We start from the raw sequence: 72,089 nt of genomic DNA on the forward strand, positions 1-72,089 counted from the left end.
CTGAAATGTCCGCTGGTTACTTGACAGCAGTCATCTGATAGGGAGAGGAAGGAATGTTTAATCTGAATCTTCCCCTGCCGCTTTCTTGGCACCCAATCTCCCACATATCACTAGCGCTACATAAATCTTTTTTGAAGTTCTAGCCCCAGTGATGTGGAGGAGATTGGGTGTGGGGAAGCGGCAGGGGAAGAGGATCAGATGAAACATCCCTTCCCCTCCCTATCAGATACCAACTGTCAAGTAACCAGTTGGCGCTGCAGTAGCACCTGCTGATTACATACGGGTTGATTTACTAAATTGGATAGTGCAAAATCTGGTGCAGCTCTGCATAGAAACCATTGTTTTTAACAAAGCTTAACTGAACTATTTGAAATTAAAAGCTGATTGGCTGCCATGGACAGCTGCACCAGATTTTGCATTATCCAGTTTTAGTAAAGCGACCCCGCAGTATAGATGCCTAGCTCCCGCTGGGCTCCTTCACCAGAAGCCTGCTCAGCATTTTTCTGAGACAGCATAAATTTATAGATGTGGTACCATTGGTACTTTCTGTAATAGCTAGTGCCACCTCCTAAAATCAAGCAAAATATTTTGAATGTCAGAGATATGGACTAGAGGCTCATACACACCTACACAGGTTGAACTGGATGGACTGTTGTCTTTATTCAACCTTACCATCTATGTAATTATGTAAGGCACATACACATCAATCAAAACTTTTAAATGAATTAACTTTTAGTGTTAACAACATCTTAAAACCTTATACAACATTTCCAGGTGATGCTAAATGGCTGCTAGCCACTACATATCCCAAGCATGGTGTGATCCCCTCGGTAAATGTATACCGCACACATGGAGGCTTATGCCCATATCTGGATGTAGACTGTCTAATTCAGTTTTCTCTAATGTATGTAGACCCTCTTTTTCACATTTCTTCTAAATTCACCTTAGGGTGAATTTATTGATAGAGGCTGCAGCTCCTCATTTTTCATTTTCACCATAAGCGCGGGGGTCTAATAATTTTTTCACTATTTCCTTTGACACCTCTAGGGGTATCAAATACATCCTGCAGCTATGGACATTTTTAAGTATATTAACACCAGAACTGTAAATCTGATAGAAGTCTTCAATCCTACTAGTGTGGTAAACAAACAGGACATGGATAGTTTGTTTAAACAATTAAAACATAATATGGAGAAGCAACTAAGGGTGTGGTGGGACATAGCCATGCTAGAGATATATGTTGCAGAGAAAATTGCACCCAGAAGGCTCAGGTGGGATGTCTCACCAAATGATGGTGTTAATGATAAAGGTCTAATGGATGAATGGTATAGGTTTTTTACCAATGTGAAACAGACCTTCTGCAGAAAATAATCATTAGGAGACAATACAAATTAAAAACATAGAAACAGAAGTACAACTCCTAAGAGAACAACTCCTCCCATTTGCTGATTCCAATGAATTTAAGGAGAAGGAAACCAACCTTCAAGAATTAATTAAAAAATATAAGGAAATACAACAAAAGAAACAAAAGAAATTCCGCAGAGATGTACTAGATTATAGGAATCAACAGGTTTACAAATGGCAGGCAGATGACAATTACCTGGAGGAAGATAATAACATCTCTATGACAGAAGACTCTAGGGACCCTTCATTAGAAAGAGAAACAATAGGATGGAATGAAATCAGACCACAGACAGCAGAAACCCCCAGACCTGCAACAAGGAATGAAAGAAGTCCCACACGTGGAGTAGGTGAAAGAACTCCCACATACAGAGATCAGAGAAATCAAGAGCGATTACCAAATGAATACCATCGTGGGAATGCTCAGAGAACACCAAGGTTTCAGAGGCATCCCAACAAGCACTCTCCCCCTAGACATATCAATCAAGGTTACCCTCAAAACGAACCACAACAAAGGAGGGATTTTTTTCCCAGAGGGAACAGGGGAAGACCTCCAAGAACAAGAGGGGGGTCCGAACCACAAAGACCACAATGGGAGGAAAGACCCCAAAGAAATTATTATCAAAATTGGGGACCACGAAGGAACCATGGTGGATACAACACACAGGGACATCAGAGGACCGACTACCCAGAACAGAGAGAAGTCAACTGGGATTATGGAAGACCCCATCAAGGGGACAGGCAAGAAGCCCCCCAGAGACCCCAAAGATGGGAAAGAGAAAGCAGACTAGAGGTAAAGGAGGGGGGGGACAAAGAAAAGGAAGGCGAGAATACTAGGGAACGGTATTTTTAAACTAACTGATATCAATTTCAATGAGGAAGAAATGCAGGTATTAAACCTGGGTCTGAAATTCGCTCCAGATAAAGATCTAGACAAGCTCAAAGTGTACATTGACCTGCAGAAATTTATTAGGAAACTAAACATAAAAAAGTTTTTTGCATCAAAACAAATCCCTCAAAGAATAATAGTTGATACAGAGTTTAAACCCAATTAAGGAATAATTCCATTTTTAATCCCAAATCTAAAAATAATGAAAGTTTGGAAGTTTTTATAAAAAATGGTGGAGGAAGATGTAAACAATTTAAAGGTGAAGAAATTTAGAAAAGAGAAAATATGGAAAACAATAAAGGAAATGGAGAAAAAGAAGGTAGTGATCATCCGCCCGGCGGATAAAGGAGGGGGGTTGGTTATCATTAGAAAAACAGACTATGAAGAAGAGATGAAAAAGTTGATAAGCGTCGCGGATACGCACAAAAAACTCAAGGGCAACCCGAAGGGGGAATATGAAAAGAAACTGAAAGCATTTGTGCAAAAAGGAAAAGATTCTATCCAAGAAAGAAGCAACATTTTTAGTTCTGGAAGCGGCTAAAACCCCAATTATTTATTATGTCCCTAAGATTCATAAGAACCAAGAAAAACCACCGGGCAGACCCATAATAAATGGCATGGACTCCTATTCTTCAGGCTACGGAAATACTTAGTCACTTTTCTACAGCCACTTGTACCAGAGGGTAAATCCTATCTGAAGGATAGCAAACAACTAATCCTGCAGTTGAAAAACATGGAGATAACAGATGAGGATTTTTTAGTAACAATCTATGTCAACTTACTCTATACCAACATTATACAAGAGGATGGTATTAGCAGTGTAGAATGGGCTCTGCAGACCGAAACACAGCTAAAACAAGCCCAGATCAACTATATTTTAGAAGGCTTAAGGATGGCAATGAGCCACAACTTCTTTTGGTACAAGGGAGAATATTACACGCAAACTAAGGGAGTAGCTATGGGGGCCAAATATGCCCCCAGCGTCGCAAACCTGTTTCTTAATAGATGGGAGGAGGAACAAATTTATGGTGTGAGAAGAGAAAATCTAAAATTGTACAAATGGTACATTGATGACATCATTATTATATGGAGAGGTACAGAAAATGGTTTGAAGAGTTTCCTTGAAGAAATAAATCACAATATTTATGGCATTACGTTCACAGGAGTATGGGACAAACAAAGCATTGATTATCTGGACCTCCAAATTTTTAAGGCAGGGAGGGAATTACACACCAGAACTTTTTTCAAGAAGACCGATCGCAACCAATACATTCCCACTAATAACTGTTATCAACCCAAGTGGGTAGGAAATGTACCAAAAGGCCAACTTATGCACATCCGACGCAATTGCAGTACCCTCAAAGACTATGACTACCAGGCCAATCTACTTATTGAGAGGTTCTTGGAAAAGGGATACAAAAAGAAGAACCTGGAATCCCTAAAGGATCAAATCAGAGCATTGGACAGATATAACATGATAGAGCAGAAGAAGAATGAGAAAAATAATCAGTACAACAAGATAGCCTTCCTCACAGGTTTCAGCCGACAACATAAATTAGTAGAAAAGGTTCTTAACCACTTGACGACTGCCTCACGCCGATTTACGTCGGCAAGGTGGCACGGACAGGCAAAATCACGTACATATACTGTACGTGATTTGCCTTCCGCGGGTGGGGGGTCCGATCAGACCCCCCCCCGGTGCCCGAGGCGGTCGTCTTTTGTCCAGCGGCGATCAGAGGTGAGGGGGAGGCCATCCGTTCGTGGCCCCCCCCTCGCGATCGCCGCCGGCCAATCACATCATTCCTTTGCTGCTGTATGCTAAACAGCAGCAAAGGAAATGATGTCATCTTTCCTCGGCTCGGTAATTTCCGTTCCGGCCCGAGGAGAGAAGACAGGTATGTGAGTGCACAACACTACACACACACAGTAGAACATGCCAGGCACACTAAACACCCCGATCCCCCCCCCCCGATCGCCCCCCGATCCCCCCCCCAATCACCCCCCCCGTCACAAACTGACACCAGCAGTTTTTTTGTTTTTTTTTTTCTGATTACTGCATTGGTATCAGTTTGTGACAGTTACAGTGTTGGGACAGTTAGTATTACCCCCCTGTAGGTCTAGGATACCCCCCTAACCCCCCCTAATAAAGTTTTAACCCCTTGATCACCCCCTGTCACCAGTGTCGCTAAGCGATCATTTTTCTGATCGCTGTATTAGTGTCGCTGGTGACGCTAGTTAGGGACCTAAATATTTAGGTTCGCCGTCAGCGTTTTATAGCGACAGGGACCCCCATATACTACCGAATAAATGTTTTAACCCCTTGATTGCCCCCTAGTTAACCCTTTCACCACTGATCACCGTATAACTGTTACGGGTGACGCTGGTTAGTTTGTTTATTTTTTATAGTGTCAGGGCACCCGCCGTTTATTACCGAATAAAGGTTTAGCCCCCTGATCGCCCGGCGGTGATATGCGTCGCCCCAGGCAGCGTCAGATTAGCGCCAGTACCGCTAACACCCACGCACGCAGCATACGCCTCCCTTAGTGGTATAGTATCTGAACGGATCAATATCTGATCCGATCAGATCTATACTAGCGTCCCCAGCAGTTTAGGGTTCCCAAAAACACAGTGTTAGCGGGATCAGCCCAGATACCTGCTAGCACCTGCGTTTTGCCCCTCCGCCCGGCCCAGCCCAAGTGCAGTATCGATCGATCACTGTCACTTACAAAACACTAAACGCATAACTGCAGCGTTCGCAGAGTCAGGCCTGATCCCTGCGATCGCTAACAGTTTTTTTGGTAGTATTTTGGTGAACTGGCAAGCACCAGCCCCAGGCAGCGTCAGGTTAGCGCCAGTAGCGCTAACACCCACGCACGCACCGTACAGCTCCCTTAGTGGTATAGTATCTGATCGGATCAATATCTGATCCGATCAGATCTATACTAGCGTCCCCAGCAGTTTAGGGTTCCCAAAAAGGCAGTGTTAGCGGGATCAGCCCAGATACCTGCTAGCACCTGCGTTTTGCCCCTCCGCCCGGCCCAGCCCAGCCCACCCAAGTGCAGTATCGATCGATCACTGACACTTACAAAACACTAAATGCATAACTGCAGCGTTCGCAGAGTCAGGCCTGATCCCTGCGATCGCTAACAGTTTTTTTGGTAGTATTTTGGTGAACTGGCAAGCACCAGCCCCAAGCAGCGTCAGATTAGCGCCAGTACCGATAACACCCAAACACGCACCGTACACCTCCCTTAGTGGTATAGTATCTGAACGGATCAATATCTGATCCGATCAGATCTATACTGGCGTCCCCAGCAGTTTAGGGTTCCCAAAAACGCAATGTTAGCGGGATCAGCCCAGATACCTGCTAGCACCTGCATTTTGCCCCTCCGCCCGGCCCAGCCCACCCAAGTGCAGTATCGATCGATCACTGTCACTTACAAAACACTTAACGCATAACTGCAGCGTTCGCAGAGTCAGGCCTGATCCCTGCGATCGCTAACAGTTTTTTTGGTAGCTTTTTATTGAACTGGCAAGCGCCAGCGGCCTAGTACACCCCGGTCGTAGTCAAACCAGCACTGCAGTAACACTTGGTGACGTGGCGAGTCCCATAAGTGCAGTTCAAGCTAGTGAGGTGGCAAGCACAAGTAGTGTCCCGCTGCCACCAAGAAGACAAACACAGGCCCGTCGTGCCCATAGTGCCCTTCCTGCTGCATTCGCCAATCCTAATTGGGAACCCACCGCTTCTGCAGCGCCCGTACTTCCCCCATTCACATCCCCAACCAAATGCAGTCGGCTGCATGAGAGGCATTTTCTTTATGTCCTCCCGAGTACCCCTACCCAACGAACCCCCAAAAAAGATGTTGTGTCTGCAGCAAGCGCGGATATAGGCGTGACACCCTCTATTATTGTCCCTCCTGTCCTGACAATCCTGGTCTTTGCATTGGTGAATGTTTTGAACGCTACCATTCATTAGTTGAGTATTAGCGTAGGGTACAGCATTGCACAGACTAGGCACACTTTCACAGGGTCTCCCAAGATGCCATCGCATTTTGAGAGACCCGAACCTGGAACCGGTTACCGTTATAAAAGTTAGTTACAAAAAAAGTGTAAAAAAAAAAAAAATATATAAAATAAAAAAAAATAGTTGTCATTTTATTGTTCTCTCTCTCTCTATTCTCTCTCTCCTGTTCTGCTCTTTTTTACTGTATTCTATTCTGTAATGTTTTATTGTTATTATGTTTTATCATGTTTGCTTTTCAGGTATACAATTTTTTATACTTTACCGTTTACTGTGCTTTATTGTTAACCATTTTTTTGTCTTCAGGTACGCCATTCACGACTTTGAATGGTTATACCAGAATGATGCCTGCAGGTTTAGGTATCATCTTGGTATCATTCTTTTCAGCCAGCGGTCGGCTTTCATGTAAAAGCAATCCTAGTGGCTAATTAGCCTCTAGACTGCTTTTACAAGCCGTGGGAGGGAAAGCCCCCCCCCCACCGTCTTCCGTGTTTTTCTCTGGCTCTCCTGTCTCAACAGGGAACCTGAGAATGCAGCCGGTGATTCAGCCAGCTGACCATAGAGCTGATCAGAGACCAGAGTGGCTCCAAACATCTCTATGGCCTAAGAAACCGGAAGCTACGAGCATTTTATGACTTAGATTTCGCCGGATGTAAACAGCGCCATTGGGAAATTGGGGAAGCATTTTATCACACCGATCTTGGTGTCATCAGATGCTTTGAGGGCAGAGGAGAGATCTAGGGTCTAATAGACCCCAATTTTTTCAAAAAAGAGTACCTGTCACTACCTATTGCTATCATAGGGGATATTTACATTCCCCGAGATAACAATAAAAATGATTATAAAAAAAAAAAATGAAAGGAACAGTTTAAAAATAAGATAAAAAAGCAAAAAAATAATAAAGAAAAAAAAAAAAAAAAAAAAAAAAAAAAGCACCCCTGTCGCCCCCTGCTCTCGCGCTAAGGCGAATGCAAGCGGCGGTCTGTCGTCAAATGTAAACAGCAATTGCACCATGCATGTGAGGTATCGCCGCGAAGGTCAAATCGAGGGCAGTAATTTTTGCAGTAGACCTCCTCTGTAAATCTAAAGTGGTAACCTGTAAAGGCTTTTAAAGGCTTTTAAAAATGTATTTATTTTGTTGCCACTGCACGTTTGTGCGCGATTTTAAAGCATGTCATGTTTGGTATCCATGTACTCGGCCTAAGATCATCTTTTTTATTTCATCAAACATTTGGGCAATATAGTGTGTTTTAGTGCATTAAAATTTAAAAAAGTGTGTTTTTTCCCCAAAAAATGCGTTTGAAAAATCGCTGCGCAAATACTGTGTGAAAAAAGAAAATGAAACACCCACCATTTTAATCTGTAGGGCATTTGCTTTAAAAACATATATAATGTTTGGGGGTTCAAAGTAATTTTTTTGCAAAAAAAAATAACTTTTTCATGTAAACAATGAGTGTCAGAAAGGGCTTTGTCTTCAAGTGGTTAGAAGAGTTGGTGATGTGTGACATAAGCTTCTAAATGTTGTGCATAAAATGCCAGGACAGTTCAAAACCCCCCCAAATGACCCCATTTTGGAAAGTAGACACCCCAAGCTATTTGCTGAGAGTCATGTCGAGTCCATGGAATATTTTATATTGCGACACAAGTTGCGGGAAAGAGACAAATTTTTTTTTTTTTTGCACAAAATTGTCACTAAATGATATATTGCTCAAACATGCCATGGGAATATGTGAAATTACACCCCAAAATACATTCTGCTGCTTCTCCTGAGTACGGGGATACCACATGTGTGAGACTTTTTGGGAGCCTAGCCGCGTACGGGACCCTGAAAACCAAGCACCGCCTTCAGGCTTTCTAAGGGCGTGAATTTTTGATTTCACTCTTCACTGCCTATCACAGTTTCGGAGGCCATGGAAAGCCCAGGTGGCACAAAACCCCCCCAAATGACCCCATTTTGGAAAGTAGACACCCAAAGCTATTTGCTGAGAGGTATAGTGAGTATTTTGCAGACCTCACTTTTTGTCACAAAGTTTTGAAAATTGAAAAAAGAAAAAAAAAAAAGTTTTTTCTTGTCTTTCTTCATTTTCAAAAACAAATGAGAGCTGCAAAATACTCACCATGCCTCTCAGCAAATAGCTTGGGGTGTCTGCTTTCCAAAATGGGGTCATTTGGGGGGGGTTTGTGCCACCTGGGCATTCCATGGCCTCCGAAACTGTGATAGGCAGTGAAGAGTGAAATCAAAAATTTTCACCCTTAGAAATCCTGAAGGCGGTGCTTGGTTTTCGGGGCCCCGTACGCGGCTAGGCTCCCAAAAAGTCCCACACATGTGGTATCCCCATACTCAGGAGAAGCAGCTAAATGTATTTTGGGGTGCAATTCCACATATGCCCATGGCCTGTGTGAGCAATATATCATTTAGTGACAACTTTGTGCAAAAAAAAAAAAAAAAAGTGTCACTTTCCTGCAACTTGTGTCAAAATATAAAATATTCCATGGACTCAATATGCCTCTCAGCAAATAGCTTGGGGTGTCTACTTTCCAAAATGGGGTCATTTGGGGGGGTTTTGTGCCACCTGGGCATTCCATGGCCTCCGAAACTGTGATAGGCAGTGAAGAGTGAAATCAAAAATTTACACCCTTAGAAATCCTGAAGGCGGTGCTTGGTTTTCGGGGCCCCGTACGCGGCTAAGCTCCCAAAAAGTCCCACACATGTGGTATCCCCGTACTCAGGAGAATCAGCTGAATGTATTTTGGGGTGCAATTCCACATAGGCCCATGGCCTGTGTGAGCAATATATCATTTAGTGACAACTTTTTGTAAATATTTTTTTTTTTTTTTTTTTATTCAATCACTTGGGACAAAAAAAATAAATATTCAATGGGTTCAACATGCCTCTCAGCAATTTCCTTGGGGTGTCTACTTTCCAAAATGGGGTCATTTGGGGGGGTTTTGTACTGCCCTGCCATTTTAGCACCTCAAGAAATGACATAGGCAGTCATAAACTAAAAGCTGTGTAAATTACAGAAAATGTACCCTAGTTTGTAGACGCTATAACTTTTGCGCAAACCAATAAATATATGCTTATTGACATTTTTTTTACCAAAGACATGTGGCCGAATACATTTTGGCCTAAATGTATGACTAAAATTTAGTTTATTGGATTTTTTTTATAACAAAAAGTAGAAAATATCTTTTTTTTTCAAAATTTTCGGTCTTTTTCCGTTTATAGCGCAAAAAATAAAAACTGCAGAGGTGATCAAATACCATCAAAAGAAAGATCTATTTGTGGGAAGAAAAGGACGCAAATTTCGTTTGGGTACAGCATTGCATGACCGTGTAATTAGCAGTTAAAGTGACGCAGTGCCAAATTGGAAAAAGACCTCTGGTCCTTAGGCAGCATAATGGTCCGGGGCTCAAGTGGTTAAAAAACACTGGCCTGTTCTACGGTCGGACAGCATTTTAAGAAACTTACTTCCAAATAAACCCTCTTTCATTTACAGAAGAGCTCCTACTCTAAGAAATAGGTTGGTGCACAATGCACTAGATCCCCCTAAACAAATCAAGATTTCCAAAGATCTAAAAGGATTTTTTAAATGTGGAAAGTGTTTTCCCTGCAGAAAAAGCAAAAAAACGGAATGAAAGAAGGTGGCTTTTAGATCTCTTACTACAGGGAAAGAATACAAAATAAAAGAGTAAATAATGTGCACCAGCACACATGTCACATATGTTCTGGAATGCCCTTGCCACAAGCAATATGTGGGCAGAACTACCAGACCCTTATTCATCAGAATTAGGGAACACATTAACAATATCAAAACAGGCTTTACAAAACATGGTGTATCCAGACACTTTAAAGAGTGCCACAATGAGGACCCATCTGGTCTCATTTTTTATGGTATAGACAAGATAAAGGGACATTGGAGAGGAGATAATAAAATAATAAAAATCTCCCAAACCGAGACCACCTGGATCTTTACTTTACTTTAGACACCCTTCAGCCTAAAGGCCTGAACATTGACATGACAGATTTAAACTGCTTCCTCACCAACTTCTAATTTTATCTCCTTTTGTCGAAGTTTTTACTATAAAGGCTTCCCCTATCAACTGTGGTCTTCATCATATGTTTTTAAAGCATTTCTGTATGCATGTGATACATCTGACATACATTTCTCAGCAATTTTAGCTATTTGCGGCTTTATGTGATTTACGGCGTTTTTTGCAATTTTTGGCTTTTTTGCACTTTTGCCGCAATTACACCCCCTTCTTTTTTCCTTTTTCTCATGACCTATTGATGTCACTACACTATACATCACTTCCACCTTTAATCTAAGATGCCATTAGTATAACACCATTACACTATTTTGAATGATGAAGGCATTTTTGTATGTATAAATGCACTTTACATACTTTTTTAGCAATTTTTAGCAACTTTTTTGCATTTTGCGACTTTATGCGACTTGCTATGATTTCCTGCCTTTTTTGTATTTTTTGCATTTTTGAATGATGAAGGCATGTATAAAAGCACTTTACATACTTTTTTGCCATTTTTAGCAATTTTTTAGCAATTTTTTTGCAACTTGCAACTTTAGGCGACTTGCTGTGATTTTTTGCAATTTTTTGCATTTTTTTATCGCAATACAACTTGGAGTTAAGTAGTCCTTTTAAAATTACCCCTCGTCATGTTGCGGAGTAGTGTTGTCCATTGGCATTTTAAATCACACTACTAGCAAAAGCATCTGCCATGCCGAAGCCTGGATTAACCAAAAATGGTTGCGGTCACATGGCCAAGAATTTAGGACACACCTCATACCATATAAAAACCAGATGGTGTAGCAGGATGGCACCGCTCCAGATGATGTCCCATTGAGGAAACGCGTAGGGCGGGACTATGCAGCGTCATTGCATCACTTCCGGTTTCGAGCCGTGGAGCACAGATCGCTCCAGTTTCCTGTTTTTAAATACTGTTTTCACTTTTAATGATTTTTAATAAATGTGAGTACCCATCAGTATTATTAATAAATGTTTGGATATTTGTATGGTATCACACACTCTTTCCTCTCTACATGTGGTTAACAGTGAGGAGACCACTTACATCGCAGACAAGGAGGCACTTGGAGAACACAGGACAGGAAGTTTCCTCCCACTCCACAGGCTGCACAGTGGCTCATACTGTGAAGGTGAAATACCTCCTTGTGGGGTGAATAATAGCGGTGAGTGCGTTTCTTATGGGGCACTGTTTTCCAAGAAGCACAGAACAATTTGAAGGAGCACATTGTCACTTTATTGGACTTTTTTATACACCAGGGTTTAAGGACGGTATATGCATATTTCTGAACCCAGTTTCACAGCAACAATATACACCAGTCATATATGTTGGATTTTTTTGCACTGAAATGTCACTTTGAATTGCAGGTTTTGCACAGGATTGTGTTTATTTTATTTTATTTTATTTTCGTTTGAACATAACAATATGCATTATATATAAGCGGTTAAGAAGTTTACACAGTAGGATTTTTTTGTGGATTTTTGTGAATATACAAATATTTATTTTCTGCACTTTTATTGTCACTTTTTGCACTAAATGCACCTGTGACATACACCCCTCAAGTATTTAGAGGTTGTAGGTCTCCTCTTAATAAGAGCAGTGCCATACCTATCCCCTCTTTTTCACATATGTAGACCATCAAATTCAGATGCAGGGGAGCATTCATTTGACAGAGCCTGCATAGGGACTGAAGCCGCAGTGTGTCATGGGCCCCCCTCTGCCCCCGAGAGTGAGAATTTAAATATCTGTGTTTGAATATCTGTGTTTGAAGTGTCCTACTATTGAAAAATATATGAGTTATGTATATGTAATCAACTGTGCACTTATTAAATGTACTTCTTCTTTAAATAGATGCACTATAGGCTCCTGAAGAAGGGACTAGGTTGCAAGACATGAAGAGCTATCAATGATGCTTAGTAGAACCCCAGCACCTGGAGGAATCTGAATTAGTCTACATCCAGATATGTGCATAAGCCTCCATGTGTGTGGTATACATTTAGCTAACGGATCACACCATGCCTGGGATGTGTATTGTCTAGCAGCATTTTAGAAGTTTTACCATTTAATGGAAATATTGCATAAGGTTTTAAGACGATGTTAACAAAAGAAATTGATTAATTTTAAAGTTTTGATTGCTGTGTATGTGATTCTAAAGTCCATATCTCTGACATTAAAAATATTGATCTTCCTAAAGCAAAAAAGTCAGAGAAATTGTGTCTCCTCATGGTGTGCAATGTGTGAGGGCATAGTGGGTCCCCCTTCCCTTTGGGCCCATGTGTGCTGCACACATTGCACCCATGGATAATACACCGCTGCACTGATACTTTTCATATAAATGTTAGAATGCTTTAATCATATACTGCACATTAGCATGAATTCAGATAAGAGAAAATACACATTTATATAAGTGTTTATACCTAACTCCTCTTCATGGCTACAATTTCCCTCTAAGCTGTTTCTTTGTCGGTTTCCTACAGCTTGGCATCATTCATTACGGCTTGAGTGCTCAACTTTTATTTTTTGAAAATCACTCAGTCTAATCAGGAAGTGTCACTCGCAAAGTGATGGGGTGTTTTCTCCATGTCTTGAATGATCAAGAAGCAGATCAGACAAATATTTTCATTCAGTATCTGTTCAGCTACATTTCCTGCAGATGATGTGGCGCGTCAGGCTCATTTTGTTTGAAGAGCTGTTCGTTTGAAATGTCCCTGGATGACAAAAAAAGATTTAGTTTGTGTGACACAGTACAAGAGCCAGGGTTACTCCGCTGTGTTTTTTTAAGATTTCCTGTCTGCACATTTCCCAGTTAATTTAATGTAATTCCTAAGGGTTACGGAGTATATGGGAAATTTTACTTAGAACAATAGTTAAGGCTTTATTGGGTCTTTATTAAACACAGATACATTTTATGTGCTTAAAATAAGAAAGCAATGCGTGTATGCTAAAACAACATTCAAAACAAAATCATAAACACACAATCAGTTTACCACCAATTTAAAGGTAGACAATGGGAGAGGCCATTCAAGAACCGGTCCTTGCCTAATACCAACTATTGGTAATTTTGTATTAAAAGCAGAGGTCTCATTTGCAAATCTATGTGAAAGCCACAGGTCAGCACTTGTGCACTTTAGACTCAATTCAATAATTGATAACAAACTGCCACTTGCCTGAAAATACCAATCATTTGTGCAAGAGCTAGTCACCAAAAATGAGTGCCCGCATTCTTCATTGTGTGTTCCTGGCCTTAGAAGACGGCTCTATATAATCCTATAGAAAGTTACTGCACAGGAACAATTTGTACCAGGTCTCCTCTAAAGCCACAGGTTTCAATCCTAAACAAGTGTTCCAATTATCAGACAAATGATTGTGATTGGGCTAACTACTGTACACTGCCAGCAAGGTGCTTCTTCTAAGAAGAAACTGCATAGAAAACCCACAAGTCTTACCCACAGGGCAAGTCTGCTATATACATTAGACAATAAACATTAGCTAGCAATCCTAGCACTTATGGGTTGATAAACATGATTACTTTCCATGGCAGAAACTGTTGGTGATACCAGGAGCCGAAAGATATAAATACTCCTCTCATAATCGATGCACCATTAAACCCAATCTATTCCCAGTTGGGTGATTTATCATTCATTCAAATTAGTGCATGCATCATCTTTTGGTGTATTCTTTGTTTTTGTTATTGCTATTGATTTCTGTAGCACCTGGCCAATATTTTGCGATGGCACACACAGTATAATAATTGGTTTTTCTTTAAAGTAATACTGAAAATCTCTGCAAGCAGAAAGTATTTTCACTGCCCTGAATTCAAATAATATGCGTAGTTCCTAAGATGTAGCCCTGGAAAAAAATATTTCCCTGATGGAAAAAAATATTCTAAGCAACAGACAGTATGGATTCATGAAAGACAGAAGTTGTCAAACAAATCCCATTTCTTTTTATGAGGAGGTAAGTAAAACCTTAGATAAAGGAGTGACTGTGGACGTGGTATACTTGGATTTTGCCAAAGTGTTTGACACAGTTCCCCACACATGGCTCATGTGTAAGGTAAAGTCTACAGGCTTGGAAATATCATTTTGTAAATGGATAAAAAACTGGCTAAAAGACTTCAGAGAGTAGTGGTTATGGATTCATATACTAAATAGTCTAGGGTTGTTAGTGGCGCACCCCAAGGTTCAGTGTTGGGACCCTTACTTTTAATACCTTTATAAATGATATAAGGTCTGGGATTAAAAGTACCATTTCAGTGTTTGCAGATGACACCAAGCTATGCAGTGGAAAAACATCCTTACAGGATTTCTCCAACTTACAAACCAACCTCAATGCACTGTTTAATTGGGCAACTATGTGGCAAATGAGGCTTAATGTTGATAAATGTAAAGTTATGCACTTGGGGGCTTAGAATATGCATGCATCATACATACTAGGGGGAGTACAACTGGGGGAATTAATGGTGGAGAAGGGTCTAGGTGTTCTTGTAGATCATACGCTTAATAATGGTATGCAATGCCAACCTGCGGTTTTCCAAAGCAAGTAAAATCCTTTCTTGTATTAAGAGAGGTATGGACTCCATAGAGAGAGAGAGAGATATCATTTTCCCCATCTACAAATCATTAGTAAGACCTCATCTGGCATATGCAGTTCAGTTTTGGGCACCAGTTCACAAAAAAGGATATCGGGGAACTGGAAAAAGTGCAGAGAAGGGCAACCAAACTGATAAGAGGCATGGATAAATTCAGCTATAAGGAAAGATTAGAGGAACTGATATTATTCTCTCTTGAGATGAGGAGATTAAGGGGAGAAATGATCAACACGTATTAATACATAAGTGGTCCATATAGTAAACTTGATGTTGAGTTATTCACTTTATGGTCATCACAGATGAAAATGGTACATCCGATTGTAAAAAATGTATATCTTTTATTTTACTTTATTGGTTGAACTAGATAGAACTTACAAAAGGCAAATCCACTTTACACTACAAGTACACTTGGAAGTGCAGTCGCTGTAAATCCGAGGGGGACATGCAAGGAAAATAAAAAACAGCATTTTAGCTTGCACATGATTGGATGATAAAATCAGCAGAACTTCCCCTCATTTCAGATCTACCCCTCTGATTTAAAGCGACTGCACTTCCAAGTGAACTTGCAGTGCACTTGTAGTGCAAAGTGGATTTGCCTTTCATAAATAACCCCCTATGTGTCTTTTTCAACCAGATTAACTATGTAACTATGTAGGGGGATGCATAGAGTGTAGTTGGAAAGGAATGCAGGAGATGTACAGTAGATGTAGAGGATGCAGGAGGAGGAGGGTGCAGGAGGTGTAAGGGAAAGTGTGTACAGGTGGTGCAGGTGGCGGAGGATATAGAAGGTGCAGGGGAAGTGCATGCAGGAGGTGTAGGAGAAAGGGGATGCACAAGGTGGAGAAGGAAGAGGATGCAGGAGTTGTGTGTGTGTGTGTGTGGGGGGAGGATGCAGGAGGTGTGGGAGAAAGATGATTCAGGAGTTATAGAGGGAAGGGTATGCAGCAGGTGTAGGGTGAAATGTGCGCAGGTGGTTTAGGGGGAATGGGACGCAGGTGGTGTAGGTGTATGAGGATGCAGGAGGTGAAGGTGTACGAGGATGCAGGAAGTGTAGGAGATAGCGGGTGCAGGAGGCGTGGGGGGGAGATACAGGCAGCGGAGGGTTAAGGGAGTACAGAAGGTATAGGGAAAGGGGATACAGAAGGTGTAGGTGTAACCCTACGTTCACACCTATATGTTTTTTGGTGCGTTTTGCAGAAATGCACTACAATCCATTTACCTTGGTTTCATGTGGATGTAGTTCACATCTGTGTGTTTTACGGCGCTGTGGTTTTTGGAAAGGGTCAGGGCTTTTTTTCCACGACAGATTGTGTTTTGCGTGTAATAGACTTCAATGGAGCTGCAACAATAACGTTTTATTTCTCTTTAATACATTGTGTATAGCTGGTTACTAAGGAGCGGGATGTAACAAAACAGTGGCCAGCAAAAAAAAATCTGGAAAAAAAACGTGTGGACCCCCCCCCCTCCCAAAATGAATACCAGGCCCTTCAAGTCTAGAATAGATTTGGAGGGGAACACCATGCAAACATTTTTTTTAAATTGCGTGGGGTACCCCCAAAAGCCATATCAGACCATTATCCGAGCATGCAGCCCGAAGTGCCTGGTTATATTGGAGGGAACCCCACGCCATTTTTTCTCCATTTTTTTGCCAGCAACTCTTAACATTTAGCTGTCAGTGGGGAACCCTGCTGACAGCTGATGACTCATTGGTTGTTAAGGACACGGCAGCTGGCATAAAATGAATAAAAAGGGCTTGCAAAAACGCATTAAAAATGCAGTTTTAAAAATGCAACGCAAAACACACCTGCAAACAGCATTAACTGCAATCGCATAGATGTGAACCTAGCCTAAAGGGGTGAAGAAGATGTAGTGGGAATTGTGTGTAGTTGGCGTAGGGGGGAATGTGTGCAAATGTTGTAGGGACAAGTGTGTGCAGGGGTTTAGGTGGCAGGGCATGCTGGAGGTGTAGGGGATGTGTGTGCAGGAAGTATAGGGGAAAAGTTTTGCAGGGAGTGTAGGTGAAAGGGGATGAAAGAGATGGAGAGGGTGGGGGGGGGGGGGTGCAGGAGGCGTGGGTTATATGGGATGATGGAGGTGCAGGGGGTAGTGTATGTTTTGGAGGTATAGCAAAAGTGTATGCAGGAGTTTTAGGGGAATGTGTGCAGGGGATGGTAGTAAAGTCAGAAGACAAAAAAAAAAAAAAAAAAGATTCTCTGTTTTCTCTTTTATGATGATCTGTACAGTCAGAAACTATCTTTATATAATAAAGAAGAAGACCTTATGCTGTTATACATTTTCATAGTTTCTACTCAGATAACCACATGACTCAAGGGGCAGAGCGTCTACAAATGTCATCATTTATTTGTATTTAGGGCAACACTGAGTCCAAATACAGCGTGGGGTGGACATTTCAGTGAAATACTTTGAAAGAAACAAGGAGCTCAACGTAAATCTACTAATATAACAATTCATCTCTGTTTTCCCTATTATGTCTCGTTATGAAGTTTTTTGTGACTTTTTCCCCTTTCTACCAACTCTTCAATAAAAGCCCATCACTTGTTTCCTGTTTCTCTATAATGAAATTGGCCATTCCTGAAAAGTCATCCAAGTTTGGAACCTAATACTGAAAGTGATACTCCTTGGCACCCTCCACACAAGGCCCAACAGATTCCAATAATATCAGTGGAAAGGCAATGGGAGCGGTCAAACATGCTCAGTTAACGTTTATGCATCAGTTTATGAGATTTCTGCTTTCCAATGAAATTCAATGGTTCTTACAGTAATTCCGCTAAAGTCACATAAGGAAAATATTCAGCATGAGCTGTGCAGGTTTTAGACTGGTTAAAAAGGTTGAAGACTGTATATTGCTTTACTATTTATAGGTTTTTGAAAAACATGTTCTTTCCATGGCAACCTAACATCCATCTGGTGTGTACCTAAATACAATGGCACATGTGAAAAGAGAAAAAAGTGTTTTTCATCAACTTTGCTCATTTATTGCTTACAATAGACTCCTCTGAGTCTTATTTGTGTGTTATATGTATAGAGCAATATTTAATAAAGAGTGTGCTATATTTTACTCAGAGAAAAGGACTTCACGAAGTGTAGTTCAGGGGAAGGTAAAAATAGCGTGTTAAAGCACAACTCCAGGCTACTTTGTAATACTCCCCCAGCAGGTTTTTAAAGCAAGCATAGCAGCTCTCACTCAAGTACTAGCCTTCAATCGGGAGCTGACTCTCTGCAGTAAAGTTTCTCTACTACAAGATGTAGTAGAGATTATCCTCATAAACCGGGGCCGCGGTAGGAACAGGATGAGAGAACTTATTGAGGACTAAAGGCTTCAGAAGGGAAAACATGGAAGGAGTTTGAGATTTTGAGGATTTTAGGAAACTGAAGTTTGAAACAAACCGGATTCAGCTTAGAAGTTAAAGAGTACGGGCCAATGAATCTTGGGGCAAACTTCAGAGAAGGAACATGGAGCTTGATGTTTCTGGTGGAAAGCCAGACTTTGTCCCCTGGCTGTAGAGAAGGCGGTTTACGACTGTGTTGGTCTGCAAAACCTTTGAATTTGTCAGCAGCTGCCCAAAGGGAATAATGAAAGTCACCCCAAATAGAATTGAAAGATCCCTGAGCCATAGCCAAAGCTGGAATGTCTAGAGAACAGATCATAGGAAGAGGGAGCTGAGGGTGTCTTCCATAAACTGTATAAGGGTGTCTTCTGAAAACTGGTGTTTACATGATTATTGTGAGAGAATTCTGCCCACGGGAGTAGAGCGGACCAATCGTCATGATGAGCAGAGACTAAGGTGAGAAGAAAGGCCTCTAATGGGGCGTACACACGGTCGGACTTTTCGACAGGACTGGTCTGACGGACGCCGACAGACCAAATCCGGCGAACAATCCGTTCATGTGTGGGCTTTACCGGACTTTTCCAGTCGAAAATCTGATGGACTTTAGATTTGGAACATGCTTCAAATCTTTACGTCTTAACTCCGCTGGACCCAGAAATCCGCTCGTCTGTATGCTAGTCCGACGGACAAAAACCGACGCTAGGGCAGCTATTGGCTACTGGCTATCAACTTCCTTATTTTAGTCCGGTGTACGTCATCACGTACGAATCCGTCGGACTTTGATGTGATCGTGTGTAGGCAAGCTCGGTCGTTAGAAAGTCAGTCGAAAGTCCGCCAAAAGTCCATTGAAAGTCTGTCGGACAGGCTGTCGGACTTTTGTAGCTGAAAAGTCCGACCGTGTGTACACGGCATTACTCCTGATTAACACTCTCAGTCTGTCCATTGGATTGAGGGTTTTAAGAAGAGGAAAAATCCAAGACAATATTGAGGGATTTGCAAAAGGCTCTTCAAAAACGAGAAGTGAATTGAACACCCCGGTCGGAAACAATATGAGAAGGAACCCCATGAAGGTGGAGAATTTCTCAAACAAAAATGGGAACCAAAGCAGGAGACCAGGAAGAAGAACAAAATGAGCCATCTTGGAGAACCAATCAATTACCACCCAAATGACCGTATTATTCTCAGACAGTGGGAGATCAGTAACAGGAGCTTGTGTGGAGGATTTAGACTAAGCACAGACATGACAAGCCTTATGTAGTCTTTGACATCTGAGCGGAGAGTAAGCCACCAGTAGTGGCGACTGATGAGCAGGAAGGATCGGAGGAATGCAGCATGACCTGCCACCTTGGATTGATGTCCCCAATGAAGGATCTTAGCTCTTAGCTTAGTGGGGAGAAAGGTCTTGCGGGGAGGAATTTTTGACTCCAGGGTGGTGGAATGGGCAAGAATGCATAGGGTCGGAATGATCAGCTCAGGTTCAGGGGTGCACTCCTCATCCAAAGTATGAAATGACCTAGAGAGTGCATCAGCCTGACTGTTGTAGGAACCAGGTTTGTAAGTAATCGTGAAATTAAAATGGGAAAAGAAAAGGCTCCACCTGACCTGTCTGGGATTCAGTCATTTGGCATTCTGCAGGTACTGCAGATTTTTATGATTGCAAAAAGTTCTTGATCACCAATAGCGTAATTTCTCTCTGCCTGAGAATTTTTTTGGAGAAGAACACACAAGGTTGATTTTTCTTTTCAAAGGATTGAAGAAGCACAGCTCCCACCCCCATTGAAGAAGCATCAACTTCAATAAAAAATGGATCCCCAGGATAAGGTCTCTTCAAGAGAGGTCCAGAAACAAAGACTTGTTTCAAATCATAAAACGCAGAGACAGCTTCAGGACACCACTCCTTGGCATTCGCACCCTTCTTGGTCAAGGCAATAATAGGCGCAGCAATGAAAGAGTAATTCCTGATGAACAGCCTATAATAATTTGTGAACCCAAGGAAGCGCTGTGTGGCCTTGAGGCTGGCAGGAAGAGGCCAGTTGGTAATGGCTGAGACCTTTCCAGGATCTATAAGAAGACCCAAACTAGAGACAATGCATCCCAGGAAGAGGACCTCAGAACATTCAAAAAAACATTTCTCAAGCAGATTATTCTCTCTAAGGCGCTGAAGTACAATCCGCACATGGTTTCTGTGAACAAGCTGATTTTCCTAAAAGATGAGAATGTCATCCAGATAGATGGCCACAAATTGGTAAAGTAGATCCCTAAAAATTTTGCTGACAAAGTTTTGGAACACAGCTGGGGCATTACACAAACCAAAAGGCATAACCAGGTATTCGTAATGGCCATCTCTAGTGTTAAACGCGGTTTTCCATTCATCACCTTCCCGTATCCAAATCAGATTGTATGCACCTCTGAGATCCAACTTGGTAAAAATGGAGGCACCTTCCAACCTGTCGAATAGCTCAGATATTAGGGGTAAGGGGTATAGATTTTTGATCATCACTGCATTTAAGCCTCGATAGTCAAAGCAGGATCTTAAGGTACCATCTTTTTTGGCGATGAAAAAGAACCCTGCTCCCGCAGGCAATGAGGATTTCCGTATGAACCCTCTCTCTAGATTCTCTGCGACATACAGTTGTGCTCATAAGTTTACATACCCTGGCAGAATTTATGATTTCTTGGCCATTTTTCAGACAATATGAATGATAACACAAAAACTTTTCTTTCATTCATGGTTAGTGTTTGGCTGAAGCCATTTATTATCAATCAACTGTGTTTACTCTTTTTAAATCATAGTGGCAACAGAAACTACCCAAATGACTCTGATCAAAAGTTTACATACCCCGATTCTTAATACCGTTACACAGTAGGTGAGTAGGGATGAGCTTCGTGTGCGAGTCGAACCCATGTTCGACTCGAACATCGGCTGTTCGGTCGTTCATCGAATTCCGAACGTTATGGGCCGTTCGCGCCAAATTCGTGTTGCGCGTCACGGTCCATAATTCACTGCGGCATCGCAGTGCATTGCTGGCTGATGATTGGCCAAGCATGCACTATGACCCGCATGTTTGGCCAATCACAGCATCGTCGGTAGAGAGAGCTGTAATTGGCCAAAGCCAGGGTGGCTTTGGCCAATTATGGCTCAGGGGGTTTAGAACACGCCCCACACTATATAAGGCCGCCTGCACGGCGGCCCTGTGTAGTGTGTGTTCCGGCGTTGAGATACATAGATAGACAGAGAGACAGTGTCATTTCATTTGAGTTAGCTAGATTAGGCAGGACAATCAGTGAGTTAGCTGCACTTACAGTGTATTGTGTATATATATGCATCCCAGGTGTTGCATATATATATATATATACACACTGTATTCAGTTTAGCTAGATCCGTTCCTGTTATCTTCCTACTGACAGGCAGGCTTGTCTTGTTACAGTATTTACAGCTACCTGAAGAAAATTGCTGGTGTTCTTTTGATCCTATTAGTACCACAGTCAGGCAGCTAGACTATTTACAGTTAGTGTAGTGTGTCCTGCTCACAGTGTTCAGCTAAAACTACAAATTAGTGTAGTGAGACCTCTGCACAGTGTTCAGCTAAAGCTACAAGTTAGTGTAGTACGTACTGCTCACAGTGTTCAGCTAAAACTACAAGTTAGTGTAGTGAGACCTCTGCACAGTGTTCATCTAAAGCTACAAGTTAGTGTAGTGCGTCCTGCTCACAGTGTTCAGCTAAAACTACAAGTTAGTGTAGTGAGACCTCTGCACAGTGTTCAGCTAAAGCTACAAGTTAGTGTAGTGCGTCCTGCTCACAGTGTTCAGCTAAACCTACAAGTTATTTTTTTGCGAGCTCTACACAGTGTTCATCTAAAGCTACAAGTTAGTGTAGTGCGTCCTGCTCACAGTGTTCAGCTAAAACTACAAGTTAGTGTAGTGAGACCTCTGCACCGTGTTCATCTAAAGCTACAAGTTAGTGTAGTGCATCCTGCTCACAGTGTTCAGCTAAAACTACAAGTTAGTGTAGTGAGACCTCTGCACAGTGTTCATCTAAAGCTACAAGTCAGTGTAGTGCGTCCTGCTCACAGTGTTCAGCTAAACCTAAAAGTTAGTGTAGTGAGACCTCTGCACCGTGTTCATCTAAAGCTACAAGTTAGTGTAGTGCGTCCTGCTCACAGTGTTCAGCTAAAACTACAAGTTAGTGTAGTGAGACCTCTGCACAGTGTTCATCTAAAACTACAAGTTAGTGTAGTGCGTCCTGCTCACAGTGTTCAGCCAAAACTACAAGTTAGTGTAGTGAGACCTCTGCACAGTGTTCATCTAAAGCTACAAGTTAGTGTAGTGCTTCCTGCTCACAGTGTTCAGCTAAAACTACAAGTTAGTGTGGTGCATCCTCCTCACAGTGTTCAGCTAAACCTACAAGTTATTTTTTTGCAAGCTCTGCACAGTGTTCATCTAAAGCTACAAGTTAGTGTAGTGCGTCCTGCTCACAGTGTTCAGCTAAAACTACAAGTTAGTGTAGTGAGACCTCTGCACAGTGTTCATCTAAAGCTACAAGTTAGTGTAGTCCGTCCTGCTCACAGTGTTCAGCTAAAACTACAAGTTAGTGTGGTGCGTCCTCCTCACAGTGTTCAGCTAAACCTACAAGTTATTTTTTTTGCGAGCTCTGCACAGTGTTCAGCTAAAGCTACCTGTAGAAGGTTGGTGGTGTTTTCCTGATCCTATCACTACCGCAGGCAGCTAAATAAGCTGCAAGTTATTTTTTTGCGAGCTCTGCACAGTGTTCAGCTAAAGCTACCAGTAGAAGGTTGGTGGTGTTTTCCTGATCCTATCACTACCGCAGGCACCTAAATAAGCTACAAGTTAGTTTTTTGCGAGCTCTGCACAGTGTTCAGCTAAAGCTACCTGTAGAAGGTTGCTGGTGTTCTCATACTACAGGCAGGCAGTTGATTTTGCTAGCTGCAGTATCAGTACATACATATATATATATATATATATATATATATATATATATATATATATATATCCCAGCTTAGTGCAGATCATCAGTGACTCCTTCCCTAGCCCCACCATGTGCTCCTGAGGAGTCCCTCGAACTGTTTGACAACAGTGTTGGGTACATGCACCAGGAGGATGCCCAGCGTTTGGAAGGCTCTGATGATGATACTGAGCTCGATGAAGGCAGTAACGTGAGCACAGACAGAGGGGGTGCCCAAGAAGGACAGCAATCTGGCAGTCATGCTCCCCCTGCTGCAGCATATTGCCAGGTTTGCGCCAGTGATGAGGAGGGAGGGGATGATGAGGTCACTGACTCAACGTGGGTGCCTGATAGGAGAGAGGAGGAGGAGGAGGAGGAGGCGGCACATCACCAACGAGGCAGGATGCCCTCCAGGGGCCAGCCTAAGGGCAGCACACTGACTGCATCACACCCCAAAGCTCCACATGTGCAGGGCGCTGGAGTCTCTGCGCGTTATTCAAAAAGTTCTTTGGTGTGGGCCTTTTTTGAGACGAGTGCATCAGATCGCACCGCTGCTATTAGCAACATATGTCTCAAGCTTATCTCGCGTGGCCAAAACATCTCCCACTTGGGTACCACATGCTTGACCAGACATATGTTGACCTGCCATGCAGTTCGTTGGCAAGCATATCTAAAAGACCCACACCAAAGAACAAAGGGGACCTCTCCTTGCTCCTCATCAGCTGAGATCTCCAACCCCACTATACCTTCAGTCCTCTCTGAGACCTGCACTGAGAGGAATGAAGGTGTAGAATTAGGTGTGTCACAGCCAAGTACTTGTGGGCAATCTGCTTTCAGTACACCGACGTCAGATTGTACCAGGCAAATTTCCCTGCCCCAGCTGCTGCACCGCCGAAAGAAGTTTGCTCCCAGCCATCCACATGCCCAGCGGTTGAATGCTAGCTTGGCAAAATTGCTAGCACTTCAACTGCTGCCTTTTCAGTTGGTAGACTCTGCCCCCTTCCGTGAGTTTGTGGAATGTGCGGTTCCTCAGTGGCAGGTACCCAAACGCCACTTTTTCTCACGGTAGGCGATTCCGGCTCTCTACCGGCATGTGGAAGGCAATGTCCATGCCTCGCTGGACAAGGCAGTCAGCGGTAAGGTGCATATTACCGCTGACTCATGGTCCAGCAGGCATGGACAGGGACGTTGCCTAAGTTTCACGGCGCATTGAGTGACTCTATATGCAAAATAAGAAAAAATACAGCGCTGTCAGCAAAAATATTAAAACCTGTGAAAACGAATCACCAATCTAAAGTATAAAACAAGCTGCAGTTAAAAATGCGAGATACCCACACTAAACAAGACCATATAACAGAAAAAAACTGCGCTGTAAATGAAAACAAAAACAAATAAATGCAAAATTATTCCTCAAGTCCATATAAAAATTGAACTGATGTTAATTGTCCCTCAGTGGGAGATCACAATCTGACATAGATCTTCATCAAAAGCAGAGGTGACAACACACTTTAATCCACCGCAGAAGATAGTGTTAGGGATAGGACAGTCCTTCACCTTTAAAACCACTGCCTCTTACCAGCTCCCTTGATCTCTGGTCAGGAGATCGTATGTGCCTTTTAGCTTATAACCCAGCCACAGTCACAGGATAAAGTTCTAATCCTCTTTTGATTTTCTCAGTTGGCCCACAGACAGCATCTCAATTATCAATCCTCAGACACATAAAAGAGAAGAGGGCTCCCATAGTGTAAAACCATAATGTATTTTATTCATAAAAAAGTAATGCACTTACACACATCCAGATTAGTATGGCATCAAATGTATTGCGAGCCGGCCGGCTCTCTCAGAAAACGAACGCCCGTAACATCTGGGACTGCGTGATAGTATTCTGATGGCGTCAGCACGCCGCTCTCCCTACGCCGTTTCGTCAAACCTGACGTCATCCAGGGGCCAATTTTTATATGGACTTGAGGAATAATTTTGCATTTATTTGTTTTTGTTTTCATTTACAGCGCAGTTTTTTTCTGTTATATGGCATTGAGTGACTCTGCTGGCACCTGGGAAGGATGCCGGACAAGGTGCAGTAGTGTTGGAGGTTGTTCCACCACCATGCCTCCAAAATGCCACTACTAATGATTGTGACACACCTCTCTCCTCCAACCCCTCCTCTTCTTCTTCCTCCATTGCCTCTTCCTGTGCTTTGTCCTCGGAACCAGCGGTGCTCCGTAGCCGTTCAAGGGGCTACGCAAGTACGCAGGCCAAAAGATGCCATGCGGTGCTTGAGCTGGTGTGCTTGGGGGACAGGAGCCACACTGGGGCAGAGGTTCGGTCAGCTCTGCAAGGGCAGGTTCAGAGGTGGTTGATGCCATGCCAACTTAAGGCAGGAATGGTGGTTTGCGCCAATGGCACCAACCTCCTCTCTGCCCTCCGACAGGGACAAATGACCCATGTGCCCTGTTTGGCTCACATCCTTAACTTGGTGGTGCAGCGGTTCTTGGGCAGGTACCCGGGCTTACAGGATGTCCTGAGGCAGGCCAGGAAAGTCTGTGTGCATTTCCGCCGGTCATATAATGCCAGTGCTCGGCTGGTGGACCTCCAAAAGGAGTTTAACCTGCCCAAGAACCGCCTAATCTGTGACATGCCCACCAGGTGGAACTCAACGTTGGCCATGCTGCAGCGGCAGCACACGCAGCAGATGGCCATCAATGAGTACCTGTGCGACTATGGCACCAGGACAGGGTCAGGGGGGCTTGTTTTTTTTCCCCACGCCAGTGGGCCATGATCAGGGATGCATGCACTGTCCTGTCACCATTTGAGGAGGCCACGAGGATGGTGAGCAGTGACAGTGCATGCATCAGTGACACTGTCCCCCTTGTCCACCTGTTGGAGCACACGCTGCGTGGAATAATGGACAGGGCTCTTGAGGCAGAACAGAAGCAGGAAGAGGAGGACTTCCTTAGCTCTCAAGGCCCCCTTTATCCAGACAGTGTTCCTGCGTGCCCGCCGATCACACAGGAAGAGGAGGAGGAGGAAGATTGTGTCAGTATGGAGGTGGAGCCTGGCACTCAGCATCAGCAGCAGTCTTTAAGGGATCAGTCCCAAGAAACACATGGACTTGTACGTGGCTGGGAGGAGGTGGCTGCTGACCATGTCGTCCTTAGTGACCCAGAGGACTCCGGACTGAATGCCTCAGCAAACCTACGCTGCATGGCCTCCCTGATCTTGCAAAGCCTGCGTAAGGATCCTCGTATTCGTGGTATCAAGGAGAAGGACCAATACTGGCTGGCAACCCTCCTTGATCCATGTTACAAGGGTAAGGTTGCGGACCTTATCTTGCCATCGCAGGGGGAGCAGAGGATGAAACATCTTCGGGAGGCCTTGCAGAAAGGTCTGTGCAACGCGTTCCCAGAGACTGGGAGGTTACAAACTCCTGTTTCTGGACAACGTGTTGCTGAGGCTTCGGTCAGTCAAAGAAGGAGTAGTGGAGAAGGTGGCCGTCTGACCGATGCGTTCAGACAATTTTTTGGTCCGCAGCCCCAAGGTATGATCGGTTCCAGCAACCATCGCCAGAGTCTGTTTTACATGGTGCAGGAATACCTAGGGGCAAGATCTGACTTGGACACCTTTCCCACCGAAAATCCTCTGGGTTACTGGGTCTTGAGGATGGATCACTGGCCAGAGCTTGCACAGTATGCAATTGAGCTACTGGCCTGTCCTGCATCCAGCGTTCTTTCAGAACGCACATTCAGTGCTGCTGGAGGCTTTGTAACCGATCACAGGGTGCGTCTGTCCACCGACTCGGTCGATCGACTGACCTTCATAAAAATGAATCAGTCTTGGATCACCACCAGCTACCAAGCACCTGATGCTGATGTAACTGAATAATTTTTTTTGAAATCTCAGATCCCTTCAAAGACTGCCTATGCTGATGCTGAGTGACTATCCTGAGTAATTATCCTCTTCCTCCTCAATGATCACGCTGATAGCTTGTAAGAACATTTTTGGTTCTAGGCGCCACCACCAGTGCCTAAGGCCCAATTTTTCAGCCCCTGTTTAACAGGGGCGTTTAATTACAATTTTTGATGCATTACTTTGCAGCAGGGCTCGTTTCTGCGTTCCAACTAGAGTATCTGTGAGGGGTTGCAGTGTTGTGGCACCAGCACCAGTGCCTAAGGCCTAATTTTTCAGCCCCTGTTCAACAGGGGCATGTAATTACAATTTTTGATGCAATACTTTGCAGCAGGGCTCGTTCCTGCGTTCCAACTAGAGTATCTGTGAGGGGTTGCAGTGTTGTGTCACCAGCACCAGTGCCTAAGGCCTAATTTTTCATCCCCTTTTCAACAGGGGCATGTAATTACAATTCTTGATCTAATATTTCACAGCAGGGCCCTGTGAGGGCTTACAGTGTTGTGGCCACAATAACACCTAAGGCCCAAATTTCTGCTGAGTATATAGGGCAGGCCCCTACTTTCAAACATCTAACTTACAAATGACTCCTACTTGCAAATGGAAGGAGACAACAGGAAGTGAGATGAAATCTACCCCTAGGAAGGGAAATTCTCTCCTGTAAGAGTTAATATGGGAAAAACATTTCTCCTTTCCACTGATGCTTTCCAATCCTTGTTCCACAAAAAACCCCAAATTTTCAAAAAACATTTGTCATTGGGACAAAAAGTGAGGTGAAATCTTCTGAAGAAGAGGACAGACAGCAAAACAAATGTCACAGGGGTGATAACCCTTCCCTATGTTTTCCAAAAAGCTTAAAGAAGATTTTTTGGCTGGAGCTAAACACGTTAAAAATGTACCCGTTCAAAATTACAAACAGATTCTACTTAACAACAAACCTACAGTCCCTGTCTTGTTTGCACCACCTGTATACTGCTGTTCAGAGTATATAGGGCCTGGTGGCCCCACACCTTTCCTTACTTTAATTTGGGTGCGGAGTTCCCCTTAATATCCATACAAGACCCAAAGGGCCTGGTAATGGACTGGGGGGTACCCATGCCGTTTGTCTCACTGATTTTCATCCATATTGCCAGGACCCGACATTACATTAAAGCCGCAAGCAGTTTTAAATGACTTTTTTTCCTTTAAAAATGACATTTTGTGCAGGGACTGTTCTAAGCACAGGAAACACGCGCCACTTTACAGGCATACTATAGACACCCCCCAGGTACGATATTTAAAGGAATATTTCACTTTTTTTTTTTTTTACTTTAAGCATCATTAAAATCACTGCTCCCGAAAAAACGGCCGTTTTAAAAAGTTTTTTTGTGCATTGATACATGTCTCCTGGGGCAGGACCCGGGTCCCCAAACCCTTTTTAGGACAATAACATGCAAATTAGCCTTTAAAATGAGCACTTTTCATTTCGAACGTTTGAGTCCCATAGACATCAATGGGGTTCTAACGTTCGTGTGAATTTTCGGTCCGTTCGCAGGTTCTGGTGCGAACCGAACCGGGGGGTGTTCGGCTCATCCCTATAGGTGAGATTGAAAAAATACAAGTCCAACATATGTGTGTGATTATATGTCAGTATTACATTGTATATCCCTGTATGTTGTGGTCGTTCAGGTGCTTATCCAATAGTTTTTTTAAAACTATCAATGCTCCCTGCTGAAACCACCGCCTGTGGAAGGGAATTCCACATCCTTTCCGCTCTTATAGTAAAGAACCGTCTAGAGCAGTTTAAGGTTAAACCTCTTTTCTTCTCATTTTAATTAGTGGCCACGTGTCTTATTAAACTCCATTCCGTGGAAAAGTTTTATCTCTATTGTGGGGTCACCAGTATGGTATTTGTAAACTGAAATCATATCCACTCTCACTCTCATATCCACTCTCACTATCAGTTTTGTTGCCCTTCTCTGTACTCGCTCCATTTCCAGTACATCCTACCTGAGGACTGGTGCCCAGAACTGGACAGCATACTCCAGGTGAGGCCAGGCCAGAGTCTCGTAGAGTGGGAGAATTATTGCTTTATCTCTTGAGTTAATCCCCTTTTTAAAGCGGGGTTCCACCCAAATTTTGAACAATATCTATATGTATTCTCTTCCTTGCCTAGATGCTGACATGCCGTTTAAAAAAATTTAAATCGCCGTAATTACCTTTTTTTTCTATTCTTCTTTGCACTTCCTGGTTCTCCTCCTGAGTGAGTAGGCGTGTTTCTAGCCTCTCCCAGACTCCTGGGAGCTAGTCTCAGGCTTCCCAGGATGCCACTGAGCATGTGCAGGAACGAGCGGTGAATGCTGGGAGCACAGCATTCACCACATCCAGGAAATAAATGCTTGTGGGCTTCAAATGCCCACAATGAAGATGGAAACCGCCTGCAGTGAATAATATAAGTTATTCTTTCCGATGAAATCTGACACAGGCGGACATATTACACACAATATGTGAGTATGTAATGCTGAGAAGAAAAGTTTGTGAATGAACTAAAAAAGAAAAAAAAAAAGGATTGATAGGTGGACCCCCGCTGTAACGACACCCCAAGTATGAAAGGGGTTAAAGTCGTTTAGGACATTTCAAACCCAAACACAAAGGCAGCTACCGAACACTCCAATCAGCCAAACAAGGAACCCATACAAATAATCCACCCCAAAAACGAGACACAGCTCTGTCTTCAGGTTCCAAGCAGGAATGAATCTTTATTCAAAAAACACATGTTATACAGATCCCACTTCAAAACATTTCCCCCCCACCCTTGGAAAACAGGGCGGGTTAAACTGTCCAATGACAATGGACACACAGGTCAGGTGTGCTTAACTTCTCATCAGTAAACAGTCTTAACAGGGGGCTGCTGGAGGAATCCCCCCTCCCTCTTTCCTCACAGCAATACACATCCTGTGATCCAAGGCAGACAAACACAATAGAACATTGGAATACAGCCCCACCCCAAAGTAGCACAGCAAACAGTACACATTCTATATACACATATATACAGCATTGAGTCTCTGACTAGCACAGATCATAGTGGGGTTCTCATTCACCTTGTGCCCCTATTAGTGACTCCCATCACAATGGCATATCCAGGGTCCCCAGGGTCTGTGTGTCTTGGGGGACATGGACCTGAATCTAAAGTAACGCCACCTCCAGGGTCCCCAGGCATACAGCTCACAAAGAGCACCGTCCCCCCAAATGCCAGGGACCATAATCGGTTTGCAGGAGGCTGGCATTCAGTCCCCTCCAAAAGCCTCTTTTCCGGCAAGGTCTGTCACATTTCTCCCCTTTCGGCAGGAGACTAACACAGGAGGAGACCCCAGACGGGTTGACTCCGAAGTTAGTCAGTAGTTCCAGTCCTCTAATGCTGGTATCCACACCGTACCCCAAACAAATTGTTCCAAACAGATCATTACTTACCCAGCCAACCTCTGCCTCTCTCGGAGAACACGCCCGCCGCTGGGGAGAGGCCTGGACTGGCCCTTCTCCCTGTAGTCTTTTCAGCTGCTGGAGAGAAGACAGGGTGACTGGGCTCACGCCATCATGCTGTTGGGGATCTGGGCACGGGTAGTCACTCGGTTGGCTTCAGCGGGGCCTATCGGGGCATAAGCAGAAATGAGGGGGGCCAAATCATTCCCCAGTAGTACATCCGCTGGCAAATCCTTCATCACCCCTACATTCACGTGTCCCGAACCAACCCCAAATCCAGGTGAACACGGGCAACGGGTAGCCGGAAAATGGTGCCTCCTGCTACCCTTACGACTACAGTGTCCCCGGTGTGTTGGCTCTCTGGGATGAGGTTCTTCCGTAGTAGGGTCATGGTGGCACCAGTATCACGTAGCCCATTGGCTACCTTTCCATTAACCCGGACGGTCTGCCTGTGTTGCTGCCGGTTGTCCTGCTTAGCTGCTTGTACTAGATCAGCCTCGTGCAGGACGCCCCAATGTTCTTCCTCCTCAATGCAGTGAGCCGCAGGCATGGATGTGCGGGGATTCCCCCCTGCTGGCTTTCTCCATGAGTGGGACTGCCTGGCTGGATTCAACGGACAGTCTGGCTTTTTGTGCCCTAGCTGTTTACACCCGAAACACCTGAGGGGTTGTGAGTAGTCCTGGGAGTTGAACCTGGGCTGCCGAGAATAAGTGGCCACTGGAGGTGGTGCTGTAGGGCGGTATAACTGTGGTTTGTAGGCACCAGCTGGAGGGGGTACCGCTGATCGATAATCCACCTGAGCTGTTGTCTTGACCACATGGTTATCCAGTTTGCGGGCGTCTGTGTATTCGTCCGCCAGGCGAGCTGCTTCAGACAAGGTGCAAGGTTTTCGGTCCTGGACCCACTCTCTGACTTCTGGGAACAGCTTGTCAAAGAAGTGCTCCAGCAGGAACAGCTGCAGCACCTCTTCCCCGGATACTGCTTGGCATCCAGCGACCCAGTGGGATGCCGTGTGGTGTAGGCGGCATGCCCACTCGGTATATGAATCTCCAGTTTGCTTGCTCGTTTCTCGTAACCGCCTCCGGTATGCCTCTGGTGTGACGGCATACCTGCCCAACAGTGCTTCTTTTACCAGCCCATAGTTCATAATATCCTTGTCTGGGATGGCCCTGAACGCTTCACTGGCCCGGCCAGACAATTTCCCAGACAAAATGGTAACCCATTCCTCTGTGGGCACCCGGTGTAGGGCACATTGCCGTTCAAAATCGGCAAGGTACCCATCAATCTCCCCTTCTGCTTCAATGAAATTTTTAAAAGCAGCAAAATGTACCTTTCTCTTTTCAGTTGGTGCTGTTGCGACTCCCGCTGCTGCAGCACGTCTTTGCTGTAGCCAATTTGCATCCACAGCCGCTATAACTCGGTCTATGATCTTCGCTGTAGGGTTAGGGCCATAATGTGCCAGTCTTATTTTAACAGCCCGATCAAAACTTGCCTCTTCGGGTGTCCTGTCTGTTACGCTGGGCCTTTCAGTTATGCTGGGTCTTTCCGCTCTATCCATTTCAACTAGTTCTTCGATAATGTCCCTCTTCTTACGGTTGTTGGCCGGTCTCCGGTTGTAGCTGTCCTTCTGGGCTGTGGGAATGATCCCGCTGCTTGCCACCAGTGTAACGACACCCCGAGTATGAAAGGGGTTAAAGTCGTTTAGGACATTTCAAACCCAAACACAAAGGCAGCTACCGAACACTCCAATCAGCCAAACAAGGAACCCATACAAATAATCCACCCCAAAAACGAGACACAACTCTGTCTTCAGGTTCCAAGCAGGAATGAATCTTTATTCAAAAAACACATGTTATACAGATCCCACTTCAAAACATTTCCCCCCCACCCTTGGAAAACAGGGCGGGTTAAACTGTCCAATGACAATGGACACACAGGTCAGGTGTGCTTAACTTCTCATCAGTAAACAGTCTTAACAGGGGGGCTGCTGGAGGAATCCCCCCTCCCTCTTTCCTCACAGCAATACACATCCTGTGATCCAAGGCAGACAAACACAATAGAACATTGGAATACAGCCCCACCCCAAAGTAGCACAGCAAACAGTACACATTCTATATACACATATATACAGCATTGAGTCTCTGACTAGCACAGATCATAGTGGGGTTCTCATTCACCTTGTGCCCCTATTAGTGACTCCCATCACAATGGCATATCCAGGGTCCCCAGGGTCTGTGTGTCTTGGGGGACATGGACCTGAATCTAAAGTAACGCCACCTCCAGGGTCCCCAGGCATACAGCTCACAAAGAGCACCGTCCCCCCAAATGCCAGGGACCATAATCGGTTTGCAGGAGGCTGGCATTCAGTCCCCTCCAAAAGCCTCTTTTCCGGCAAGGTCTGTCACACCCGCTTTAATGCATGCCAATATTCTGTGTGGTCTGTTAGCAGCAGCTTGGCATTGCATGCTATTGTTGAGCCTATCATCTACTAGTACACCCAGGTCCTTTTCCATCCTTGATTGCCCCAGAGGTTCTCCCCCCAGTGAGTAGATTGCATTCATATTTTTGCCACCCAAATGCATTATTTTACATTTTTCTACATTAAACCTCATTTGCCATGTAGTTGCCCACCCCGTTAATTTGTTAAAATATTCTTGCAAGGTTTCCACATCCTGCGGAGAACCTATTGCCCTGCTTAGCTTAGTATCGTCCGCAAATACAGAACTGTTTACCCCATTTTGTCCATCAGGCTCCTGGCCAGATCGTTTATGAAAAAATTAAATAGGATTGGTCCCAGCACAGAACCCTGGGGGACCCCACTTTCCATCCCCTGACCATTACGAGTACTCCCTATTTATCACCACACTCTGAATTTGCCCTTGTAGCCAGTTTTCAATCCATGTACTCACCCTATGGTCCATGCCAACGGACCTCACTTTGTACAGTAAACGTTTATGGGGAAATGTGTCAAATGCTTTTGCAAAATCCAGATACACCACGTCTACGGGCATTCCAATTGCTAGATGGCAGCTCACCTCCTCATAGAAGGTTAATAGAATGGTTTGGCAAGAATGATTCTTCATGAATCCATGCTGATTACTGCTAATGATACAGTTTTCATTACTAAAATCTTGTATATAGTCCCTTATCATCCCCTCCATGAGCTTGAATACTATTTATGTTAGGCTAACTGGTCTGTAATTCCCAGTGATGTATTTTGGCCCTTTTTTAAATATTGGTGCTACATTGGCTTTTCTTCAATCAGCTGGTACCATTCCAATCTGTAGACTGTCAGTAAAAATTAGGAACAATGGTCTGGCAATTACTTAACTGAGTTCCCTAAGGACCCCCGGGTGCAAGCCATCTGGTCCCGGTGACTTATTCATGTTAAGTTTTCCAAGTATATTTCTAATTCTGTCCTCTGTTAGCCATGAGGGTGCTTCCTGTGATGTGTCATGAGAATAAACACTGCAGTTTTGATTACTGAAGCCTCCCGATTCCCTCGTGAAGACTGAGGAGAAGAATAAATTCAATACCTTTGCCAACTTCCCATCCTTTGTAACCAGATTTCCTTCCTCATTCTTTATGGGGCCAATATGGTCTGTTCTCCCTGTTTTACTGTTTATATACTTAAAGAATTTCTTGGGATTTTTTTTTGCTCTGCTCTGCTATATGTCTTTCGTGTTCTATCTTAGCCGCCCTAATTGCACCCTTACATTTCTTGTTGCATTCTTTGTAAAGTCTAAATGCTGATGATGATCCCTCAGCCTTGTATTTTTTGAAGGCCTTCTCCTTTGCTTTTATATGCATTTTTACATTGGAGTTAAGCCATCCAGGACTTTTGCTCACTCTTTTAAATTTATTTCCCAATGGGATGAACTGGCTAATGCCCTTATTTAATATGCTCTTAAAGGAAACCCATCTCTCCTCCGTGTTCTTTGTACCTACGATTTTACCCCAATTTATATCTGTGTTGCTATGGCTATTAATCACTTTAAAAATAATATAGAGTTAGATTTTTTTAAGAGCATATGCTGGTACAGGAAGTTCTCAAGAGGATGTGATGTAAGCAGGAGTTAGGGGGAGGAGATTCAGCTTTTGAAAGAAACATGTGTTTGGAAGAACAATGAGGAAAGTCATGGCTATCAGAAGCTGGAGAGTTTTGGAGAACTTTTGAATTGGACTGAGCAAGAAACCACGAATATGTATTACATCTTAAACCCTAAGTTGTGTAACTGTTTAGTTTATTAATGCATACATATTGTACATGCTTATATTTGTATGCATATTTTTTTAAGCTATGAATTGTGTTGTATTGTGTATTCTACAGTTGTAGATGCAGCTTTCCTGTTTAGTAAAGCATTGATACACTGCAGAAGTCCAAGCTTCCTTGGTTTTACCGCAAGAACTTTAAGGGATAGACGCAAAGCATAACATTGGGGGCTCATGACAGTATTTGAACTGAAGCAGACCTGTATTCTGTGGTGTGTTTTGTTGCTTGTACTGGGGGAAAATGCTGGGTACACTGTTTAGGAAGAGTAAGGCCGCAAAGGTTTCTGGTGTCCAGGAGGACTTGAAGGCATGCACCCTTCCTACCTGGGCCAGAAATTGTCAGTGGATGTCTGTTGTAAAGGAGCTGGCTGGATATGCTTCTCCTTTGAACAGAGCTTGGGGGGATGGAGTCTCTGATCTTTTCTCGGATTTTAGTCTCAAAAGTTTTGGGTTCAGTAAGGGAGAAATGCGGGCAGTTGCTGTGTTTGGTTTGCACTTCCTGTATGCGCTACATATTGAATCTGAAAAGAGGGAAAAGACAGAATTAGCAAGAGATTTACTGAAGGAGCAGCTTGCAGTAGCATCCAAGTGTTTGGAAGAAACTGCAAGCAAGGCAAAAGAAGGTTCAAACCCCTGTAGGCCGAGGCGAAAAGATTTGAATGAGCGGTGTGCAGCCCTCATAAACAAGTCTAATGATGCCCTAACAAAGGTCAAAGGCCCGAAGCCTGTAAGCAGAAGCAGGACATGTGCCACTGTTACTTCCCATAAGCTGGAAGCTGGGGATTTGATCCGCTCAAATGACCAAGTTGAGTCAGATACAAGGAAGGCAAGGCCTATGATCTCCAGGAGACACATGTGGATTGATTTACTTAAGGTGGGGGTCCCTAAAGAGGAAATAGATGGGATTTATACACCAGCATTGCTTAGGAAGTGGAAGTAAGTGGTTGGGAATGGGAGATTCAGTCACATTAATGCCGCGTACACATGATCGGACATTCCGACAACAAATGTTCGATGTGAGCTTGTTGGCGGAAATTCCAACCATATGTAGTCTCCTTCAGACATTTTTTGTCGGAATTTCCGACAACAAAATCCGTTCTGGTAAATTCCGAGCGTGTGTAGACAATTCCGACGCACAAAATTACATGCATGCTCTGAATCAAGTACTAGACGGAAGCGCTTATTCTGGTAAAACTAGCGTTCGTGATGGAGATAGCACATTCGTCATGCTGCAAATTTTTTAATCTTTCAATGCAGCGCATTCTCTTCTTCTTTATAATCCTAGCATTATGCAGTTGTTTTGCTGCTGATATTCACACAGAGTTCTCACAAACTGATTTTTTTATTATTTCTCGTGATCTCCTGAATAATATATATATTTTTTTTTTGGTCAGATCTCCAGAATAATGTTTAAAATTTATTTTTATAGTGATCTTTTTTTCTTTATTTTTTTATGAAGATCTCCATTTTTTTTGTTTTTTATAGTGATCTACCTTTTTTTTTGTTTTGTTTTTTATCAAGATCTTCTGTTTTTTTAATATATTTTTTTCTACTGATCTCCATAATGTTTTTTTTCGTTTTGTGTGTCAAGTTACCACAACACCATTATTAACTTGTATTTTTTAACCTCAAGGAGGTTGTTTGGTGTTGGTTCCTTGTTAATTTGACATTGCATTTTTGAAATGTTCCTGTCCTCTTTGATGTAAAACACATAGGCAAGTATTTGTGAAAAAAAATTGCCATTTATTATGGGTCATAACCAAATAAAAAGGAAGGCAACGCTGGCTAAACTGGTGAAATTGGCGAAGCCTTTGTACCCCAGGGCACACATCAACTATTTTACAGCCAAAATTGGTAGCATGAGGAGTCCATATAATAGTGAGCACAATCCGGTCCAGGACTCAGAGAGATCATGAACAGCAGGAGATGACATATATGTTCCCAGGCTGTGGTCTTACCACAGCTTGCGTCTTTTGTCAGACCAGACTGAACCCAGCCCATCACTTTCTTGTCTTCCTTCCATGCTTCCTTCCACGCTTGCTTCCAGCCTTGCTTCCAGGCTGTGGCTCTGGTGTTGGAGTTGTGGCAGGAGGTGGTGGAGGAGGACGATGGTCGAACTCACAAACCTGGCTTTGGCTTGTGAATTCGCCCCTCAACCCCTTATTTATGGCTTGTAAGATAACTTCCTCACAGAAGAGGCGTTGGCCCTCCTCCATTTCCTGCATTTTGCAGGCTGCCATGAAGGCATAGTCCTCTTGAAGACTGGGGGGGTTCTGAGGCCGCAGTGGCCTGCCGAAATAGCTCAAGTGCTACTCCCCTTCCTGGGCCTTTTTTTTTTAAGGCGGAGGGGAGGGACCTGGTATTTGGTCAGGCTACTGGACCCGGCCACCTCCTGGCTGCCACTTACCCCTGCCACCTCCTGGCTGCCACTTTCTACAGCCTTCTCCTGGCTGAGGCTTTCCTGTGTATGAAAAAGGGACATAGTTTTAGTTTTTGGTTCATCAATCACACACAATTTTCAGCTCATGACTGTTGCAAATTGAATGTTAATAAATAGAAAAGACTATCCTTCTGACCCCAGCATTTTTCATTCTTGTCCCAATCATTTGTGGCCACTACTGTCTATTGATATGTAAAACATAATATATCATATATATCATATCATATCATAACATCATTAATTTTTTTACAAGAAATATGTTGAACAATGCTATACCTGGCTCAAGCTGGGCTCCTCCACATCTTCCTGGCTGGAAGGCGAAGGTTGGACGTCTGAAGCCTCAGCTGGGGTGGAAGGAAGTGTTGAAGGAAGACTGGAGAGTGCTGGCCTTTGTTCCCTCTGGTCTGCCAGAAAATGCAGTCTGTCATCAGGGCCGTTTTTAAGGCAGGGCAAAAGGGGCAGCTGCCCTGGGCCCTGTCATTGTTGTGGGGCCCAAAGCAGCTACCTCATACTTGCCAACTATCCTGGTTTAGATTCCCTTGAGGTTTTAGTCCCGTGCTGTGTCCCAATATCTCAGTGTGAAGTGCTGCTACTAATGCTGCCCAGCTCTGCCCTATTGTTGTGTACAGATGACTCACCTGCAGACCCTGTGTTTACATGTAAATTACCGGCATTCATATGTAAATAGTGACAGCATTCATATGTAAATAGTGACAGCATTCATATGTAAATAGTGGCGGCCGGCAGCATTGATATGTATATCATGCCCCCCTGAGGTCATATTCACAGTAATTTCTAGCAACCAATCAACAAGCAGAAATCATTGGCTGTAGCCTCTAGCAACTAATCAGTAAGCCATAATGTGTGCTGTAACCTCTAGCAACCAGACAGTGAGCATTAATTATACACTGTAACCTCTGGCAACCAATCGCAATAGCTGCCTGATCTGATTCAGTAAACTGATTTTGAGTCTAGCTGCTATTTATTGTATGTCTCAGAAAAGGTGGAGAGCAAAACTGCATGGGGGGGCTCCAAGAAAAGTTTTGCCCAGGGTCCAATCAATATTAAAGACGGCCCTGTCTGTCATAGTACCACAGCCTGGGTACATAAATGTCATCTTCTGCTGCTCCTGATCTCTGGGAATCCTGGACCTTCTTGCACTCCCTATTATAAGTGCTCCTCATAGCACCAATTGTAGCCTTCAAATAGTTGATGGTTGCCGTGGGGATCTGCGGCTTCACAAATTCCAGCAATTGATCCAGCGCTGCCTGCCTCTTTATTGGTATAAAAGGGGTGGTTTACCTGCCACAGACAGGGCAACTCCTTGTACTTATCAATAAATATGGGGATAAAGTCCTGATCATTCAATAGATCCATTTTCTCTGCAAGACACAACGCAAGACAAAAACCCTAATGTCAGGCTAAACTCTCCTACTCTTGTCCCAATATAGGCCTCAATCTATAAGCAGTATAGGCCTGAAATAAAATTGTACCTTCATTATCACGATCGGTGCTTCCGCTACTACTTCCTGCACTCACAGATCGTACGTACGACGCAAACGTCTTGCGCTTTATGTACACTGCGCATGCGTGAAACTCCGCCCGCCCCTGACCTTCTATCTAGTATATTCCCCGCCCCTTCTCTTTTGGCGCAGTGGGAGAGCACATGGCGGAGAAAAAACAAGTGCATGCAGACAGCAGCAACGACGAAAGCCCAGAGCCACGAACGTCCCGATCCCGGAGGAGATTTAAGGCCTCAAATATGGCCTTTGTAGAGATGGTGGAGATGGTGGACATCTTGAAGAGGGCCAACTATGATGGGAAGTATGGACTGTACCCAAACCCAAATGTGAGAAAGGCCAAGATCATGAGTAAAGTTGTGAGAAGTCTGCACAGGAATTCTGGGGTACGACGATCCAAGAATCAATTGAGAAAACGCTGGTCAGACCTGAAATTGAGGGAGCAGGATCAGTACAGAAGAATCGAGAGAGTTCTGCAAAAAGTAAGTAGTTGTCGTGTGTTCCTATTATTATTATTATTACTTGCATGCTGCTCCATGTGCTTTTCTTTACTGTTTTACAGTTTAAAATGGCAACTTTCAGGTTCGTGGGCACAGTAATCGTTCGTAGTAAACATCATTCGTTCGCCCGCTAATACAATGTTTTTGGCAGATACAGGTTAACTACATTTGTTCAGGCCTATTTGTATTCAAAGAAGTTTAGTACATTGTTGTCTAGATGGGTTTGTAACTAGAATGAAATGCAAACTTGATTCAGTGTAAGGAGAGGACACTCAGCAGCTGTTTACACATCTGGACGCAGGAGCACGAGTATGGGACACCAGAACAAACTTTGTAGGGTGTCCCACACAGGTGCTCCAGTGGATACTAAGGGTGTCTCCATGTGGGAAATTTTACCAAAAGGTAAGTATTCCAGCTTGAAGAAAGGGAAAGGATCATGTCTTCAGCTTGGAACTCTGCCAAAACAGACAATTGTATGACACTTCCAAGCAATGTTTCATATTCCTATTTATGCCTTCAAACATCTGTGTGCTAAGTATACTTTTATTTTATTCACATAGGGGAGAAAAGACTCAGGACATCAGAGGACACCAGGGACACACAACCTCCTAAAGAAGGGGAAATCCCCACACCACAACCAAAGGATGTAGAGGAAGGAGAGGTTTATGAAGTGGGCGAAATAGTGACCACAACAGGTGAGTGTCTGAGACCACAGCTTCAGGTAATAGATGTACTGTATGCCTGCATATTTATAATACATGGAATTTTTTTTCTATTTTTAGGTGATGTGGATGTTGTGGAAGAAGAAACACATTTCACAAGTGCAAGTGCACACATCCTCATCGGGGAAATCATGGTGTGCAATAGGGATTTACAGAAGATCAAGATGCACACAGTGTGTCAACTGCCATCAAGGGATATCAATATATGCATTTTGTGGGTGCAACCCCTTCCTTGCAACTCAAGTAGCTGAGAGGAAGGGGTTTTACCCCCGAAACACGTCCATTGATCCCGCATGATCGGAGCTAGCACATGTTGACCTTAGGCATGGGATCAGGAGGGAAATCCCCATTTTGACTCTAAATTGGTGTGCATCTTCAAAATTTGGCTTTCACTGGGGTGACATCACCCCATCTGATGAAGTTTCCTTCATCAACACAGTTTGGACATACTAATGTCTGATATTGCCTTCAATTTATCAAAGTTGAACTTTGTAAGTTCCTGAGTTGTGCATTGTTTTATGGTTTTAAAAACATGACTGTTTACCACAAAAAGGATATTTCTAATGTCTAAAAAAAAAATTCTTCTATAAATATGTTGGTTTGTTTAAAAACCCTTTCTAAACGCACATGTGAATGTGCATAGAGTAAACAATTTTATACTCAACAATGTGTGGCTTCTACTTTTAATGCTCAATAGCAGTTTTTGGAGTAAGTTGGTGTTTACAGTGTCAATGGAGGTTATTTACTAAAGGAAAATCCACTTTGCACTACAAGTGCACTTTCAGTGCAGTTTCAAGTGTACTTTTGCAGTGCACTTGTAGTGCAAAGTGGATTTTCCTTCAGTAAATAACACCCACAGTGATTTATAATTTGCAACAATCAGGCCATTTTCGTCACTCCAAAAAATAAAATCCTGGTGCTGAAAATGATGAATATATTTATCCTTCATGATATTACATACATTAACAACAAAAACAAGGTGTGTGTGTAGCAGACCCACAACATAATAGTTACCCGAAGAAGAGATTGTCACCTCATGTATCAAATAAATTACATTTGCACTATTGAAGAAAATGGCCAAATAAATAAGCCTAATGGATAACCTAGGAGACAGCTAAAAGAAACACAAGCAGTAAATCAAAGGAAATATTGTTCAGTTTAAAATACAAATGTATTTAAAAAATGTTTGTTAAACATTTTCTGGCATATCAATGGCCTCCCTACCCGCAAAGTATCCATATATTTTAGATGGACCCCATGGGCGCTTTGGGGGGGGCAAGCCAGGACGACCAGCTTCAAGCACCATCAGGGTTTGGTCTTGAAATCTGGCCTCAGGCCCAACTGAGGCCACATAGTTCATCAAATTTCTCCTTAAAAAGTTGTGGAGAATGCAGCATGCAAGGATTATATGGTTAAGTTTATATTCCGCCATGTTGATTGGCGTAAGGAATAGGCAGAACCGGCTGGCCATTAACCCGAAAGCATTCTCCACCACTCTTCTGGCTCTGGCCAGCCGGTAGTTAAAAACCCTCTGGCCCAGGGTGAGGGTCCTCATGGGGAATGGCTGCATCAGGTGATCACCCAGCCCATCAGCGACAAAGATGAACGGCAGACAAGCCACGTTGTCTTCTGGAGGTGGCAATCCCAAGCTACCACTCTGGTGCCGTCCGTAGAACTCAGTCTGGGCGATGACTCTACCATCCGACATCTGGCCATTCTTCCCCACGTCCACATAGAGAAACTCATATGTCATCGACACCAACGCCAACATCACGATACTATTAAACCCCTTATAGTTGTAATAGTATGACCCTGAGTTGGGGGTTGGGACTATGTGGACGTGTTTCCCATCAATTGCCCCTCCGCAGTTGGGAAAGTCCCACCACTGGGCAAATTGGGAAGCCACAGTCTGCCATTCCTGTGGCGTTGAAGGAAACTGTGGAGTGAAACAAGAAAAAGAAAAATTAGTACTTTTGCACATAACATTGCAAGCAGATTAAACACAAACATTCTTGGCCAACATCACTATAACATTTATTTGAAGGAGTATTTAAAAAAAAAAAATCTAAGGTTCACTTATCAGATTCATCACCCCCTCTGATGGCCCATTGTAAAAATTTTAGGGGGGGGATGTTTTGGACAGGTAACCCTCTCCACTTCATTGAGAGCTGAATGCATTAATAATGTGTGTAATGCTGGCCATACACTATACGAAAAATCGGCCGAACACATTTTCGAAAAACGAACGTTCGATCGTGACCGCAAACGATCGTGCCATCATATAATGACCTATAAATCGTTCAGTGGACATAAATAAATAATTTTTTTTTCGTTTTTTTACATATACCTAGTGCAGACAGTTCGGACGGGAAACACATTAACCTTGCAATTTATCGTACGTTCGGCAGAAATTTTCCAAACTTGCCGTTCGTTTTTTTTCCACAAAAACGTCACAAACGATTATCGATTTGTGCCCATTAACTTGCCGAAAAACGAACGAAGTGTCTATATGAACGATTTTGCGGCCGATTTTTCGTATAGTGTATGGCCAGCATTACTCCTTACACTATTGTCAGCCCACTGGACAGGTAAGAAGCGTCATAATACAAAAATATAAATACACACTGTACAAATTGAAGCACATTTTTACATTCTGCAATTACCTATCAAGATAATAGGAGAACAAAACTTTAAACAGTACCATTAGAAAGTATTCAGGCAGGCCCTTTCACTACATGCTTTGGTGAATTCATCCATAAATATGAACACAAAAGAGGTATGTATAGTGTGTATGGGTTTGGCAAAGTCAGCAGATAGAGGATTGGTATCGGTTGACTTAGTGGTTGGGGGGGAGGGTTCCAAATGATTTTGTGACCCCAAAAAAAAGCCTCTGGCACTCTGCCTGAATTTAAGGACACAAATAACATTTGGACATATTTTAGGGGGTGTTTAGGGTAAAGCACTACTATGGAGCTGACAAAATACATTGTTAGGTGACTAGGCTAGGTGTGTATGGGCCCAGGATAGCATGCTGGGGAGGTTAGTGAAGGCAAATATGCATGAAGGACAATAAAGGAGCTTGAAAAACTTCCAGCATGCATGAGGACAAAGAGGACATTCACAGCATATTACAATCATGGCAATTGGGTAACGATGAAAGAAATACAATACATTAGCAAACATTAAATACATATAATGTGATGTTAAAGGAGAAATCTTACCTTAATATAGTCCTTCTGCAGGACCTGAATGATGGCAGAACAGGTTTCTGGAATAATGATCCCCAGAGTCTGGGGGAGATGCCTGTCGAGAACTTGATGTCCTGCAGACTTCTCACTGTCGCTAAGTACCGCAACGTGGTGACGAGCCTTTGTTCGGGATTGATGGCTTTCAGCATGCAGGTGTCCTGCCTTGTAATATAAGGGGACAGCAAATCCAACAAACAGTGAAAAACGGGGTCCGTCATTCGGAGATAATTCCTGAAATCATCAGGATTATTCTCACGGATCTCCCACAACAAAGGCGTGTGCGAGAGTTGGTCACGCTGGAGCAACCAATTCTTTGTCCATGAACTCCTCCTCCCCCTGTTCATGGACTGGACTTGCGTCAAAGTAAGAACTAGACATGTGCACAGCCAAAAAATTTGTTCATTTTCGTTTCATTCGTTTATTTTTTTGTTTGTTTTTCAGGTCATTCGTTATGATCACAATTCGTAAATTCGTAAATTCGTACATTCGTAAATTTGTTCATTCGTACATTCGTAAATTTGTACATTCGTTCATTCGTACATTCGTACAATCGTGAATTCGCACATTCGTACATTCGTAAATTCGTACATTTGTAAATTCGAAATTTGAAAATCCAAAAACCCGAAAATTCGAAAATCTGAAATAGTAACTAACTATTAAATTATAGGTATTGTAATTTCCTTTCAAATTTGGCTGTCAGTGAATGTACCAAATACGAATTTATCCGAAGTTACGCATTATCCGAAATAATGAATGCTGCATCTAAACAAATAGAACGGAACAAATTAATAATAAATAATAATAATAAAAAGTTTTTATTATTATTATTGTTATTTATTATTATTAATTCATTACATTCCATTCGTTTGGATACGGCATTCGTTATTTTGGATCATTCATCCTAACAGCCAAATCTGAAACAATTAAAATGTAATAATTAAATACAATGTAAAAAAAAAAACAATTTACTTACAGGACGGTAAATAAATTGTTACTATTTAGGACGGTTCACTAACAGCCAAATTTGAAAGGAAACTACAATACATATAATTTAATAGTTACTAGCAATAGTAGTTAAGTTATTATTAGTTAATTATTATTTCAGATTTCTGAATTTCCGAATTTACAAATATACGAATTCACTAATTTATTAATGTACGAATGTACAAATGTATGAATTTACGAATGTATGAATTTACGAATTTACAAATTTTAACGAATTTACAAATATTTGGAAAAATTTGGTTTTCGTTAATTCAGATATTTCCGAATTAACGAATTTGGCGAAATTCGTTAAAAAACAAATTTGGAACTAAACGATTTGCACATGCCTAGTAAGAACCCCAACACCAAGCCCCTGCATAGCATGAACTCTACAATGAATACGTAACCGCAACATGGCTGGAAAACGGTCGCTGGTCAGAACGAACTAACAGAACGCACTGAAAATCAGAAAGGCCTCAGAAGAGCGAGCTGAAAATCAGAAACGAGCCGTCAAGAACGCACTGGAAATCAAATACGTAACATAAAAATACGCACTGAAAAACAGATACGAACTGACTACACGCACTGAAAACCAGATACGAACCCACAAGCACAAACTGAAGAGCAGTAACGATCTGAAAAGGACGAGGCTGAAAAGCGCAAATCGCCTCTCACCAAACTTCTACTAACACGAGATTAGCTGAAGGAGCCCAAAGGGTGGCGCACTGGCTATTGAACTTCCTCTTTATAGTGCCGTCGTACATGTTGTATGTCAGCGCGTTCTTGACGATCGGAATTTCCAACAACATTTGTGCGACCGTGTGTATGCAAGACAAGTTTGAGCCAACATCTGTCAGAAATAAATCACAGGATTTCATTGTCGGAATGACAGATCGTGTGTACGTGGCATAAGTGTTTCTGTTGCCATGAAATGGGGCATTTTGCAAAAATGTGCCATGCTGTGAAGACTGGACAACAGCAGGCATGTGTTCTTCCCAAGACAGCACGGAGAGACATGCAAGTTTATTTGTTACGTTGGAAGTCAATGCCTTTCTGTGAAAGTGTTTCAAGGCAACAGTGGGCGCCCTACAATAGTTTTGCAGTTAGAAATGGCCAGATAGAGAAATTTGAGCAGTGAGCTATGTTTTTGGCACAGTTGGAAGGAACATATAATCTGCTTTGTCTCTTACTCTTTTCAGTTACTGAACATCGAGAAGTGGAGCAGGCAGAGCAGATGACTATGCTAGATAGGAGGAGGCAGACCAGAAGAGAGCCTGAGGATGATGCGGATGATTTCCTGATTAGGGATGAGCCCGATGTCCAAGTCGAATGAGCCGATGTCGACTTGAACATAGGGTGTTTGCCTGTTCATCGAATAGCGAGCAATTTGGGGTGTTTGCGGCAAATTCGAAAGCCACGGAACGCCCTTTAAAAGTCTATGGGAGAAATCAAAAGTGCTAATTTTAAAGGCTTATATGCTTGGTTTTGTCATAAAAAGTGTTTCGGGACCTGGGTCCTGCCCCAGGGCACATGTATCAATGCAAAAAAAGTTTTAAAAACGGGCGTTTTTTTGGGAGCAGTGATTTTAATAAGGCTTAAAGTGAAACAATAAAATGAAATATTTGTTTAAATTTCATACCTAGGGGGTGTCTATAGTATGCCTGTAAAGTGGCACATGTTTCCCGTGTTTAGAACAGTCCCTGCACAAAATGACATTTCTAAAGGAAAAAAAGTCATTTAAAAGTACCCGTGGCTCTAATGAATTGTCTATGGGAGAAATCAAAAGTGCTAATTTTAAAGGGTCTGGTATGGATTTTGAGGGGGACCCCTACGCCATTTAAAAAAAAAATTGGTGCAGGGTTCCCCTTAATATCCACAGCAGACCTGAAGGGCCTAGTATGGAATTTGGGGGGACCCCCACACAATTTATTTTTTTAATTTTGGTTCGGGGTTCCCCTTAATATTCATACCAGATCCAAAGGGCCTGGTAATGGACTGGGGGGATCCCATGCCGTTTTTTTCAATGAATGTTATCTGTATTGCCGGACCCAACAATTCATTATAGCCGTGAGTACTTTTAAATGACTTTTTTCCTTTAGAAATGTAATTTTGTGCAGATACTGTTCTAAACACTGGAAAAATGCGCCACTTTACAAGCATACTATAAACAGGTATGAAATTTAAAGGAATATTTCACTTTTATTGCTTCACTTTAAGCATTATTAAAATCACTGCTCCCGAAAAAACGGCCATTTTTAAAACTTTTTTTTGCATTGATACATGTCCCCTGGGGTAGGACCCGGGTCCCCAAACACTTTTTATGACAATAACTTGCATAGTAACCCTTAAAATTAGCAATTTTGATTTTTCACGTTAGTGTCCCCATAGTCTTTAACGGTGTTCGCGTGTTCGAACAAATTTTTTGCCTGTTCGCATGTTCTACTGCGAACCGAATCGGGGGGGTGTTCGGCTCATCCCTTTTCCTGATGGTGGCTGAATTGGAGTGGACTTTCATCTGAGAATTTCCTTATGACCAAGAGAACAAGAGACTTTCATCTGGGACTTCCTTTACACAAACTGCCAAATACATTGTTAACCCTGCTCAAAAGTAATGTTGCAGCCTTCCAGGGACAACAAAACAAAAGTCTGACCGCCCAGAAGATACAGAGGTCGAAAGGGAATTTTTTCCTCCCATTTACAGTACGGGGGGTTTATTTCGCCCTTTCCTGGACAAAAGGCTTTAAGAGATCTTGAAGTTTCCTATATTATGCTATAAAGTCAAGAGGTGGTATGTGTTGCTATGGCTATTAATCACTTTAATGCCGCGTACACACGGTCAGATTTTCCGATGGGAATTGTTCGATGGGAGCTTGTTGTCGGAAATTACGACCGTGTGTGAGCTCCATCGGACGTTTTCCGTCGGAATTTCCGACAAACAAAATTTGAGATCTGGATCTCAAATTTTCCGACAACAAAATCTGCAAATTCCGATCGTGTGTACACAATTCTGACGCACAATGTTCCACGCATGCTCAGAATCAAGCAGAAGAGCCGCACTGGCTATTGAACTTCATTTTTCTTGGCTCGTCGTACATGTTGTACATTAATACGTTCTTGACGTTCGGAATTTCCGACAAGATTTGTGTGACCGTATGTATGCAAGACAAGTTTGAGCCAACATCCGTCGGAAAAAAAACATGGATTTTGTTGTCGGAATGTGCAATCGTGTGTACGCGGCATAAGATTAATATAGAGTTACATTTTTAAGAGCATATGTTTTTAAGGGAAGCCAGGCTTCCCTCCCCCTCCATTGATATGTAAATAAACCAGTTGGATAGGTTTAGGGGATGAGACAGGAAGTTCTCGGCAGGATGTGATGTAAGCAGGGGGAAGAGATTTAGCTTTTGAAAGAGACATGTGTTCGGAAAAGAGATGTGTTTGGAAGAACAATGTGGAAAGACATGGCTACCAGAAGCTGGAGAGTTTTGGAGAACTTTTGATTTGGACTGAGCAAGGAACCATGAAGGCCATTACATCTTAAACCCTAAGTTGAGTAACTGTTTAGTTTACTTAATGCGTACATATTGTACATGTTTATATTTGTAAGCATATTTTTGTAAGCTATGAGTTGTATTGTGTATTCTACAGTTGTATGTGCAGTTTTTCCTGTTTAGTAAAGCATTGATACACTACAGAAGTCTAAGATTCCTTGGTTTTACCACAAGAACTTTAATAGATAGACATAAAGCATAACAATATCTTCTAGCAAGGTTCATAGTTTAGTGAAGTTGGCTCTTTTGAAATTTAGTGTCTTTGTATTCCCTCTATGTTTCCTATTTGTGTGATTTATACTGAAGCTAATTGACCTGTGATCGCTGTTTCCTAAATTGCCCCTTATTTCCACATCCATGATCAGGTCTGTATTGTTGGTAATCAGTAGGTCTAGTATTGCTTTGTTTCTAGTTGGTGTGTCTACCATCTGACCCATGATATTGTCCTGCAAAACATTTAGGAACTGGCGAGCCTTGGACGAATGTGCGGTTCCTTCTGCCCATTATCTATGTCTGGATAATTAAATTCCCCCATTATGATGACACTTCCCATCCTTGCTGCTAATTCAAATTGTGATAGGAGGTCAGTCTCCCCTCCTCCCTCAGGTTAGGGGGCCTATAGCATACTCCCATTATTATTTTCCTCTTAGTTTCATCCCTTTGTAGCTCTACCCATAAGGATTCCAATTCCTCTCTAGCTCCCTTAGTAATGTCAGCTCTCACATTCACTTGCACATTATTCTTGATAAACAGGCATACCCCTCCCCCCTTTTTACCCTCTCTATCTATTCAAAGGGAATACCCTTGTATGGTTGCCAGCCAATTGTGAGAGCTGTTGAACCAAGTCTCCGAAATTCCCCAAAAATCAAAATCCTCCTCGTAGAACAGTATCTCCAGCTCTTCCATCTTATCCGCCAGGCTCCTGGTATTGGTGAACATGCCACGTAGTTTAGACCGGTCGCATACTGTCCTCTTATTGGGTGTTCTGAGATTGCAAATAGGACTTGTTACTATACTTACCTCGGGTTTATATGCTTTAGTCAACCTACCACTAATGCCCCCAATACTACCCTCTGGAATATTTTCCGTGCTGACTATCTCTACCTCTGGAGCTTCCCCCCGTCATCTAGTTTAAAAATACCATGTATTGCCCCCTTTAACATCAATGACAGCTTGAAGTCTTTTGTGGTATTTGTGGATGAAGCTCTTTATCTTCTCAGATGGTAAAGCTGCCCATTCCTCCAGTTCCTGTAAATTCTTGGGCTGTCTTGCATGAACTGCACCTTTGAGATCTCCCCAGAGTGGCTCAATGATATTGAGGTCACGAGACTGAGCTGACCACTCCAGAACCTTCACTTTATTCTGTTGTAGGCAATAACAGGTCGACTTGGCCTTGTGTTTTGGACCATTGTCATGTTGGAATGTCCAAGTACGTCCCATGCGCAGCTTCCTGGCTGATGAATGCAAATGTTCCTCCAGTAATTTTTGATAACATGCTGCATTCATCTTGCCAACAATTTTGACCAAATGTCCTGTGCTTTTGTAGCTCACACATCCCCAAAACATCAGCGATCCACCTCAGTACCTTTCATCATAGGCCTTGTTGACTCCTCTCCAAATGTAGCATTTATGGTTGTGACCAAAAAGCTCAATTTTGGTCTCTTCATTCCAAATGACTTTGTGCCAGAAGGTTTGAGGCTTGTTTCTGCTGTTTGGTGTATTGTAAGCGGGATACTTTGTGGCATTTGCATAGTAATGGCTTTCTTCTGGCGACTCGACCATGCAGCCTATCTTTCTTCAAGTGCCTCCTTATTGTGCATCTTGAAACAGCCACACCACATGTTTTCAAAGAGTCCTGTATTTCACCTGAAGTTATTTGTGGGTTTTTCTTTGCATTCCGAATAATTTTCCTGGCAGTTGTGGTTGAAATTTTAGTTGGTCTACCTGACCGTGGATGGGTTTCAACAGAACCCCTCACTTTCCCCTTCTTGATTAGAGTTTGAACACTGCTGATTGGCATTCTGATTCTTCCTTGGATATCTTTTTATATCCCTTTCCTATTTTATACAGTTCAACTACCTTTGACAATTCTTTTGCTTTCCCCATGACTCAGAATCCAGAAATGTCAATGCAGCACTGGATGAAAGATGCAAGGGTCTGTCATGAGTCCACAAACACATTGACCTTTTGTACACACACACACTAATTACAAGTAAACATATCACAGGTGAGGGTGGTTACCCTTAATAGCCATTCAAACCCCTTTGTGTCAACTTGTGTGCATGTTATCAGGCCAAAATCACCAGGGTATGTAAACTTTTGGTTAGGGTCATTTGGGTAGTTTATGTTGTCATTATGATTTAAAAAGAGTAAACACAGTTGATTGATAATAAATGGCTTCAGCCAAACACTAACCATGAGTGAAAGAAAAGTTTTTGTGTTATCATTCATATTCCATGACAAATAGCCAAGGAATCATAAATTCTGCCAGGGTATGTAAACTTATGAGCACAACTGTACTCTGACATGGCCTGGGTCTCTGGGATGGACATAGCGTAGGTACAGCCCCTGGGTAGAGTTGCTCTGGGAACAAGGTCAAAAGAACAGTCAAAAGGCATGTGAGGAGGAAGCACCTCAGCTGATGTTTTGCAGAACACATCCTGGAAATCGCTATATGCAGCGGGAAGAGCAGAAGATTCAGATGTGGTTACAACCGGAAGTCAACCTTGATTAGGCAGGACAAGAAACAGGAGGAACCCCAAGTCAGGATCTGCCCAGAAGTCCAGTCTACATGTGGAGAATGGAGCTGTAGCCAAGGGAGGCCCAATACGATGGGGGTTGAGGCCTTAGGTAGGATAAGGAAGGATAGCCACTCCTGGTGGAGTATTCCTACCGACATCTTAACAGGGAGAGTCTGTAAGTGGATAGGGCCCCTGGAAGAACAGTGCCACCAATAGCTGAGACCACCAGTGGCGTGGTGAGGGGCAAAATGGTAAGCTTCATGGAAGATGCAGTTCTCCAGTCCATAAAATTGCCAGCAGCACCGGAATCCAGATATGCCAAGACCGATTGAGGGGAAGTACCTACATGAAGGAACACAGAAAGAAGGAGACGAGAAGGTGATATTTCTGAGTCCAATACTCCACCTTCCAGATGTATTAGAACCGAGCACTTCCCAGATGAAGACTGTCAGGTCATCTGAGGCCAGGTGACAGATGCATGCCATTGGGGTCAGGAGTGCACTGCTAAGGTGGTGGACCTTACGGCTGACTGCTATGGATGGAGTTCTGAGTGGTTAAGAAAAGCAGGTCCTCTGGAGCACCAACACGGATCACACTGGGAGCTAGAGCATGAGATTCCCCAGGACGCGAAGTCTAAGAGTCAGCAGGTGTTCACCAGAGCCCCTAGTGATGGGGATGGACTTCACTGCAACTGGCTCCAGGTCACGGCCCCCAGGATTTCTTAGCTCACATTAACGGTAGGCTACTGGAGGATAGAGAGGAAGCAGCAGACCGGGACAATAAGGGATGCTCAGGGATAAGCCAAAAGGTCGGGACAATGAGCAGACAGGGGTAGTCAAAGAACACACCAAAGGTCAGGGTATGAAGCAGACAAGGATAGTCAAGAACAAGCCAAGGACGGTAAACAGAATCAGATGAAGAGCACACGGCAAGAAGCACACAGGAAGCCAAACATACAATATTGATCAGCGAGGCTTGGCTGCAGTGCACAGGTTAATATAGTGTTACCTGTTAGAGGCTAGGGTGGAGCCATGCTTGAGGGAAGATTACCTAAGCAGACAGGTGAACAGGGTCTGTCTCTAAGCTGAACACAACAGAGAGGTAAGCAGGCAGACGTGAACATTACTGCAGACTCATGACATTTGTGTTCTGATGTAAACTCAAAATTTCACTTTTTGTTTTACTTTCACTTTAGATGATAACAATAAACAGGACAAATAGAGAGGATAAATCTCCCTTAAGGGGCACAGACAGCAAATAAAAACTAATTTACAGGTGTACTGAAAAAAACTAAAAGTTTTACCTTAAGTTATACTTTAGGGCAGGGGTTCTCAACTCCTGTCCTCAGGACCCACTAATAGGCCAGGTTTGCAAGATAACTGAAATACATCACAGGTGAGATCATTTGCTGCTCAGTGATTGCAGTATTCTAGTCTACATCTCCCCAAAGTAATACATAAAATTTGGCCTGTTAGTTGGCCCCGAGGACAGAAGTTGAGAACCACTGCTTTAGGGTGTTATATAAAGTGAAAAAAGTGTAATTTATATAAATATAATCCATAATATAAATTGTGATCCGCGTTCACCTATCACGTTAATATTTTCCTAAAAATCTCTTAAGTGTGATCCAAGTGCTCTGCTTCAAACATCATACAGCTCCCAGTCTGTGCTTCACCCTTAACTTCCTTCTCACCTCTCTGGTTGAACAAACCCATCAGATGCAAAGGGCCTCTTTTCATAAAGCATTTATCAAATATGCCTTAAACGTTTGAATTCCTGCTCCCCAATGCTCGTTTCAGATGGTTGACTTGAGGAACAATCCAGGGAAGAAGTAGCCAACATAGCATAAAACCATTACATTTATTTAGACATAAACAAAATGACAGCCACTCACAATACAAATTACTTTCCCAGCACTGAGAAAAGTAAATTAATTGTGTCGGAGACAGCACATCAACAATCCTCCCTGCCTGCAAAAGACTCTCCAAACATAATGACACCATAGTGAAATGGCCCTGCCCAATGCACATTATGTCAATCTTGACGTCTTCAGGAGAGGACTAAATCAGATCTTAAACTGTAATCCCTTCCCGCTGTCAGAGTTTGGACGTATCAACCCAATTAAAAATGGACATACTTCCAAATTTCTTCTATTTGTTCCAAAGCACTCCAATCTGATTACCCAAATCCTTCTTCCACCAACTCAGAAGGCTTTTTTCTAAATTTGTATGGAGCTCTACCAGACATAGACTCAATCAACAAGACGTAAATCAGGAAAAGAGGAATGCGGTGGAGTGGGTTTGCTTGATCTTGAGCTGTATGATAAGGTTTCTGTCCTTTTCCCAGTTCCAGACTGGTTCCATCAAGAACAGAACAAACAGTGGGTGCAATTGAAATTTAACACTTCTCCCGGTTTTCCTAAAACAGCCACCTGGTTCCTCTCCCTTTTCTCCTGGGGAAACAGGTCACCTAGCCTTTATTTGGCCTATAACACTCTTTGGTACTGGCACTGAGTCACTTTGCCCTCTTACCCCTTTGTCCAAAAATCCAGCATTTTCAGTTGATCTTCTTTCATCTTCCCTTTTGGGATATCCAGTATTACACTGCTCTCCTTCACAGGACTTAATTCTAAACATCTACATGATAAAGGATTGTGGTTGGCTAACCTACAGTTACAGAGTTTTATCTCCATTTACATTTGCGTTCTGCTACACATAGATCACCGATGACTTCTAAAGAGCTATGCATGACTTCCACTATATTGTCTTCAGCATAATGTCTCATTACTGTCACAGTCTAGCAGATTTCTGTTTGTGGAATTCTTACCTTCTTGCTGCAGTATTCTGCTAGATCTGTGATTCCGTTTCACATGTGCTGGCGGCCCCTCTGTTCACCTATGGGCATTGCCCATCCTGACCTGTGTACCTGGGAGCCACAACCCGGTTCCAGTTTGCTGCAAGGCCATCTCCACCATCAAGGGCTCTGGTGAAGAAGCAGGCTGGGGCTTAGACTCTGTGCCCTGGAGAACTCCTGACAATTACTACATATTCTAGCTCTTTCTAATGTATAAACTCCCAGCCTACACAGAGAAATGGACTACAGAATTAGGATCCTCTATTACTCAGACAAACTGGGACGAAAAATGAATACTCATGCATTCGTTTTCTATGTCATGTAAATTTGAAGAAAGACATTTTCAAAACACTGTTTAGGTGGCATCTGACACCTTCTAGACATAGATCAATCTATGCCTCCCACTTTGATATTTGCCGTAGATGCACTTAACTTTTGGCACTTACCTGCACACCTGGTGGGAATGTCAACCTATTCTAAATAACTGGGTCACAATCATTCATCTACATAATAAAGTCTATCAAGAAAATGTAGTAAACTCTTCCAAGGTGACACTCCTTATGAAGCTCCTACAATCCCTATCCTAGTCCAAAATGTCAAGTCTAAGCTTTTTAATTTTTGCTGATTGATAGGCAATACCTAGGTGCTGGAAGACATCCTAGGTCCCTACTCTGATCCAATGTTTTGATTTACTTAAAGGCACTTTTCCTATTTGCACCTTCCTACTTGCACCTTCTTAGCTGAACCTCATGTTTGTCACTTGCATAAGATGTGCATTGGATGCTGTGTGACCTTGAACAGGAAGTTGTCCTGTCCTTTTGTTGGAAAGGAACAGCTTAGGGGAATGAATACATGGACATATGGGGAATCGATCCACCATGACACCACAAACTGCAGCCCCAACATGTGAGCCCATCTTTACACTAATACTTACTGTAGTTAAAACAATGAAAACATTTGAAAGAGTACAACGTCTTTAAAGATATAACGCCCAAGGAAGAACTGGTGGCCACTGATTATGATACCACAGATTTTGCACAATATAGTCAGTTTGGCTAATATATAAACACTCAATGCAATTTAAAGATTTTCTGACCTGCTTTTATGCTGATCCGTGTTATTCTTCCTGTTAAAGTACACCTAAATCACTGGCAGTGCTAATTAAACTGTTCCTAGACTGTTTTTATTTCAAAATTGGAAACCTTCTATTTCTTACTTTGGACCACCTCCCTTTTCCCTTTGTTCTTTTCCCCCACCCTTCTGTCTCCTTAATGTTGTTGAATAAAACAGAACTGATTCCTATTTAAATTAATCTACAAGATTTTAATTTTCTTGATCTGACCTAAAAAATTTTTGTATTGGAAAAATAAAGTATAAAAGCTAATACTACTTATACTGTTGGAATTGTAAGTTTATTCTGCTGGAATTACTTATGTCATGGAAAACTTGTTCAACTGTGTTTCTATAATAAAACCCAATGTGAAAGAAAGACTATTTGGTGGAGTTCTGCTTATGCCTTATTCGTAGCATGCCCGGCAACTGGACCTGCATTGTATGGGATGATGTCAGACAGCTGTGACTGGTCAAGCAGTGAAGGAAAGGGTATTCAAGGAACCAACTTTTTCATTATTCCCTAGGCAAAATAAACAGCTATGCCCTGCAGTGGGGAAGGGGACCCACTGCAAGGGTAAATGTTTTTGGCCCTGGAGTTCAGCTTTAACATTCTGATGCAGTCATAATGTCAGTACTTACATTCTAGGAGGATGTAACAGTATTGCAGTACTTAGAACGAAAGAGATTGCCAATATAAGATCTGTTTCGGAACACATAAGACATCATACTTTCACACTCTACTTAAAGACATTAAGTCGCAAACTTTTATAGCATAATTATTTCCCATTTCCACATTATTAGATCGTACTAAATGACTGCAATTTTCATAAATTTCAGAAAAGTGCATGTTTTTATTTTTCCAAGTTAGTCATCACTCTGCTTGACACTACTTATCACAAGTAGGATTTTTGAAGCACTTCACTTTTTTTATACTCTCTTGTTTTGATATTTTGAGTATTTCAACTTCCTATGGCACCTCTCTGCCTCCTTATCGGACAGTAAATCAATGCCATCACCTCTGTCCGGTGAGCAGGAACCAGACCCAGGAAGTAGCAGATTGAATCTATGACTAGAAGAGGAGTGTATATGACTAGGGATAAGCTCATGCATCCACCAAACTCATCTTTATCCAAATTTCCAATTTGTGCTATTTTTTTATTTCAATTGGCTGCAGGTGAGGTCTTTCCCTACCCCATAACAAACAAGGCAGAGATTCTACTGACTAGAAGAAGAATGTGTATTACTAGAGATGAGCTCATTCATTCTCTGAATCCATCTCTATCCAAACTTCCAAATTACGCTATTTACTAGCCCCATGGAATGCAGGTTGGGTTATTCCCTGCTCTACAAAGAAAGGGCTAGGATGCTAATGACATCAGTGCCCTTAGGCTACATTCAGAACCGGTGCAAGGATTTTTGTCTACACATGCAAAAGTGCATATTGGTGCCCCCCCCCCAATCCTTCCTCCTGCCACCCCTTGATGGCTGCGGAGCCCAGGATACATAACATGTTGCAGTGTTGTCAAAAGGTATAACAAAAGGCTAAAAACATATTTCTCCATTTACATGAAGGTCAGGTTAATTTAGCCCAGCGCAGAGTTCCCCCTTACAGTGTTAGCGGGAACTCTGTGGACCATGATGTAAAGGAGAACTCTAAGGTAAAAAAGAGATGGGAAGAAAAGATTGATAACATACTTGTATCAAAAAGATGCTGTAGAAATGTCTTTATTGTCATGAGCCAGACAAAATTGCAATGATCAGTTGACGCGTTTCACACGAAAATAACTGTGCTTGCTCACCCCTAATTGGGCCCAATTAGCCATTTTCCCTCCCCGGTGTCATGTGACTCGTTAGTGTTACAAGGTCTCAGGTGTGAATGGGGAGCAGGTGTGTTAAATTTGGTGTTGTCGCTCTCACTCTCTCATACTGGTCACTGGAAGTTCAACATGGCACCTCATGGCAAAAAACTCTCTGAGGATCTGAAAAAATAATTATTGCTCTACATAAAAAAGTCCTAGGCTATAAGAAGATTGCCAAGACCCTGAAACTGAGCTGCAGTACGGTGGCCAGGACCATACAGCGGTTTAACAGGACAGGTTCCACTCAGAACAGGCTTCGCCATTGTCGACCAAAGAGGTTGAGTGCATGTGCTCAGCGTCATATCCAGATGTTGTCTTTGGGAAATACGCATATGAGTGCTGTCAGCATTGCTGCAGAGGTTGAAGGGGTGAGGGGTCAGCCTGTCAGTGCTCAGACCATACGCCGCACACTGCATTAAATTGGTCCCAGGAGGAAGCCTCTTCTAAAGATGATGCACAAGAAAGTCTGCAAAGAGTTTGCTGAAGACAAGAAGATTAAGGACATAGATTACTGGAACCATGCCCTGTGGTCTAATGAGACCAAGATAAACTTATTTGGTTCAGATGGTGTCAAGCATGTGTGGCGGCACCCAGGTGAGGTGTACAAAGACAAGTGTGTATTGCCTACAGTCAAGCTTAGTGGTGGGAGTGTCTGGGGCTGCAAGAGTGCTGCCGGCACTGGGGGGTTACAGTTCATTGAAGGAACCATGAATGCCAACATGTACTGTGACATACTGAAGCAGAGCATGATCCCCTCCCTTCGTGGACTGGGCCACAGGGCAGTATTCCAACATGATAACGACCCCAAACACACCTCCAAGACAACCTCTGCCTTGCTAAAGAATCTGAGGGTAAAGGTGATGAATTGGCCAAGCATGTCTCCAGACCTAAACCCTATTGAGCATCTGTGGGGCATCCTCAAATGGAAGGTGGAGGAGCGCAAGGGCTCGAACATCCACCAGCTGCATGATGTCCTGGAGGAGTGGAAGAGGACTCCAGTGGCAGCCTGTGAAGCTCTGGTGAACTCCATGCCCAAGAGGGTTACGGCAGTGCTGGAATAATGGTGGCCACACAAAATATTGACACTTTGGGTTCAATTTGCACATTTTCACTTAGGGGTGTACTTACTTTTGTTGCCAGTGGTTTAGACATTAATGGCTGTGTGTTGAGTTATTTTGAGGGGACAGCAAATTTACACTGTTATACAAGCTATACAGTCACTACTTTACAATGTAGCAAAGTGTCATTTCTTCAGAGTTGTCACATGAAAAGATAAAATAAAATATTTACAAAAATGTGAGGGGTGTACTCACTTTTGTGAGATACTGTATGGCACAAGGGATGGTCTGAGACTGCAGGCATGGCCTAAGGCATGGTCAGAGACTGCAGACATGGCACAAGGAATGGTCAGAGACTGCGGACATGGCACAAGGGAAGGTCAGAGACTGCGGGGATGGCACAAGGGATGGCCAGAGACTGCATATATGTCACAAGGGATGGTCAGAGACTGTGGGCATGGCATGAGGGATGGCCAGAGACTGCGGGCATGGCACGACGGATGGCCAGAGGCTGCGGGCATGGCACAAGGGAAGGCCAGGGACTGTGCGTATGGCACAAGGGATGATCAGAGACTGTGGGCATGGCACAAGGAATGGCCAGAGACTGCGAGTATGGCACAAGGTATGACCAGAGACTGTCCAGAGACCTATTGCTATAGCCTGGACAGAATATGACAACCCTAGAGTCTCAGCACAGATTACAATAGCAAAGCTTCTATTAATATAGATTTCCTAACCATGCATCATATGGGGTGCAGGCATTATGATCTATGTCCTGGGCAGGTAATGACAGCACCATGGCCATGCCAGGCTCCCATTAATAATGATCCCATTGGTGTGGTCTGGATAAAGGATACCAGCCCTGGATCCTCAGCACAGATTACAATGCCAGGCTAAAATTCATAGTGGTGTCTTAGCCCTTGCAGTGTATTGCTGTGTTGCTGTGTCCTGGCCATTAGATGGCAGTCCTATGTGCCGATCACAGATCATACCCAGCTCTCACTGACAGTGATGATCCATCCATCTATCCATAGCCCCCTTGGAATGCCCCCCCCTTACCTTTGTGTAAGCTCCATACCATACAGCCAATATTTGAGGACAAGGCGTAACTGTTCTGACGATGAGGTTTACAAAACTGGGGAGAACAAATTACGAGACAGACTACTACAGGGAGGTTACTCACATACTAATCCCACAAGAATTATCACAAAATACACAAATCAAGTCTATTGTAACCAAATATTGGCATATGTTATCTTTGGATCCAACATTGGGACAATTTGTCCCTGAATTACCTTCAAAGAGCATAGTCTATCAAAGACCAACTTGTCAGCAGTGAATTTAGAGAATTCCGTAGCGATCCCTGTAAATATAAAGGTACCTATATGTGTGGGGCCTGCAATTACTGAAAATACATGTATACCCAGAAGGATCCCATCCTCCCCAATGGAAGAATTTTTCGACCAAAACATTTTGCTAACTGTAAAACGATCGGACTAATATACATGTTATGCTGTGAGTGCAGCTACTTTTATATTGGGAAAACTATGTTCGAATTTTGGAATTCTGGAAACGAGCATACAGACATATTAAGGGTATTCAAACATCAAATCCGGATCTACCACTTGGTCGTATTCAAAAATCGAATTCCTTATTTTGGATTGCCCAGAGCAGGGTACTGGAACTAAGTCCTCCTTCAAATGGAACTGCGGTGGATCCACAATTTTTAGTGGTACATGTTCACCTGGACTCAACAAAGTGATTTACTTCAAACCTTTTTTGGAGGGTTTCTCGTCTGAAGGTATGGAGAGATGAAGGGTTGGTACCAATCCTTGATTCTCACTCCTCACAACATCCCCTCCTCTCTCCCCCCTTTTACCGTTTAGGTTTCTGAAGTGCATTTTTTTAACTGTTTCGGGTCCAATACAATATTTGGGACCTTTATGACTAACATATGTTAAAGCCAAGATTCACCCTTTGACTACATCACACCAGTAAAACCAAAACTTTATCTATTCCTTGCTATCATGTCTCTAATAATGTCTGTAAGGTTCGTCATAGGTTGTTATAAAATTATGTTCTTATTCTGTGCCTCATTAAAGTATAATGTATGTGTATCTCTTATTGTATTCTGTATAATGACCTTTGGGGGGAAATAGAATACCATCTTTTGAATACATTATATAAGAAGGTACATATAGGTATTGTTTGACTTAGCCCTAATATATTACGCATATACTGTGATCAATTCTGAGTGATAGCTGATCTCTCCTCCCGCCTGGGTGGACATCTAATCACCCAGCACACTAAGCCGCCCGGGCTAGAAAACCCATGGCGAACTTCCGGGGTTCAGATGTGTAATTTGCTCGCCTGTCCTCCATCTTGCTACTCCAGAGGACATGCACAGTCCGCTGTTGAAGCTCTGTGTGCCGATGGGCTGTGCACGCATCACGCCATTCCGTCGTGCTGACACTTTGCCATGCGCAGTACGGGCGGGGCGGTGCATGCGCAGCTCAGGAGGCCAGATGGAAGGCTAACGCCCATCTGCCTCCAACCGAACACAGCTGATAGCATTCAGCTGTGATGAATGACTGGATAGCAATCAGATATAACTCACACAACAGCACACTTCTGACATCCGCTCTGAGAAAGCTGGAGATCAGGACGCTGTACTCTTGTGGCTGAAAAAATTTCCCCAAGGTATTTACTAAAAAAAATTTAAACTAATGTCAGGTAAAATCTCTCCTTTTTAGCCCTCATGCACACAGGCTGTTAAAAAAACGTTATGAAAACGCCAGTATCTTTGCAGTGATTTTTTTTAACTTTTTTCAGCTTTTTTCAGCGTTTTTGCAATAGCGTTTTTGAGCGTTTTTGAGCGTTTTTCCGCGTTAGCGTTTTTGAGCGTTTTTTTTTTTTTCAAATTTTTTTTTTTTTTTTTTTTTTTTCAATGGTTTAAAAACGCTAAAAAACGTTGGTGAATGACGTTTTTGAGCGTTTTTGAGCGTTTTTCAGCGTTAGAGCGTTTTTACAGCTGAAAAACGTCTTTCAGAACCCACTGGTCCTGGGTTTTTTTTACAGCTTAAAAACGCCTATGCCACTTGCAGCTCAAAAATGCCTAGGTGGGCATGAAGCCATAGACTAACATAGACAGGCCTTTTTAAGCTGCAAAAAAAGCTCAAGAAAGCAGCTGTAAAAACGTCCGTGTGCATGAGGACTTATACTTGTGCCAAGAATGTTATGTAAATGCATATTCAATGGAACTTCATTCCCCATTACCTCTGTCTGTGTTTCTAGTATAGTCAGTAACTTTCCCTAAATAAAACAAATCTAGGCTTTGGTCTTATAATGCCAGTTTTCTGGACTGGATGTGAGGGCTGGATGGCTCTTTCACCCTGTCCACCGGATAGACAAAGCATTGCTGATAATACTTTCATGTGTCTCCTTGGGAACATACGATCCCTTTTGGGGACACATGAAATAAATGTATTCTCATGTAATTACTGTCTAAATTCTATGCACTCTGAGATGACCATGTAGTTTACTTGCTGTTTGTTACATAGGTCAACTGGCAGGTTTAAAAAGATCTTCATACACCCTATAAGAGCCTCTATGTCCCTAATTTGGACTACTATATGATTCAGGTAGTATGTCTTTATGCTCAACATCTTGGTATAATTTTTTTTTACCCTAAATAGTAGGATATATATTATCACTATCTTTAATTTCTAGTTCACCTTTCTCAATCTTTGGCCTCAGTGCTCTTATTTGTCCAAAATCTCATGGTCGGGGGAGTTTGCCGTCACTGGCTCTTTGATCTATCCCTAATACGAAGGAATAAAATAACTCTAAGGGGCTATTGAGATGCAACTTTTGAGACACAGTCCTTTTTATATTCTCCTTGATTTTAAAGATTTTTCAATGGAATATTCACCTTTGACACCACTATAGCATATGTAAGTCTACCAGATATTGAATACTGCATCTATCATAAACACTCTATTGAAAACATATTATGTTCATTGATATTTAAATATTTCTCTACAATGTTATAGACGTACAATTTGTTTCCTAATGAACACCCCTGAGGAAAGGAAATAAACTGAAACACGTTGGATGAAGGACAATACTGGGCATCATGCTTGGATTATGGTGTTTCTAAACACAGATTTGTATACATTCCATGCCTCTGTCTATGTGAAAATGCTTTTAAACTTATTTTGTTAAAATAAATACTGTTTGTTACATAAATACACATTTTTTTCTATATTTTTCTCAAATATATAAGTGCCTATAAAGTCTGTTTAGGGGCATTCATTTTGTTTCTACCTTTGTGTAAAGGTCAGATGCTGCCATGATGCTCCATTTACATAAACATGCTCCTCCCCAGTCTCCTCCTGCCCCACAGGTGTCGTGCTCTGCCGGTCAGGTGATGCGCTCGGTCCTGCACAGATCATCATGTTACCTGAGTAGAGGTCTATTTTGGTGCGGGTCTCTGTGTACTGTGGGTATACATGCAGCCTGGCAGCCCTGGCCCACAGGCGCCCGGCCTGGTTCTGCATCTGGCAGAGAGGAGGAGGAGTGCAGTAAGCAGGGCCGCAACTTGAGTCGGTAGTGCTGAGCGAGTGAGCTTCTGCAGGTGTGAAAGTCAGTGTTGCCAACCTAACAGATTGAAATTTACTGACACAACACCCAAAATTTACTGGCACAGCCACGTTTTTACTGGCAGTTCCAAAAGTTACAAAACTACAGTTTTAAGTACACATTTCACTATTTAGGCTACAAACATGTACAAGGACGGATATCGTTGTTATGGCAGCAGCTAGCTGCCATAACCCCAGTATCCCCGTGTTCGGCCAGCGGTCCAGTACAAGATAAAAGTGGTCTCTGCGGCGGATTTGCAGCGAGATCGCTTTTATCGGCGGCAGGAAAGGGGCCCCCCTCCCGCCGCGATCCGGTGCCCTCCGCCGCTTACCGGATCCGTCGGCAGCGTTGGAGGCAATCCGGTTCTTCCCAGGGCTGTGCATTGAGACGAGTGAGGGGAAGATGGCGTCTCCATGACACTGCAGGGCGGAAGCGACGTCAAACGTCACTTCCGCCCAAAGCTCTTAAAGGGCCATTTTTTTAAAATGACAACATTTTATTTTTTTTATTGCATTTTAGTGTAGTAGTTTAGTGTTTAGTTTTGGTGTAGTCTTTTTGACCCCAGATCTCATATTTAAGAGGTCCTGTCATGCTTTTTTCTATTACAAGGGATGTTTACATCCCTTGTAATAGGAATAAAAGTGGCACAATTTAAAAAAAAAAAAAAACAGTGTAAAAACAAAAGGTGAAATAAATAAGAAAAAAAAAATTTAAAATGCGCCCCATCCTGCCGAGCTCACGTGCAGAAGCAAACACATACGTGAGTAGCGCCCGCATATGAAAACGGGGTTCAAACCACACATGTGTGGTATCCCCACGATCGGTATAGCGAGAGCAATAATGCTACCCCTAGACCTCCTCTGTAATGCAAAACATGCAACCTGTAGAATTTTTTAAATGTCGCCTATGAAGATTTTTAAGGGTAAAAGTTTGTCGCCATTTCACGAGCGGGTGCAATTTTGAAGCGTGACATGATGGGTAAAAATTAACTTGGTGTAACATTATCTTTCACAATATAAAAAAAATTGGGCTACCTTTACTGTTGTCTTATTTTTTAATTCAAAAAAGTATATTTTTTCCAAAAAAAAGTGCGCTTGTAAGACCGCTGCGCAAATACAGTGTGACAGAAAGTATTGCAACGACCGCCATTTTATTCTCTAGGGTGTTAGAAAAAAAATGTATAATGTTTGGGTGTTCTAAGTAATTTTCTAGCAAAAAAAACTGTTTTTAACTTGTAAACAACACATCTAAAAAAAGAGGCCCGGTCCTTAAGTGGTTAAGGCAAAACCATATCTCTTATTTTATTTTCTATATAGTAAGTAAGTAGCTCAGGAACAGGACTCAGGAGAGCAAGAAATTAGAATGGACGGCACACACATAAAATTGACTCTCACAGTGATACCAACAGCAGTGTCCAAACAGCACTGATGGTCACAAGGCTCTGGACGCTCTGCTTGGCTCCCTTGCACCATGACATCACAGGACATGCTCAGGCACTGCCTGCACCAGAGCCGCCCAAACACACTGTAGCAGGCACTTGTATGGTCTCGGCTGGCTCTGGGCCGGGCGTCACAGCCATATTTTTTACTGGCAACCTTTTCTTTTTACTGGCATTTACTGGCAGGAGAAAATTGCCTGGCTGCAGTAAAAATACTGACGGTTGGCAACACTGGTGAAAGTGAGTGGCTGAAGTTAACAGCACCCAGCCAGGGCTGTGCTGCACCGCCTGTCATTGTGCTGAGCTAGGTACAGGTGCAAGCAGGGCCGGCCACCAGCGTCAGAATAAGCACTTCTTGGGGAACCCCTGGCTTTGGCGCCACCGCTCTCCTGGCACCGTCAAGCGGTCGCCTTGGCTGCCTTATCAGAGCAGTTACAGCAGTGACCCTGGATACAGACTGTGCATCCAGGGCTGACATTTATGCAAAGTTTTGGCCACACACAGAAGAGAGTGTTGCTGAGTCCAGTGCTGATGTTTGGCTGCCTCCAAACACAGCAAACCATCTGTCCTTAGCTGCCTGTATGAATGTAACCTTGTCACATGCCCATATTTAGTACAGTGAGGGAAAAAAGTATTTGATCCCCTGCTGATTTTTTATCTTTGCTCACTGACAAAGAAATGATCAGTCTATAATTTTAATGTTAGGTTTATTTTAACAGTGAAAGACAGAATAACAACAAACATATCCAGAAAAAAATGCATTTCAAAAACGTTATACATTGATTTGCCTTTTAATGAATGAAATATGTATTTGACCCCTTCGCAAAAAAAAACATGGACGTGAAGAGGCTCCAAGGTCTCTATGTCTGAATGGCTGAATTTTTCTTCTGAATTGTGCAGGGTAGAGGTTACTACTTCCATATTATAAGTATCGTTGACAACTGAATACCACATATGGATGGTGGGGGAGAGCTCTGTTTTTACAAAAGGGGAGTACAAGCTCTTGCTATGTTAACTAAGTGGACAGCGTGGGAGGCTTTAGGACTCATCGTGGAGGCATGGAGCAGATAAGTAGCAGGGTCCTGTTTGAGGTTTGCCAAAATCAGATGAGTAATTATATTGGTACCTTTGGTCCAGAAAGGGTGCAGTTTGGGACAGTGACAGAAAATGTGTGACATCATACCTGAAGCCAAGTCACAGAGCCAGCATCTGTCCAGGATTGATCATTTACATTTGTGTATGGTGTGAGGAACCCTGTACAATTTGGTCAATATTTTGTATGTAAGTTCTTAGAACTTGTTTGCAGTGGAGGACTTGTGGGCAAAGTAGATGGCATTGTCATGTTGCTGTGAGATAAGAGTAATTCCAGACTCCTAAAATGAATCTCTGTAGGTGTAAGCCAGCAGCCATTAGATAAAAAGTCAGCCTAGGCATTGACCCGGCCGATGCTCGCTTGCATGGCCGCTTTCCTGCATCGGTGGGCTCCTGCTGGCCTTTTTTTGCGCTGTGGTGGGCGCCATGCAGTGAGGGCTCAGAGCCCCCCCTTTTTTGCACCATCGTGGTTTTACCTCTCTTAGGTAGTATAGGAGATGATGCTTTTTCTTCTCCCCCCCAGAGTTTAATTTGATATACATTGATTGTTTTATATAAGAAGGTTTTTGACCTTATTTTTTGTAACTCATTCTTGGTATTCAACCGCCACTGTTCTTCACCGTGTGTTACCACTCACTCCTGGATGCTTTTGCGGCTGGGCTTGTTTCTTTTGTTCTCGCCATGCGCATGTCTGGGCGGAGTCTTCCTGTTCTAGGCTCTGCTTGCTGTTTTCCCCGCTGGGTCACGGCAGGGGGACGCTGCGAGCATAATGACGCCGCATCACAGCTATTGTGGATACCGTGGGTTACGCCTTCTCCTCCCCAGGCGGTGACGTGGTGACATGATGACGCCGCATACCACGCCGCCCTTCAGCCTTGTTAAACCCATATAAGATGCAGGATTTTTGTCACTGCACTGGACGGCATACTATTGGATGGTTCGAGGACTCCCACACCGAGACTTTACCGTACCAAGGTGGGCTCTGAGTGATTGCTAGGGACTTTTCCTAGTTTCTTGTAAGACCATTATCTATACTGCTAAGTGAGGTTTTTTTTTTTTTTTTTTTTTTTTTTTTGAGACATCCTTACCCTGCCTTTGTTTGCAGAATTTATCCATGTGGAAAATCATGGTGGAAGCACTCTAATCGGGAACAGCGATCTATATACCTTACATTTCATATTTTGCATCCCTGGCTTGATGTCCTTCCTCCCTCTGGGATTTAATTCCATTGAAGTATGATATTATGGGGTGTATCTGATGCTTTGGGATGCTTTGGTCTATATTGTAATTTTTTGTTTATTTAAAATGTTTAGATTAATTATGCGGTAATTTTATTTTTCTTTAGATCTATTTGATCTTTCTTTGTTGGATTAACTACCTCGGGGAGGCTCCCTGGTTGGTGCAGTTTGGGTGGACCAGTGTGGATGGGGGGGACCAGTTGCCCACCTCGGTCTCTGTTTGGACATTGGGGTGATGTTTGTCCGACGTAGCCGCCGCCACGTTTCCAGCGTTAGGACTTTTAATTTGATATGTTTGGGTATGTGTTCCCTTTATGAAATGATTATGCCGAATGCTCTGTATTGCAATAGCAACTATTTCTTTTCCAATATTTTTATTCAAGATTTTACAAAAGATATAAGATTAACGTTTTAGCAATAGCAACTATTTAATGTATTTATATAATGAGTTATTGATATACTTTCTCTAATTCTGACTTCATCATACAGTGTGATTCTTGTCCACAATTTTACCCTGATGAAGGGACGCCTTGCCAAGTCCCAAAATGCGTAGTGCCATGTGAAAGATCTTACAAGCATCACTACCATGTCATACCATTGTTTTTATTGGTCCTATTTTTGTAAATCCCCATTTTCTACATAACTATTGTTTTTGTATATGTCAGTTTGTATGAATAAATTGCTTTTTTAATATACTAGTGTTGCCATTAAAGTCCCATTTTCCTTTGGGGGTACCTTAATTTTTAGATAAAAAGTCAATCAGGTGGAATTTGTCTTTTGTATGTAGGCAGCGAAGATTCTGATTATGCAATTCTGAAGTAAAGTTTGGATTGCCAATTACAGAAGTTAAGGGTGATGGGGATGGCGAGATATTTGTAAAATGGAATTGTTTTTTACCAACTGGGATGGTAGCCCCTAGGTGAGACCTAATAACTTGGGGTGAAGGTACAGATATCCAAGGGAGCCCTGTAATGGGGTAGGGGAATCTTCTGCTTCCATTGCCACCTCTCACTTGTAGCCCCCAGCACAAATCAACTATTCTAGTTAGAAGAAGTTCCAACATAGTACCAGTGGATATCAGTTAGGCCAATACCCCCTTTGTTCTCTAGGAGGCATAGAACCTTAAAACTGATCCTTTCTGATATCTAAGTTGGGCTTTGGCCAGGGAAAGAAAAAAGTTGATGTGAGTGTATGGTGATGTGGTAGGATGAACTACAAAAAAGACTAATGCCCCGTACACACGGTCGGATTTTCCGATGGAAAATGTCCGATCGGAGCGTGTTGTCGGAAATTCCGACCGTGTGTGGGCTCCATCGGACATTTTCCATCGGATTTTCTGACACACAAAGTTGGACAGCAGGAGATAAAAATTTTCCGACAACAAAATCCGTTGTCGGAAATTCCGATCGTGTGTACACAAATCCGACGAACAACGTGCCACGCATGCTCAGAATAAATAAAGAGATGAAAGCTATTGGCCACTGCCCCGTTTATAGTCCCGACGTACGTGTTTTACGTCACCGCGTTTAGAACGATCGGATTTTCCGACAACTTTGTGTGACCGTGTGTATGCAAGACAAGTTTGAGCCAACATCTGTCGGAAAAAATCCTAGGATTTTGTTGTCGGAATGTCCGAACAAAGTCCGACCGTGTGTACGCCCTATAAGTCATTTGTGTATGTGGCAATTTTATGGGTCCTGGAAGACTTTGTAATGTCTTGAATATTTTGGTGTACGGAGCATGGAAGTGGCTTTAGGGTTAGAACGAAGATCAAGGGGGAAAGGGGGCACTTCTTACGCATTCCATTTAAGATAAAAAAAAATCTAGATTTTACTTTGTTAATGCATAGCACTGAAGAAGGCCAAGATTAGGGGGCGGAGATCTGTCTTCGTATGCTGACTCCCAAGACAATGTGTTGCAGGGTGGCTGGAAGAAAGCTAAAAAATTGACCCTATGAAATACTTTCTCCACAACCATCAAAGATAACACCTCAACAGCAGGGGGCAGTTTTGTCATCTGACTGGCAGCATGGATAGTATTTGGTACCATGGTGGTGTCCTTTGCTTCTCATGAGGGTACAAAGCCCACTTGGTCTGTATGCACCAATTTCTATATATGGGGGAGTAGTCTATTTGAAATGATGTTGGCATACAGTTTAAGATCAGAGTGCAATGGGATGGTAGCTACCACATTGGGCTGGGTCCTTGTCTTCCTGGCATGAGGGAAATGTGTGCACGTAAAGAGTCTGTGGGGAGAGTATTGTGCTTGAGAATAGAATTGCATATGGATTTAAATTAAGGTAACAAAAGTGACTGAAAATGTGTATAGTACTTCAGGAAGAAGATGTCAAGGGCCAGGACTTTCCCTGTGTGAGTTTGCTTGATTGCCAACTCCAATTTCTCTGGTGATATTGAGGATTCTAGCCGTAGGCTGCTTTCAGAAAAAAGGGAAGGCATGCTGGATATCTTGATGTATGATACTGCAGCCTGGAAGGCCTCTGAGGAATTAGCAGGCATTTGGGCTGATATGAAATTGTAGAGCCTCTGGTAGAATTTGCAGAATTTAGCTGCCATGGTGTGAGACAACGTGAGTTCAGAGCCCAGAGTGGAGACCAATATCGGCTTCAATATTTTTTGCGTCAGTTGTAAAACTTCAGCTCATGTAAAGATGAAGATATTTTCAGGTAAAGAGGGATGATTGAATATCAGCATATTTTTGAACTTCAATTTGAGGTCCAATGTACAATGGTCATGCTGCTGCATAAAAAGAAAACAATCACCAATTTTTTTTAAAGCACGGTGCTGCTTTGGGCTTGTGTCAATGGCATAAGTTTGACATCAGATTGGGGCACTTTAGAGATCATTCAGAATTCATTGACAAGTGCATTTGACCTGCAGTTGTCTTCCTTCTGGTCTGCATTTGACATGCTTAAAGCGGAGGTCCACCCTAAAAAACATTTATACATTAAAATTTTCTTTGAAATAAATTAAAAAACATAGAACAAAAAAACATTTTTTTACTTTCCAGAAACCCCTGTTGCTAGGCAGTCTTGCTAATCTGCCTCTTCCTAGTCCGCAGAGCTGTTCCGTCACTTCCTCCTCTTCGGCAAGCTCCCCCGTTGTCTTCTGTGACCTGTGTGTGTCCCAGAAGACGACGGGGCTATTCACAAAGCGCAGCGCGACTCGCGCATGCGCAGTATGAAACGGGCAGTGAAGCCGCAAGGCTCCACTGCCGATTTCCCTTAGTTTCAAGGTGGAGCGGGCACCCGGTCCGATGGACGGATCGGCCTCGGGGGGCCAACATCGTGGGTTTGCTGGACAGGTAAGTGCCCTTACTATTCTTATTAAATGTCAGAAGCTACAGTGTTTTGTACAGTGTGTGGCTGGAACACCGCTTTAACCTCCTTAGCGGTAATCCCAAGTGTGGCTCGGGGTGAATTTTCAGTACCAAAAGCGGTAACCCTGAGCCACACTCGAGATCGCATCGCAGGATCCAGGCAAAGTTACTTACCTTGTCTCCAGGATCCTGCGATGTCTTCCCGCTGTGTGTGCGAGCCGTCTTCCGCCGGATCTATCACTGTGCCGAGCTCCGTTCCCTTTGAGCGTTGCGACGCACGGGGATGGAGCACGGCGCCAAATTCAAAAAGTAAAAGACACAAAACACATACAGTACACTGTAATCTTACAGATTACATTATTGTATTAAATTATTTCACATCCCTTTTGTCCCTAGTGGTTTGTACAGTGCCCTGCATGCAGTTTTATAATATATATACTGTTCTTTCTGCCTGGAAACTGGAGATTGTCCATAGCAACCAAAAAGTGTCCTTTTACATCAAAAGCAGTTTAAAGAGCGATAATAAATTAGAATCACTTGCAGAATTGAGCGATAGTGATTTGTGGGGAAATTCGTCATCAAACACTGAAAGTAATGACAGGGACAATTCTGCAACTGAGCAAATTTTAGTGTTTTTGATTTGATTACATTATTGAATACATTTTGTTATTATTATATTATTATTTGTTATTATTTATAGTTATTTATTATATTATCATTTATGATTTTGTGTTTCAAACTTTATCATACCCGGGATGTCTACTAGACTCTTGTTTGGACAGATTTAAGTGTGTTATTTCTATGAATTACAGGCCTATAATATAAAACGCCAAATTTCCATGCGAAACATTGTACCGCTTTGAGCATCAAAAATCTGAAATAATCATACCGCCAGGGAGGTTAAAGCACATTTTGTATCCTCATAGATTTGTATAAGAATGCAAAAGCCACTTGAAGCAAACAAAAGCACATCAACATAGGCCGTTACAAAGGTGCATTAACCTATGCTGGCTTTGGAATATTGAATGGAAGGAAAAACATTAAAAGACAGCCCAATCACATGACATGACTTGCTGTCCTCCAGAGACACATCTGCTGCATTAAGCAAAGATAACTTAATGGGCACCACAGCCTCCATAATGCAGTCAGTATTTTATGAAAGGTTTGTAATATGCAGGCTGCAGTGTCCATAGTATATGATGTAGCGATATCCACTTTCCATTATAAATGTGCCCTTTTGTCATTTTCAGTAGCGTATCCAAATAGTAATAAGCAACTCAATGAAAAGTTGGGGAGATCAACCAAAGTGGAGAGAACAATTTAAATACAATGACATCCAGCCAGCAGTGGAGCGTTGCCTCTAAACTTTGACAATTTATAGGTACACGAGAAAGGGGCAGAGAGGGCATCTATGCAGATTTTTGTTCCATTTGACTGGCATTCTTTTCAAAGGATCACTTCACCTAAAAATTATATTTTATTTATAAGCCAGGTGCACTGAGTCAGCCCATGGCTTGAATGTCATGGGTATGCCAACAGTGAGACCTCCCTAACATAAATCCTACCTCTGTTCCTGTCCACCAAGACGTTTTATGTTTGTGTTTCATCTTCCAGAATATAATAAAATTAAAGAGCCCACCAAGGAGAGTTGGCAACCCTTCATAATGGCCATAGGAGTTATGCAGACCCAATAACTGACAGCCAGATACCTTATCTAAGGGTCCCTGACATAAAAAGAAGATATAGGGTGGTTCTAAGTGTGAACCAAAACTGTAATATACTGTAGATTACCAGCCCTTAGACGTGTCTGCATTTGTTTTCTTTTTTTCAAGCTTTTTCCCATGATTTTCATCTGGTGATTCTGCTAGGATTGAACATGCTTTCACTCCTAGGATTACAGCTCACCCTTCTGCATTAGAAACAGGACAGGACTATGGAACTCCAGCCCTCTCACATTCTCCATAACATAGAGGGGTGTAGTTTTGTAGTCCTTAGATATACTTTTTATAATCGTTAACAGTCTGAACGGAGGCAGAGATCACAGGAAGTTATTGGTTTACAAGATTTCTGCCAAAATTAAAAGGAATTTTTGGGTGAAAATAAAGTAACAAAATGTTTTCAATTAACAAAATGTTTTTAAATTGTATATTTAAAATGAACTAAAGTGTAAACCAAAAAAATGTGAACAGGCAGGATCATTACTGCAAAAGAGACACGCATTGCCTCTTCTGTAATAAACCAAACTTACATGCCTGCTCACGTTCTAATTTAAAATGTAGACTGAACTGCACATGCATGAGCTCCCTGTACATTCTTTGTATTCAGCCCCACTGAGTCAATACTTTGTAGAACCACCTTTTGCTGCAATTACAGCGGCAAGTTTTTTTGGGGATATCTCTACCAGCTTTGAACATTTAGAGTGACATGTTTGCCCATTCTTCTTTGCAAAATAGCTCAAGCTCTGTCAGATTGGATGTCTGTGAACAGCAATATTCAAGTCTTGCCACAGATTCTCAATGGGATTTAGGTCTGGACTTTGGACGATTCTAACACATGAATATGCTTTGATCTAAACCATTCCATTGTAGCTCTGGCTGTATGTTTAGGGTCGTTGTCCTGCTGGAAGGTGACCCTCGCCCCAGTCTCAAATCTTTTGCAGACTCTAACAGGTTTCCTTCTAAGATTTCCCTGTATTTGGCTCCATCCATCTTCCTGTCAATTCTGACCAGCTTCCCTGTCCCTGCTGAAGAAATGAATCCCCACAACATAATGCTGACACCACCATGTTTCACGGTGGGTATGGTGTGTTCAGGGTGATTTGCAGATTTGTGGAGTGCACAACTAATAGTTGTCCTGTGGA

Source organism: Aquarana catesbeiana, linkage group LG10, assembly GCF_042186555.1.
Source record: "Aquarana catesbeiana isolate 2022-GZ linkage group LG10, ASM4218655v1, whole genome shotgun sequence".
Lineage (NCBI taxonomy): Eukaryota > Metazoa > Chordata > Amphibia > Anura > Ranidae > Aquarana > Aquarana catesbeiana.